General features: G+C 36.5%; 1 protein-coding gene across 1 annotated transcript; it reads left to right on the top strand.

Moving 5' to 3' along the window:
• Positions 1 to 11,729: 11,729 nt before the first annotated feature.
• LOC120772219 (protein Optix) lies at positions 11,730 to 50,424 on the top strand. Its single transcript, XM_040100698.1, has 4 exons — positions 11,730 to 13,030; positions 19,628 to 19,746; positions 29,551 to 29,800; positions 47,690 to 50,424. Exons 1-4 carry the CDS (start codon positions 12,747 to 12,749, stop codon positions 48,411 to 48,413), a joined length of 1,377 nt encoding a protein of 458 aa, XP_039956632.1. The 5' UTR covers positions 11,730 to 12,746; the 3' UTR covers positions 48,414 to 50,424.
• The last annotated feature ends 21,501 nt before the right edge of the window (positions 50,425 to 71,925 follow it).

Below are 71,925 nucleotides of genomic sequence, written 5' to 3'. Positions count from 1 at the left end.
ATATTGAACATAAGGTTTGGTGGGTTGTTGGTGTAGTATCGACCCTATTTTAGCTATTAACTATTATCATGCCACATACTAAAAAAATATTCCCTGTGTTTCATAAAGGTACCTCATATACAATAACCAATTATATGTAGTAAACTCAGCCGCATGTTTGAAAATCCCCTAGCTATATGGGGGCTAGGTCAAGTTTTCGCCCAATTGTATCCATTTTATGCACAAAGATATAGTGCTATGAGTTAAACATGTTCTGTAATTTTCATTAAAATAGGTCAATTATTGGCCGATATATCCAGCGTAAAGTCACCTGGAAGTTCGAAAATCTTTATAAGCCCTGTTCATTGAAATATTGACCCGATTCAACCCATTTTTGAAACACAGAGTAACTATTGTAAAGAGAGGATTTTCTTTGAATTTCGTATATCGCATACATTTACCGATATTTTCGGAAAGAAGTCAGTTATAGATACTGGGGTCCACATATTCGGTACCTAGGAGGGGATTGAACAGTTTTATTTGGATTTTGAGAATTTTTGGTCATAAGGTGGCATTCTGTAAAGAAATTATTAGTACTAAAATGTATCCCATTATATTTATAATTTCTTGATTTGTGTACTGGATTTAAAATTGTTTTTATGGGGAGTAGGCCTGGTTGTGGTCCGATTTCGCCCATTTTCGCACTGTGGCATAGGAATATAAGAAGAGTGCCACTTTCTAAATTTTGCCGAAATCGGTTTGGTCTGGTTCCGAGATATGTGATTTCACCAAAAAGTGGGCGGTGCCACGCCCAACGCCTAATTTTTTCACCGGCTTCGATAAGGCCCTTTCATACTTTTTACCACCGCGGAGGTAAAACTTAACGTCTCTGGCGTATTTAGTAATTGATTTATTGCACTTTTAGTAGTTTTGAACAGTGCCGTTATGTGGGGAGTGAGTGAATATTTGTGTCTAGCAAATTTGGTTTTCGTAGCGAAAATAGTTTTGAAAATATGTAAACTAAACCTATTAGAAGCCGGGGCCAGGCCCACTTTTTCAAATTTTTTTGTCAGCATGTGTCCCTTCTACAATCCTTTGTGCTAAATTACAGTTTTATATCTTATGTAGTTTGGAGCATAGTTATTGCACTTTATGGGTTTACGGTTAAAAGGGTGGAGCCTGCTTTAGAGGCTTCAAAAAATCAATAATTTTTTGGAAAGGAAAGAAATGTCTGATTGAAATGAAACTTTTAGGATTTATTCTTACATATATATTTGAAGAGTCTTCTCAATTTTTTTTATTATAATACATTAGATATTCTTCATGTTTGAAGAACTTTACGGAAGCGCCTCGAGTGTGCAATTTCTGTGTGGCGGGCAAGATGCAGGTCGCAATTTTCATCTGAAACAAAAAAATAAAAGAAATTTTTAATTTTCAATAGCGAATTTCCTAGGTGAACCAAGAAAATTCAACAATTTTTCGCAGATTAAAAAAAATGCATTTAAAAAACAAAAAAATTACTTCAAATCGATTAAAAACCGGATTAATGTTAACTTTCTTAAGGTATTTTAGGTTCACCTAGAAGAGAATTTAATTCGAAATACAACGCATGTTGATTCGTTTCGATTCGACGTTTACTTTTTTTCTATCCTACCCGCCAATTAAGAAAAATCGTAAAAATGAAAAACCGAGAAATCGCGCGTCAAAGTTTTCGCTTTCTGCCCAATCACTCATATATGTATGTATATATCTGCTAGACGGTCGGTCACTATTTCCCTTCTAGCTCCGAAAATATTTCGAATTCCCATATAAAACTTTGGGAACATATTCTTAGATTATTTTTAAAGAGATTTAAGCAAAAAAAAAAATCGATTTTTTGAAGCTTCTAAAGCAGGCTCCCCCCTTAATGGCGGTTTGTGGGCGTGGAAGTGCTCCCATTACGCCCATCTACAAATTCATATTCATTTTGTACTCATCAAGATATCTCAATTTTTACTCCTCCGTGTGAATACAGGGATTTCAATTTTTCCCGTCATACTGATCATTTATTTATTTGCAATACTCACCTTCTCTGGCTGCCAACGATCGTGAGCACTGAAGTTATCGCTTCATAATCATTTATAAGTACATAAACATGTATAAATTGATTCATTTTGATGATACAAGCAACTGCTAGGTGAACAAACCTATTATACTCAGTAGCAACATGTTGAGAGAGTATAAAAATTAGTATCTCAGTTATATGGGTTTTAGTCGTCATAATTAATGCAATGACTTTTGCCTTTCAAGAACATCCCCGTTTTGTTTATCCACGGTGTTTTGTGAATAATTGGGCAATGCCTTTGCACTATCTGAAATCCAAGTCAATATTAATTGTGTACAGACTACATACCCACATACTCGTACATATGTACTTGTGCATTTTCAGTTGTCACGTTCAAAACAATTTCATGAAACTTCGTTTTCGCTGAACAACATAGTAGTTATTACATTTTAATTGGTATTTAATTGTTTTTTGCTGCAAAATGCACAAAACGCCTGTGGCCAATTTCAGAGTTGATTATCTGCGCTCAGGAGAGAATACAGGTATTGTTGCTGCACTCCACACTACTGACAGCAGGTGCTCACACATACTTGCACACATACACCTACCACAAAAGTGGTCTAACCATTGACGCAATTCCATTTGCGACACAATTTCTTATTTACTAAGTCACTGAGCACATGATTTGATTTGCTGTGGAATTTGATTTATTCGCGTAAGTGACACAGTTGCCGACTTCATTATCTTTTCATGGAGCATAATGAAATATTAACTTACTTATATCAAGAACATAGGTAATATTTTCGTCTTTATTGTATTACGGTACATACGAGCGAGGAGAGGGCCAATTACAGAGTTTTGGGCCGATTGAGTTCTCATTTCTTTGGGGCAGTTTAAATTAAATATCTCCCCTGAATAGATATGGCAATATTCAGAGTGGATAAAAGTGGAAATGTTGCTGGTAGCTATCGAAAGTTCGGCTGTAAACGTTGAAGGGTTGTATTTGCTCCGGTTTCCAACGAGCGGTCGTTTGAGTTTGCTGAATGGCCAGAATGGTTGCGTCACAATATTGGTGGAAAATTTGGGGAAAACTACATTACCAACATAACTGCATTACCTGCTTTGACGTGTTGTTTTCGGCTTCGTCCGATTGATCATTCGTTTCTGGACCTTAAGCACTCATCGCCAGTAATAATACGTTTCATAACATCCTGGTAGTCGAAAAAAATTGTTTCACAGACGTTAACGCGTCGCTTTTTTTCGAAAAATTCAGTAATTTTGGAACCAATTCTGCTTTCACTTTTCTCCAAATGATCGAAATGATTCCAAGTGATCTTTCAAAATGATTTCACTGATCCTTCCGATATTCCAACGATGGCAGTAAAATCTATAACTGGTAATCGCCGCACAAATTCTTTTATTTTATTGACATGTTGATCTTCAGTTGATGTTGATGGCCGTTCTGGACGTGGTTCGTCGTCAAGGCGTTCTCGTCCTATTTGAATAATCTCTATCAATCAAAAACACTTGCTCGCCGCAAACAATTATCACTGAAGACCTTTTCCAATAATTTGAACGTTTCGGCACCAGAAATTTGATTCCGTACACAAAATTTCATGAAATAATTTCATGCATTGTAAAAATCGCCAAATGCACTTTATGTAATTCAGAAAGACAAGCGTACACTATACACCAATGTAATGTAACGTCACGTTTATCCAAATGAGATCCAGAATGGTTGAGGCAATATTAAACCAGCCAGTTCCCGACTTAGAGGCTCTACTCTGCACTAGCTATACAAGCTTGGCACTCAATCGCATATTCTAGGAATGAAGGTACTAACATAGTCGAAACTGTAGCAATGTTGCGACCTTAGTCGACACAGAAATTTATGTGAAACTGCTACATACCATTTTTGTACATTATTTGTGAGAATCCCCGGATTTTATTTCATTTACAACAATGTGTAGGTTGTCCGTCATAGCACCCAAAATAAGCAAAGCAAAGACCCCCCGCCTCCTTAGTGCTAAAACTGTTGCTGTTTAGAGCTGTTCTTCATACTGCAGACCTCTTCAAGTCTTTATTTAACGGAATTGTAGTTTTAAGCATTTAATAGCATCATCCAACTCAAATTGACGGCGTATTTAAAACGATTCTTCAGTACCTTTATTCGGTGAATTGATTGGATTCTTTGCCCACAAACTTACACTACGACTGACTGGTTGCTTTAAAGGAGTGGTCAAAAACTTTTAGAGCCGCTCAAGAACTCTTTAAGTTCTTTTTTGAACTAAATATTGAACTCAAACAAAGAGATTTTTACGCATTAGACTAAAAGCTCTGCATTTGCTGAGGAAATTTAGTAATTTATTACTTATATTATCGAAATCTTTAATTCTATAACTCTTGTCCATGATTGTCGCCACTAAAATTTCCTTTTTATACTCTCGCAACAAAGTTGCTAAAGAGAGTATTATAGTTTTGTTCACATAACGGTTGTTTGTAAGTGCTAAGACTAAAAGAGTCAGATATAAGGTTATATATACCAAAGTGATCAGGGTGACGAGAAGAGTTGAAATCCGGATGTCTGTCTGTCCGTCCGTCTGTCCGTCCGTCCGTCTGTCCGTCCGTGCAAGTTGTAACTTGAGTAAAAATTGAGATATCATGATGAAACTTGGTACACATATTTCTTGGCTCCATAAGAAGGTTAAGTTCGAAGATGGGCAAAATCGGCCCACTGCCACGCCCCCAAAATGGCGGAAACCGAAAACCTATAAAGTGTCATAAGTAAGCCATAAATAAAGATATTAAAGTGAAATTTGGCACAAGGGATCGCATTAGGGAGGGGCATATTTGGAAGTAATTTTTTTGGAAAAGTGGGCGTGGCCCCGCCCCCTACTAAGTTTTTTGTACATATCTCGGAAACTACTACAGCTATGTCAACCAAACTCTACAGAGTCGTTTTCTTCAGGCATTTCCATATACAGTTCAAAAATGGAAGAAATCGGATAATAACCACGCCCACCTCCCATACAAAGGTTATGTTGAAAATCCCTAACCGACTAACAAAAAACGTCAGAAACACTAAATTTTACGGAAGAAATGGCAGAAGAATGCTGCACCCAGGCTTTTTTTAAAAATTGAAAATGGGCGTGGCGTCGCCCACTTACGGACCAAAAATCAGGAACTACTCCACCTATTTCAATGAAATTCGGTATATAATATTTTCTTAACACCCTGATGACATGTACATGTATGGGTGAAATCGGTTCACAACCACGCCTTCTTCCAATATAATGCTATTTTGAATTCCATCTGATGCCTTCTCTGTATATTATGTATGTACATATGTATGTCTATACATTAGGAACCAATGATGATAGAATAAAACTTTACACAATTACGGTATTTGAAAAATATGTAAATGACGGATAATGAAATCTCGATTATCACTTTATCATGCGAGAGAAAAAAGGTTCGGTGACACCCGAACTTAGCCCTTCCTTACTTGTTTTACATAAATTTTGTCATAACATCGTCAATAAATTATAAAAAATTATGAATCTAGTTTGGGACGATAGACAGGTGTTTTGTGAACATTTAAAAAAAAAAAGATTAAGCAAATCGGTTAAGTAGTTCGACCGGAATCATGTCCGCCAGCTTAAAAAAGTGTGTTTTGAGAAAAACTCGTTTAAAGTTTGAGGTGTGCACTCCGAGCGCTACGAACGTCGAACGGTATTATTATTTTTGGGCCTTTTTCGAAAACTTTCAATGGTAAAGTGGGTTTCTACATTAATTCTAAGGGTATAAGGGAACAGAAAATGCAAAACAAAAGAAAATTGAAAAAAGATTACCCTACTGACCCCATAAGTGTACTGCAGTGGGAGGGGACACTTTGAAGAAGATGAAATGGACAAAATGCATTTTTCATTTTGATTACAGGAGTATATACATTTACTGACAATAAAATAGAATCATCCATAGTACTAATTTTTCGTTCTAAAAAAATATGAATTTGTTTTAAATTCAGCTAAGTTATATTTTTATTATTTACTTCATATCAATTGCTATTGGTAACAGTAAAAATATTGAAAAAAAAAATTACAAAAACAAAGGTAAAAATATATTTAAAAAAAAAATTCAATTCGAAGGACAAAAAAATAGAATCAAAATTTTTTACATTAAAAAAAATATTGTTTTAAGGTAATTGATAGAAAAAATTATTAGTACGTTGTAGTGTATTCTTTATCGTCTAATACAGATGCACATATTCTAGGCATAGACCTAATTAGGCTACCGAAAGTGTCCTGTGGAACAGAAAACCAGACCTTTGTACCTTCTCTCAGAATTTTGTCTTATTTTTCGGCTTAACGGTTGCAATATTTTCCTTAACAATTCTAAGTAAGTTTTTGATTGGATTCAGATCTGTTGAATGCACTGGCCAAGCCATAACGCTAACAACATGATCGAAAACCATTTTTTGCAAGACCCGAAGTATGTTTCGTTTTTCATACCATAATATGTCGAACCATATTTTTTTTTAATTTCAGTCCGCCCTAATTAATGTGTCGTTTTACCAAGTGAATATGATTGCATCTATGCCGTTTTCTCAACATTGGCGCCTTTCGGAAATTGCAAAAGCAATTTTTCTCCACAAGTTATCTTCTTATTGTTTTATTTGTATTCTTATTGAATGGATACAGAGGCCTTAAACGGATCGCGCATCGACAATCTTGCAATATTTCGATCGACTTTCGCAGTAATTTTTTTGTGGTCGGCATATTTTTTAAACTTTTTTCGGCAATTTTAAGGCATCAAACACCAATTTTAGAGACATATTCCATATGTTTGCAATTTGGCTTTACCCATTCCTTGCAAATTTTGGACGCACAATCTTTCCTCTTCTGAACAATGTGTTGCTCGACCTACTTTTTTAAATAAATTCATAATTAATACAATTATTCATTTGAAAAATCTAATTAAGTTAATATAACTACTTATTATTTTTCAATTATTCGATATTTTTCATTTATGAAATCATTTCGCTATTGATTCTATTATTTTGTCACTAAACACAAGGCAATATTTACACTTTTTAAATTACAGCTAACTGTAAAACTTGAGAATGCTATCTTTTCCTCTTTTTTAAAAGTACATATTGTAGCCTTTGTTACTACATAAAAGAAAATTAAAAAAAAATATACCATTGCTTCAAAGCAAAACCTTTGATTCTATTTTAATCTCCGTAACTGAATGTACACGAATTAAATCAGCAGTTTTTGAATCACATACTTTAAAAAAATTTGCAAACGTCTCTTTCTCACCACATGGCTGCTTATATTTCAGAAACGCCGACATCGGACCCCTACAGATCCGTTTTTCTCTTTAACTAAGTTTTTGGTAATGTTTCCCATCTTCCGCAGCCGAAGCCCGGCGCAATTATCCGACTGAATATATAATAAATGTGCAGAAACAATTTAAAAATATTAAATTATTAACTAATCAATAATTTATTTAATCCGCTTGTGTCAGCTCAAGCTCCTAACGTCTTTCAGACTATTTCTACCAAATCAGTGGCGCAGCTAGGGGGGCGAAGGGGGCCGTCGCCTCGGGCGCAACGTCTTGGGGACGGCAAACGATCTTCGCTGTTTTTAATATTCAGAAAAATACTTCAACAAATTTTTTTTCAAAATTTATTATAAAAGATAAATTTTTTTTTTCAAAAATGGTATTTAAAAACTCCAATTCGGGCAAAAACTCCTGCAAATTGTGTCAAAAGTGTACAAGATATAGGGCGAAAATGGGTTTTTTCTATGGCTTTTAATAAGATGTCTAAGTTTACTATCAATTTCCTCAAAAAGCGTGTTGTGAGAATTTTGGAACTTCATAATTTGCGTGGCTTCTAGTTCCTAATTTTTATATACTTAATATCGAAGATATTTTGTAAGAAATCACTTTTGTTCGAGCCACCTCACGAAACTTGTAGGTATTTAGATAAAGGGGGCGGCAAAACATCCTTGGTCCCGGGCGCCCGAAGTTGTAGCTACGCCACTGTACCAAATGACCCAGAAGCTGTTAAACTGTTTTAAATTTACACTTTGCATCCTTACGAATAATTTAGTTTTCAAAGCTACATACATACATACGTCGGAATATTTTCTCCTCTTTCGGTCGCTTTATTTCTATGATCGAATACTTAACCTTTGAATTATGCGTTATAAACACTTTACCAAAAATCTCAATCAATATTTAAAGCCTGCGAAATCAAGAAATATTAAAATATGACTTCCAGAATTTATTAAAAATTAACATAATTGAATGGTAAACTAAGCGATTTATGGAAACCTTAAATTGTAGTTATAATGTTGTATGTGTATGTATGTATACATAGCCATATTTATGTATGTATGTGTGCACATACATACCTACTTATGTGCCAATATGGGTACGTAAAAATTTATCAACTCACACACACAAATGTATTTACCGCGATATTCTTAGCTATAGACATGCACACACCCTGTATTTTGGTAGATAACGTAAGCAAAGCAGTCCAAAAGCATCACGTAATACGATTATCCAAATGCTTAGCCAAGTGCTCAAAAAGTCATCGTTCAGATTTAACAAGAATCATGTAGCATGTGGCATGTTGCCCGTATTTGCTCACACATAAACACACGCTCTATGTATGTGAGTGTGTAGCTCCTCGCACGCTTGCACAATAGCCGACTGCTCTGACAAAAGAACAGTTATAATATAGACGTTGATTACGGAGGCCGCCAACTTGTTAACGCTGACGCGCATTTAGAATATTGCACACACACACACACGTAACAGCACGATGTGTACAACATCCATTTATGTAATTCGTTCTATCGGCTGACCAAGAATCATCCCCTTTCATACTTCATGCCGATGGAACAATCAATTAATTTTTGTTTTTTTGTGAGTCGGTGCGCATCATGAAAGTCTTATTTTTGTGTGGCAACTTAGAGAACTCATTTACTTGTGGCATGTAAACAACTAATCTGTTAACACTCTGACAACATGATATGGGCCGCTTTTCAGATTGTACATATGTAAATGTAAATATGTACATACGTATGTATATACAGTTATGAACAGAGCAATAGCACACATTTAAAATATATTATTCAAATCATTTTTTAGTTTTATCAAATATCCTACGATAGTGTATGTGCTGACTTGAGCTATTTCTCTATCCATGACTGTATATACATACATACATATACATACATATACAATATGTATATTAGGAATGCTATCGTTGTATGGCAACGCCCAACCGCTATCGCGGAAAACACGTATCCCCCAAACGCATGCGGGGATCCAACAAAAAATTATGGCATAGACGTGCCAAGCAATCCCGCCACAGCACTACTTCGCCTGTCCGTCGAAAAGAAGCCACCCGACCGATTCATTGTGCTTCAGCCACGCTGCCAGTCAGAAGGTGCCCATCTATGCAACAGTAATCATAATGCTCGCTACTTAAATGGCACCACAATAAGGCATGCATATTTATACAATGTGTAGATCCCTACGAACATATGTACATACATATATATGCATACATCCCAACATATGCGTGATACTTAAAGTTTGCGACTGCTATTGTTGCTGCCTCTGCTGCTGAGAATGGTGCGAATAGGAATGGAACAGCGGATAGCCTTAAGGAGTGGGCGAAAGAGTGAGATAGCAATAAAGAAGCGATTACTTGTTTCGGCGAATGTATTTGAGAAAGCAGGAGCAAAAAAATTGTAATAATGAACTCAATGCTACAATATGCACCGTCACAGACGGACAAATTGATAAATATAAGATTATGTACATACATATGTATGTATGTATGTACAAAATTGCTAAATTATTATTCTTAACAAACCCTGGACTTCCTCAAATTATCTTATTAAAACATATATTTAATTTATATTTGTTGTTACAGACTGTATTTTTGAAGACTGCAGAGCTCCGAAAAGGCATCGATTTCAGCAGATTTGCGTAAGTCAATTGCATACCACTAGGATTTTATTTTCACCAAAACTCGTTCTAACTTTGTGGTTTCAAACTGTCAATTCTGTTTTTAATATCCCCACATATGCTCTGTCGGATTTCAGTCAGCTCACTCCATTACATTAATATTTTAGTCCTGAAATCAATTCTTGACAAGTTTACCATTTTAAGGCAATTACTTCCTCTGCTTCTCCTCCAGTATATTATCGTGTCGAACCAAGTACTGAGACCATCTCTAATAAATATTTTTACCTCCTCAATGTTTAAGTGTTCTAACGATATGTTTATGATCGAAAGCAGTATATTTTGGCCATCTTACACACATTTTTTCATCAGAATTTTCTTTCATTAGAGCACAATACGTTTTTCCAAATTGTAAGACAATCTTTTTAAAAGTTTTTTTTTCTTAAAAGTGAAACTTCCCAAGATGAGCAAACCTTTTTTAAGAAAGTGGTGCATTAACTCAGAAATTTCGCTTGTTTGTATTCCTTCGTTCGTGGCTTGTTTTTATTTTTTTCCAGCTTAGACAAGTGGTCACTCATCTGAGCGGCAAATACGGTAAATATAAAAAGCGAAATCTACTGCAAAAAGGAAAATAAAGTGCCGTTATGAGTGGTACACGTAATATTTACTTTGTGCATTTTCATACATAATTAAGAATTTAGTAGGAACAGGAGTGGAAAACGATAGTCCTTTAAGGTTCTGGAAAAAGGAAATTTAATAATAAAATAAAACAGCCTACCTATTAGTATTGTCAAATCAACTTACTATAATCTAAAATAGTTATTTTGTCGAATATATGAGATACATTAGAATTTTTAATTGAACGCATTTGAATGCAAAAAGCATTTTATTTCCACAATTTCCTTATTTGATCTGTAAAATAATTTTTGGTGCACTGTAGCTTATACATATGTATGTACCTCCATTTTCGTTGATACTTACATTAATGAATTTTACAATGCTAAGTAAATAGATCCCATCCAATCGAGGATAAATGGAAACGAAACTTTCACGTACCTACCAATATTAGATTTTTTCAAAAAGCTTCGCATTGTTGTTCCATAAAGAAGTTAAGTTGAAAGGGCGCACCAACAATGTGTTTCCCATCCGCACTCTCAGCAATGCAGGCATATAAAAATGTGCATTAAGATGTATGGATGAGTACGGTGCACTCATTTTGTGCCTTCATGTAGTGAGAGCGAAATAGCTAGTCAAGGCACATAAGTAAGCGAGTCGCTTGCAATTGGAAAAAATGGCGTCGGTTAGAGCGAGACCACCGTAGGTCCATAAATTATGGAAACGCCTCCTAAGTGTGCTGGCTCAACATGTTTGCCTAGACTAAGCGCATTGTTGCACTGAATTTGAGGAGAATCATCAAGGCAACTTTACCTAATACCTGTTTGCTTGCCTGCTTGCCTGCATGCTGGTTCACTGGATGGCTGCTGCCTCGATTGCAGTGCCCGGGTTGTCGATGTGTTGGTGTGGCGTACGAATGAGCATACGCTACCAGTTGGTTATCTCCATTCCGTAGTATTGCTTACAATAATACTGGCATCTTGCTATTGTTGTAGTTGTTATTAGCATTGTACGCAGCCGTTGCTTCCGCCACTCTGCGCCTCCACCACCAATAGCACAACAAATACAAACAGCTTCGTCATCGGGGTAGTCGCTGTCGGCTTGGTAGTGAGCTCAGTTACAGGCCATTATTTGATTTTGTTTGTTGACGGTTGCGACAACGACAACGACAACGACAACGATTCGAGTGTGCTGCTCGATGCCAGCACCGTCGATACGAAACGCAAAACGAGTTTGGTGAAACGAGTCCGATAATTTACACGCAAGCGTCGCCGCAGCAGCTACGGCAGCAACGGGAGCAGCTGCCGTATTGGCAGCATCGGTAGCAACACAACGGTAGCAGCGGCACCACCAGTAACAGTGGCTATCACAAACGCAGAAGCGGTGGCAGTTAATTGGCATTCGCCTACTTGCAAAGCATACCTACGCGTGGACGCGCAATAACCCCGTCGCCAAAGTAGCACCGATCGGTTCGGAGTGCAGTGAATAAACCGCGGTCGCATCAATGTCCTATCCGGTTCCGATTGCCTGCGAGATCTTACACTTAGCCGTGGATTAATTCGCAAGCCACACGCCACGTCGAAACGGTTCAAATAATAGCTTCAGCCTACAAGCCGAACTGGCGGAGCAGTACTGTGAAATTGGGTGTGAATTCGTACGATCGAACTGCAAAAGTTTTGAAAATTATTTCAAATTATTGAAAATGTAAAAACGAATTTTTATGCGAGTTCCAAGTGTGTTGTGAATTGAGTTAAACAAAGGGAGATTGTCTAAGTATTTGAAATCGTATTTAAATTCACAGCTAAAAGTGTCCATGAGAAATGAAGTGTGGTGTCCTTTCATCAGCTGGAAATCGACACAATCGATCCAATTGATTTTTTATTGTGTTTAATAAACTAAATGGAAATTTGTAAAGTTTTTGTGCTATAATTGACACATGTATGTATGTATGTGTGTATTTTACATTTAACTTCAAATCGGCGTGAGAAGTTCGAGAGCATAGCGGATTTGTAGTTATTGTTATTGCTTTTGTTACACTTACCGCCGCTAAAAATTGCAAAACATTCGTGGCCTGGAATAGTATGCGAATTTGTTCACAGTGGATTCAACGAATAAAATGGCCGTTGGACCGACGGAGGGCAAGCAACCTCCCTCAGAGACATTCTCGCCCACACACCAGATTATAGCACCGAGTCCGATCTTGGCAGTGCCAACGCTCGCCTTCTCCGCCGCACAAGTGGAAATTGTCTGCAAAACGCTGGAGGACTCGGGGGACATAGAGCGTTTGGCGCGCTTCCTCTGGAGTCTACCGGTGGCCTTGCCGAATATGCATGAAATATTGAATTGTGAAGCCGTACTCAGGGCGCGAGCGGTTGTTGCGTATCACGTCGGAAATTTCAGGTGAGACAAATTTTCATAAATACAGACATAAATACCAGCAATTTAAATTAAAAACAAGAAAAAACGTTAACTTCGGCTGCACCGAAGCTAATATACCCTTCACAGATGCATTTCTTTCAGTAACTATGTGTTCAGTTTGTATGGAAGCTACATATATGCTATAGTAATCCGATCTGAACATTTTTTTCGGAGATTATGTTGTTACCTTAAGCAGTAATCCATGTCAAATTTCGTGAAGATACCACGTCAAATGCAAAAGTGTTCCATACAAGCCCTTGATTACGATCGTTCGGTTTGTATGGCAGCTATATGCTATAGTGGTCCGATATCAGCAGTTCCGACAAATGAGCAGCTTATTGAAGAGAAAATGACGTTTGCAAAATTTCAAAACGATATCTTAAAAACTAAAGGACTAGTTCGTGTATATACAGTCGGACAGACGGACAGACGGACATGGCTAAATCGACTCAGCTCAACATACTGATCATTTATATACTTTATAGGGTGTTCGACGCTTCCTTCTGGGTGTTACAAACTTTGTGACAAACATAATATACCCTGTTCAGGGTATAATTAAGTACACCTTCTAATGAGGGCAAAAAAATTTAATATTTTGAATGTCTGAATATTAGATATATTATAGTTGCCATACATTTTTGTGCTTTGCAGTACGGCATCTCCCTATCAAGTAATTTTTGCAATGATATAAAAAATGCATATTAAATCTCTAGTTGTTGTTATTAATCTCCATTATATTTCTATACTTTTAATGAATGTGAAACATTATTATAACCATATGTGACCTGGTCTACGCAAAGGGGGCTTAGGTGTCAAAAAATCAATTTTCACTTTTTAGTTGATTCGGATGGAAGATGAGATGATGAGATGCTTTTTTACGTGATAGAATCCAAAAAGTTTTCGCACGTTAGCTCCCTTTTCGTAGACCAGGTCACATATAGTGATCAAAATGAGAAGAGAAATTAAGCCGAGTTGATTTTAAATATTCGCCTCACGAGAGATTGGTCTGCTTAAACGTAATCTTAACTGAATGTAGTAGTTATGTGCGCACTAACACTCCGCAGGATCTGTGAAGATCTAAAAAAACCGAATAACAGTCGCTCTTTGAATGACACTGTTAAAGGAGCTGTGAAAGTTTGTGACAAAAAAGTACTCGGAAATTGTAAATGAAATGGAAAATATTTAGTTATTTTATTGTTTATTTTGTCGCCTTCAAAGTAATCCCCACCACACGTAATATGCCTATGCCAACGCCTTTTCCAGTCCTCGAAACACTTTTCATAAGCACTTTTTGAAATGGCCTTCAGCTCCTTTAGCAAATTTTGTTTTATGTATCAATCGACTGAAAACTGGTTCCACGGAGCGGCAATTTCAGTTTGAGGAACAAACAACAAAAAAATATACGAATCCAAATCTGGTGAATACAGTGGTTGATCGATAGTATACTTTCCGTTTTAGGCTTTAAATTCGTACACAATCGTACTCTTATTGAAAAAATTCAGCTTAATGGAGATGAGTCGAGAAAAATAGGAATCTGAATCATCGGCTACATGGGAGATTTATGTTATAGTTGTGCGATATGGCCGATTCCAACAAGTGATCGATAGAATAATAAAAAGCACTTACATATTGAATTTCATTCAGATATCTCAAAAACTAATGAAAAATTTTAAATAAACCTTGAAAGCAAAACTGCTCCTCGCTCGCTCGTAACAGGTTTCGTACCAATAGTTTCTTAACAAAGTTGTTCAGAATGATCCGTAGAACAATTTCCGCATTTGCAATTTTACCACTCTTTTGGCAAATTTAAATCGACTCGGACATCTCCCATAACTGGACAGATGTTTTCATTATTATTTTCATATATAATCAGTTCCTATAACCGGACATGAGTAGGTTCGAATGACCGCACACGGTGACCATTTAGGTAATTTTTCGTTCAAATTATCTGTGATCACAGTGGCGTAGCTACAACTTCGGGCGCCCGGGGCCAAGAATGTTCTGCCGCCCCCCTTTATCTACTTACCTACAAGTTTCATGAGGTGGTTCGAACAAAAGTGAATTTTTACAATATATCTTCGATATTAAGTATATAAAATTTAGGAACTAGAAGCCACGCTAATTCTGAAGTTCCAAAATTCTCCTCTTCTTTTTGAGGAAATTGATAGTAAATTTACAAGACATCTTATTAAAAGCCATAGCAAAAACCCATTTTCGCCCTAAATCTTGTACACTTTTGACACAATTTTTGCCCGAATTGGAGTTTTTAAATACCATTTTTGAAAATTTGTACAACTCTTTATCTTTTATAATAAATTTTGTAAAAAATTTGGTGAAGTATTTTTCTGAATATTAAAAAACAGCGAAGATCGTTTAGCCTTCGACCCCCCCCACCCAAGACGTTGCGCCCGGGGCGACGACCCCCTTCGCCCCCCTAGCTACGCCACTGTATGGTCAACAGGCAAGATTTCATATAATTTGTCAAGAAAACTGTGTAGGCGATTTTTGAAATTCTTATTAATGTTTGGTGTTTTTCGAGTTGTTTAACAAAAATAAAATGGTCACAGCAAAGTTTGCGGTGGCTCAACGGAAACTAATGGTAAAATGGGCATTCATTCACTCTGGCTGACATTGGCTCATATGAAAATAGAAATATAGTCCTGAGCTCCAGCTTCTGGTACTAGATTTTGCCACGCTCCCATATATGGACAGCCCGCTTAGCCGGGCAAAAACACTGCGATGGTGAGTGTCCGGTTCTGAGGAATTTCAATGTATGTATATGGATTATATATGAGCAAAATTATTCTAACTAGAAAACTAAGAACCGTTTGATAATTTTTTTAAGTTAAAAAACTTTCAGCGTTGCTGTTGCGGAGATATTTTACTTATGCATATGTACATATATTTGTACGTTTATGCTGCAAGCAAATATCCGCATAAATTTCCAAGCTGGTAGCAGTCGCGAACAAACAATATGTCTAAATATCCAAATATCCGTCTTTTTGAATTTTACAAACCCTGCTCAAGTGCCACAATGAAAGGAATTCGACTGTAAGTTAAACATTTCGTGGACGGATGAGGTGACACCTGATACTCGCACCAGAAGCGGAGCCAGAGGCAAAAGGCGGAATATGAACCAGCAGCGCAGCAGCACTTCGCTGTCTACAAAATAAGCCCGACATATGCAGATTAGAACGAAATGATCGCGTGTTTTGCTGAACTTGCCAGTAATCAGAATATAATGGATTTAAATTAATAAACAATGCTATTAATTTACTAATTAAGATTCTTTAGAGAATTGCCTTGGAGCAGAGAAATCTCGAAAATCGTTGCCACAACATTGCACAGCTTTCCTCGTTGACAATAAAGACAACCTTTTCGGCGCATGACGAACAATGGGACGACCGTCGCCACCGCATTTGCGGGATAGGTCGGATCTAATGGCTGATCATTTGCGAGCATTAAACGCTTTTTGCTCCAGCTTTGGAAGCACACAATTCGCAAACCACAGATGCTTGGCTTTTGAGGAGAGTCACTCACGAGGCGGAAGTAGTTGGGACTCATTGTTCAACAATTAAAATAATTGAATATTGCCCCATTATAATACGACAACAATACGTTGGAAATTAACTTCAGGACTACTCTAATTACTTAAGCATTCCTATGAATTGCGCGTGCATAATCATGTATGTGTGTGTGTGCGAACATGAATATGCAATGAGGGGCATTCAAGCTGTTTGTGTTCCTTATTTGTTTTAAGCGCAAATCAATTTGCTTGTAAATACTATATAGCACAGTGGTGGCTAGATTTATGATCGCCCTTGATGCTAAGTGATGTGTAGGTTTTTATGCCGAGATTGGCAATAGTTGCCAATTTGACATGGATTTCGATCAAAGCCACTGTACTAAGTTACAGTAAGAGTGTTTATCAAAATAACGGCGTCATTATATCTGTCTTGCTATAAATGAGCTTCCGAAAAACACTGTTCTGCTTACCGCTGCACGCTCTTTAGCTATTAAAATGCAAATAAGAACATTGGCGATGAAGTCTCGAAAGTATCCAAGTATCGGTCTGTCTTTTGAAAATGAAACTATGTTTTCTGCAGATATGGGAATAAAATATTTTTGAGAATTTCGGTATGCATAAGAAATGGCGATATCTCTCAGCTAACCTAATAATTATGCTGGAAACTATTGCCGTCAATATGCCGTCATTTAGAAAGTTTAACGACCATATTAACTTCGGTTGCACTGAAGCTAGAATAGCCTTTAAAACTAAAAAAAAAGTTTCCATAAAAGAATTTGATCCTGATCGTTTAGTTTGTATAGCAGCTACATTAGAGTGATTCAAACAATTTTTTTTTTTTTCGTTTGGTACTCGGAAAAATAGGTTCCTAGACACCTCTAAGAAAGCCTCTCTAAACATGAGTTTTTAATTGTAACGGGAAGGTCCTTCTACATACAGTTTTCAATTTTTCTTATTATCAGATAGAAAAATTTATATCTCGCTTCCAACTACTTAAAAAAATATCTTGTTCCTTAGATTTTGTAGGAAATTGAATGCTCTACAAAAACGGTCACCACGATTTTTTCGTAAACCCAAACATTTAAAAGATATTAACAGTTAAAGTTTGATTATTTTTGGGAAAATTTTTTATTTCTTATGAATTTTATAACTCAATGAAAAAAAATGATTATGAATGATCTACAACAACTATTAAACATGTTTTCCCTCTCATTTGAAGATGTATGACAAGGACTGGATATTTATTAATATACTTCTAGAACCAATGTGATAATAAAATAAAAATATGGAACTGACAATTTACTACAAAACTTGACTTATGCATCTTTTGTAGTAAATTGTGTATCGAATTGCGAAGGCATATCGAGATAATAACAGCGTTGAATGAAATTCGATATTCAACAAAACCAAAATGAACTCGAAGAAACTGCTCCTAAATGTACCTAAAATTACCTGACTATAGCCACAACTTGGTAGACTTACGGCACCAGATAGTAACAAATTTATTAATATACATACATACAATTAATTTTTAAATATGATTCGAAAGCAATTTAAAATTATAGGTGATAAAAGAAGGTGTCAACAACAGACTTATGGCAAACTTCCTTGAAAGCTCATCAAAAATACTTGAGCTAAATGCGACAATCTCCCGCAGAGTGACGTCCTAGCAGGGGGTGAGTCTGCCACATTCGCCAGAATTGTTTCGGCGACAATAAAATATTGAGTTTGAATGTGCACTTTTATACTAACGTATGTAGATATGTATGTATGTATGAGTTTAAGGGTGGATCATTCCATTTTTTTTTGTATATATGAATAAAGGATTAATGCCAAATAACCAACTTATGATATTATATTAGCCTTGATATTATATGTAGCAACTCGCTCCAAATATAAATCAAATCATTTGGGATATGTCTTATTCCGTTGAACATAACTCTAACAATATTTTACCAGTCGACTTTGGTACATAATTGATGGAAGCTTGCCAATGTTAGCCGACGGTAATCAATTCAAGGAACTTGAACTCTTACAGCAAGGGATCTTAAAGTGTTGTCTTAAGATCAACTAAAGTGTTAATATGTTCACATCCATATTTAGAATGCGTCGATCAATGAGAGATATCTCATCAGAGTCTGCATGCTTCAAAAAGCTTCCAAAATAAGTGCTGAGCTTTATTTCCAATGTTAGCACAATCTTAGTTCTACTTATGTTATGTAATTATTGGACCGATAAAGTCTACCAATTTCAGTTCGTCGGCAAAAGGTTTTTGTTATTTAGTTAAACTATCCGACTTCTCATCGTGCCATTACAAATTTTAAAATTTGCATATTTGTTGCAATATATTTACCGTTCTGTTTCCTGTTATGTGACAGGTAGCAGAAGTTAAAAGAATTCAGTTTTCTGAACAGTGCTGCAAATTGTTTAGTTGAAGAATTTAAAAAAAAATACACTTTTTAATTTCACAAGCGAAAACATGTAAGTTCGAAAACATTTTTTTTTTCATTATTAGCTTTAATCTATGGTTCTGACAGTTACTTTTCTTGAAACTGAGTCAAATGGACTGACGAAACATATAATATTGTTATACATAGATACATATATCAGTAGTTATTGTATACCTCAATACTGTACTACCCAACTATACTGTCCATTTGGATTGGATTACAAAAGTAGAAGTATAAAATGTAAATGTAATGATTGAATATTTAAAACCTCTTAATCTCTTCCCACAATTAGACGTTTAACTCGGAAGGAATATCGCTAATTCTATTCTGGTTAAGGTCAAATGCAATCTCGAACATTGCCTTAAGGTCGAATAGGTACAGAGTGATAACTCTTGCTCGATAAAATTTTTAAATTCTGCCATAGCAGATCTCAATTCCTAATGCCTTCGTTATAGTGTTGCGAGAGATATGCGAAATGGTTAACACACGTAATAATTATAAATAAATTTTTTTGTGTTTAAGAATATTTTTACATTTGACTAATAAGCTACGAATTTTCTTTATAATTTATTGCATATCAATAATATTTTCTTTTCTTTGCAGGGAGCTTTATGCAATAATAGAAAATCATAAATTTACAAAAGCCTCTTATGGCAAATTACAAGCAATGTGGCTCGAAGCCCACTACATTGAAGCGGAAAAATTGCGCGGCCGATCACTAGGTATGTAGCTACCGTAGTTATAATTATAAATTAATGGATGATGTGTCATTTTATCATTAATGCTTTTCTAATATCCACTGTGAAACAATTTGTTTTTAATATTTAGATAATCAGCAAAAGTAAAGTTTTGAAAACTCGAACCTCATAGCGTTGAAGTTGTTCGGTAGTACACTGAAAAGTACAGAAATTCTAATTTACTTAAAATGGTCAACAACTTTTCATGCGTTAGGGTCCGTCTTGCAGTCTTTGAATTACTTAACTGGACGTACATATGTATATGGCTAGTTCTCCACTTTTCTACCAGTTTCCGATTGCTTTTTTTGTTTTACTGATTTCATCTGTTTGATATTTACCTCTTTGTTGGTAATTTTTTATTGTGACAAATTCAAAACAGCTAAAAAGAACAAAATCTTTGAAATTTTGAAAAACTACTTAAAAGATAGTTTTAGACATTTAACATTCATAATCGATTGTACTATATTAACAAAACAAACAATCACTAGCCCGAATCCACCCCAATCAACATAGCATTTACTCCATGGAAGATCGACGAACACACCTCGAGGACGAATCAACACGAACACAAATACGTAAAATGCGTAGAAACAATTTATTCAGTAAATAAATACCTGCTTCTTTCAATTAAAATACATACGAATATCACCAAAAATTTAACAGAGTTATATACTACTAGCTGACCCCGCAGCCGTTGTCCTGCGTGAAATTATGTGTTTTGAAATGAAACAAAGTTGAAATTATATTGTGTCGAAAATGATTTATTTTCGATTTTTCTAGATTTTTTTTAATGTAGCGCAGCTTAATAAACATAATTTTTTGATTTCTGTTCTGGTGCGTAAATATACAAAGAAGATGGGTTTCCAACTCGTCAACACGCCACATACACAAATCTTGCCGTGTGAAAAACATAGCATTTCCCGATTTCCTTGTGTCCTGTTGATTGCCAACGCAAAGGCAATTTTCCCTGGAAATTGAATACGTTTGAACTGAAATGGCTGTCCCTTGTATTCGATAACTGCATCATAATTAGTCGGGTTCCATTACACAGTTTCGGCGCATGAAGATTGTGAAACATAATAATGACAGATCCAACTTTAAGACGCAAATGATGCTGGGGCATACCAAGCCTCTCTAAAGAATTTGGAAATTCCACTGGATAATTTATGGTTTCGTCTTCCTTGTCAAGACGATCGATCGATTTATTTGAGCGCAAACCTCCCGGAATTTGACTTTGAATCTTTCAGTTTAAGTCATTAACATCGGTATTTTTGGCAGCTAAGATTGCGTGTGCACTCAAACAATTGAAGTTATAATTTGGCCAATGTTCGGATAAATATTCGTGATGAGTTCATTTTCCGTTGAAGTGAATTGACAAAAGGGAGGTGGAATTGATAGCAAACCACTGGAATCGAAATTTGCCAATTTCCAATTCTTAGCGAATACAAAGTAAAATGTCTTCGGCAATGTAATTTTTTCGTATCCCATAATTAACGCGAATTTGAAGGCTGTTATGTCGAAACGATCTTCGCGAAAATATGCGAACTACAGTGGCATGCGAAGTAACTATCGCACTGTCCTTCGTCTGTTTCCAGTGATTATCATGTTCCAGCAAATGCAACTGCTGGCATGCTTCTTAAAAAGTTGCACACACTGTACACGATTCACAATACGCGATGACTTAAATGAAGATGAACCGCGAGACGCACAATAGTCGGAAAACTTTCATGAATTGCAAAAGTAAATATCCTACAAAGCGCTTTATTGCAGTTCACGTATCGACCCATTTGATACTGCTGATCTCATATCGTTCAAGGCCAATAACCGCCATGTTGCTTTCTTTGGTGACGTACTTGCAAACGTATTTGATCGATTTCACCAATCTGCAATATTCAACATTGACATGAGTTTTGAATGTGAATTAGACAAAAGTGGAGAATATGGTACGATACATGTGTTGTCAACTTCGATGTGTTGTTAACGTCAATATTCACGCCTCTAAAAGCTAAATGTTCTGCCATTGTCGCCTGGTGAGCGACGCCGATACAGTGAATATCCAACATTTCCCATTTCCGTTTCCCAAAGAAAAGCACTTGGATAGTGTTTTGTGCATTTATTGTCAGACATACAAACCAAAGTAGGATTGTAAGGTTCGCAAGGTCCATCAACCATATTGGTTTTCACCACTTCGTATAATTCAGGATCTATCTCTGAATAAGGAATTGCCGCTGAAATGATTTCATCAATTTGATCCGCATCCAAAGAAGAATGTGTGCGTGCGGCCAATCTCTTTTTTGCTACTCAACAGAATACATTCAGCATCTAACAGCACCATATATACCATAGGTTGCTTCAAGATAAAGACCATCAAACATCGCAGCTGTTGTTTAAAAAGTCGTGCTGTGATATCGATACGATCGCTAGCTGATTGACCGCGATCCATAATTCCGCACATATGTATGTCATCGCATTTTGGGAGTAATTCTTGCATTTCCTTGGGCCCCCTTACGTTGATGGCAAAAAGAATGCCGACCGATATAACGGCGACCTCTTCGTGGCTTCGTAACAAATTTCAATATGCAATTGATCACATTGTGTGAAACACACATAAAGTTTTCACTGAATAATTTTCAATAATTTTTCCTTTGGATAGCCGGAATAAAAAGCAAGCGACCGCAATTGAACGATTCAAATAATTTACAAATCAAAATATTGAAAAACAAAACAAACAAAAATTGAAAAAAATGTGTATTGTAAATGTTACTCTTTGGAATTGTCCAATTTTCCGACTTCTCCTCATGAAAAGTATAAGGTATTTTGTTTCTAAGCCTTTCCCAATCCACAAAAAACAATCTTTACAAACTTCATCATGATTGGTTCAACCGTTCTCTTTGTGTTACTAACAAACAAACATTCATTATACTCTCGCAACAAAGTTGCTAAGGAGAGTATTATAGTTTTGTTCACATAACGGTTGTTTGTAAGTCCTAAAACTAAAAGAGTCAGATATAGGGTTATATATACCAAAGTGATCAGGGTGACGAGTAGAGTTGAAATCCGGATGTCTGTCTGTCCGTCCGTCTGTCCGTCCGTCTGTCCGTCCGTCCGTCCGTCTGTCCGTCCGTCCGTGCAAGCTGTAACTTGAGTAAAAATTGAGATATCATGATGAAACTTGGTACACGTATTTCTTGGCTCCATAAGAAGGTTAAGTTCGAAGATGGGCAAAATCGGCCCACTGCCACGCCCACAAAATGGCGGAAACCGAAAACCTATAAAGTGTCATAACTAAGCCATAAATAAACATATTAAAGTGAAATTTGGCACAAAGGATCGCATTAGGGAGGGCATATTTGGACGTAGTTTTGGAAAAGTGGGCGTGGCCCCGCCCCTACTAAGTTTTTTTGTACATATCTCAGAAACTACTATAGCTATGTCAACCATACTCTACAGAGTCGTTTTCTTCAGGCATCTCTATATACAGTTCAAAAATGGAAGAAATCGGATAATAACCACGCCCACCTCCCATACAAAGGTTATGTTCAAAATCACTAAAAGTGCGTTAACCGACTAACAAAAAACGTCAGAAACACTAAATTTTACGGAAGAAGTGGCAGAAGGAAGCTGCACCCAGGCTTTTTTTAAAAATTGAAAATGGGCGTGGCGCCGCCCACTTATGGACCAAAAACCATATCTCAGGAACTACTAGACCGATTTCAATGAAATTCGGTATATAATATTTTCTTAACACCCTGATGACATGTACGAAATATGGGTGAAATCGGTTCACAACCACGCCTGATTCCAATATAACGCTATTTCGAATTCCATCTGATGCCTTCTCTGTATAATATATGTGTACATTAGGAACCAATGATGATAGCGGAATAAAACTTTACAAAAATACGGTATTTGAAAAATATATAAATGACGTATAATTAAATCTCGATTATCACTTTATCATGCGAGAGTATAAAATGTTCGGTGACACCCGAACTTAGCCCTTCCTTACTTGTTTTTATATAACATTGGTATGGGGAATAGAAAAGGACTGTTTTTAGGGGTTGTCCGGAAATTATTCGAATTTTTCTCGCCGTAGAAACCATCTTTGAACTTCAACGAACATTTAAGAAAAAGAATTGGCCAAATTGGTCCAGGCGTTATTGAGTTATGAGCGTACATATGTATGTACATTTTGACGATTCATTTTTATTTATGCATATAGATTTCCCAAATATACTTACATTTGTTACCAAAACAGGCGAGAAAATTTCTTGCCGCCCCGTAACATATGTACAAGTATTGGGAAAGGATATGAAGCATCATCTCATAAAGAAACATTTTGACGGTTTGCATCTGTTTTGAAGATTTAAACTCAACAACGATCCGAAGCAAGCATCGCCAGTCTTTAAGTATTCACTTAATGATCAAAGCCAAAAAGCTTAATGATCCAATGATCCAGCCCAAAGTCACGATTAAAATCCAAAAAAATCAATGAGAGATCAGAAAAAAAAGCAGTAGCCTCAAAAAAGACAAGAAATAGTTAGAGCTATATTCAAAAAGGTGTCTGGCGACGAAGAAGATTTTTATACTCTTGCAACATGTTGCTACGGAGTATAACAATTTTGTACACATAACGGTTGTATGTATCACCTACAACTAATAGAGATAGTTATAGGTTATATATATATATATGTATATAAATGTATATATACATATATGTATATACTTATATATACATACATATATAAATGATCAGATGATGAAGAGATAAGTTGAAACCCGGTTGTCTCTTTGTCTGTTTGTCCGTCCGTCCGTTTGTGCAAGCTGCATATCGTAAAGAAACTTGTTACACATGTTGCTTAGTAAAAATGGAGGATGAGTTCACCATTAAACGAAAACCGTTAAAGTTTCATAACTAACATTTATATTATTCAAGATTGTCGCTATTAAAAATTCAAAAATTTGTATTAAAACACATGGTATTTCTCAATGTTCAACTAAATATTTTTCACTTTGTCTATTGAAAGGTGAATTTTGTCCATTTCATCTCCTTTAAAATAATCCCCTCCCGCTGCAATACACTTATGCCAACATCATTCATCAATCATCATATCACTTGGAAAAATCCTTCGTAGTGATGGCCATCACAGCCTTCTTTGATTCAGCTTTTATACCCTCAATTGAGTCAAAGCGGTGTCCTCGGAGTGGTCATGTGAATTTGCTGAATAGCCAGTAGTTATACGAGGGTAAATCAGGCGAATGCGGTGGTTACGATATTAGTTGAAAATGTGGCGAAATGATCACGAATAACCAATGCAGTATGAGATGGTGCATTATCGCATTTCTTTGTTCAATAAATTCAGACATAGTAAAAATCGAAGAATTCACTTTTAGAGCCTCACAAAACGACGCGTATCACAAATTCTAATGAATATTCTGAGATGAAATTTAGCATAGATATCACTAACAGTACAGCCAACTTACAGAAAAAAAAATTTACCGATTCGAAAAACACGCGAAGTATAAATTAAAAATTCACCTTTCAATTTGATCACAGTAGTACACATTAAACCTTGAAATAAGTTCACATTTCCCTTTTATTTTGTTATTTTTTAGCTAAATTTACTCATTTAAAAATCACTTAGCACTCTCATGCCTGAAAAGGTTAGAGTGTTTACAATTATGAGGAAAACCAGCTTTGCCACATCTTAAAAACCAAATAGGAAGGATTTTTCTACGACAGCGTTTTCTTTGTTTGTACTTTCATGTGATTTTTTTTTTAACTATAAAAAAATTCTTTGCAACATTTTTCAAGTTATAACTGAAGTACTTCCGCTTGGTACTCCTTTCTGCGTTGGCGGCAATCTAAAAAAATAATCCTGATTCAGACAAGACGCGGTGTAACCTAAATAGTTTATTATTTTATTACGTAATATTATTATTTTATATATAATATTACTTATTTGTTTATTATATTTAAATGAGAAACTATCAATTTACATAAAAAGAAGAATTTTAGCGAAAATGAGAATATATACATACATACATATATAATATAATTAAATGAATTTAAATTGAAAAATGTGCATAAAGTGTGTTAAAAATTGTGAAATAGCTTGTTGAAATGTTCAAATTTTGGGAATTTTCGAACTTTAAAGTCGAATATCTCGTAAACTAAGCGTTTGCGGTCACTGTCAGTGACATCTGTGTCGAATGTCACATCAAATTAATCATTAGTGTTTAGTAAACGCTTGTCTTTCTGAAGTTCAAAAAGTGCATTCGGCGATTTTTACGATGAGTGAAATTATTCAACAAAGAAGTTCCTTTAAATTTTGTGTGCGGAATCAAATTTCTGGTGAAAACGTTCAGAATGTTTAAAAGGCCTTCGGTGATAATTGTTTGTCGCGAGTAAGTGTTTTTGATTATTCAAAGAGGGCCGAGAACGCGTTGACGATGAACCTCGCCCAGGACGGCCATCAGCATCAACTGATGATCAACATGTCAATAGAATAAAAGAATCGGTTCCTGAGTATGCACGATTAATTTCAGAGATCTTACTGTCATTGTTGGATTATCGGAAGGATCAGTGAAAACCATTTTGAACGATCATTTGGACCTAGTAAAAGTGAAAGCACGATTGGTTCAAATTAAATAAATTCTACCAAAAACACCGTCGCGTTAACGTCTGTGAAGCAGTGTTTTCCGACTACCACAATGTCATGAAACGTATTATTGCGGCCAATTAGTCTTGGATATATACATACATATATGTTTACGACCCAGGGATCGTCTGTTTCAGCTGAATATCGTGGTAACAGTGAGCCGAAGCCGAAAAACCACGTCAAAGCAGGTTAAAAATAAATGTTATATGACAATTGGGCCACCTTGCCAAGAAAAGTACTCACAAACCATGATACTTACACCTTCATATTTTACTGTTTTAAATATGTATTTCGGCTGGTATTCGGTATTTTAATTTTTCAAAAACGTCTTTCATCACTTTTATAATTTTGAATGACTGAAAAAGCTTTCCGAATAAAAAGTTCCGAATCTGTAACTAAAACGGTAAGCTAAGCGAAAAAGTCATTTCATGTTTTCATGTTGACTTCCGACTCGAATGGACTTAAAGTGAATCAAAAAAAAAAAAAAACGTTAGAAAAAAATTATATCACATCAGCAAAAGGGGTCCCAGAAGAATATGACCGCAACTGTAAACCTAGGCTAAAAAATTTGAGAATGTGGGTTCTAAACTATTTAAGCTTTTATAAACAAATTCGCTCAGAGCAAATTCCTTAAACACCCCTATCGATATTGTTAAAATGGATATAACGGTTGTGTTAGCAACTTCCAAAAGCACCATAAATCAATAAATAAATGCATCAGAAACATAAAATTTTACATCCAAGAAGTAAGGGGCGGCTCTATAGGAGCTGATGTCAAATTTGGACGATGTGCATTTGAAGTGTGTCAGCTTATGACCGAAAATTATCTAAGTATATCGTGCCAAAACTGTTCAAACCGTCAGGGATCGAATATACATACGAACCCCTGACACTTTATAGAACATTTTATAGAAAATATCAATAAGGCTCTGAGAAATAATATAGAATTTCTGAGAGAATCCTTATCTGATAATAATATGCCGTGTGTCAAAAATAGTTTGAATCGGATTAATAACTCCCTAAGTCCCCATAAACCTAATAGAAAAATTTGCGAACTTCCATGCGAGACTTTATATCGCAAATATCGGCCAATACTTCTAACTAACTAATTGCTTATGAGATACCTTATGAAACTAACTGAATCTCTATCTAAGTAACTTAATAAGGTACGAATTTAGTTTTAAACTATTCAGTTTCGTCGAACAGTGAGTGTTCAATTATTCCGTAAATTATTATAACTATAAATGACTGCAAATAATAATCGAAGACTTCTCCATCCTGCTGAATGGCAGTGAACGCACAACGACAGGAGAAGGCGAACCCGATTCCCCAATCGATGACGATGGAGCAGACGTTCCATAGCCCGACCGTGGAGAAGTTCGAATAGCAATTACCCGCCTGAAGAACAACAAAGCGGCGAATATGGTCGGACGAAAGCATGCCCAACGATTGGAATTTAAGTGCCCAATCCATAAAAAAGGAGACCCCACAATCTGCGCCAACTACCGTGGGATAAGTCTCCTCAACATCGCATATAAGGTTCTATCGAGCGTATTGTGTGAAAGATTAAAGCCCACCGTCAACAAACTGATTGGACCTTATCAGTGTGGCTTTAGACTTGGCAAATCAACAACCGACCAGATATTCACCATGCGCCAAATCTTGGGAAAGACCCGTGAAAGGAGAATCGACACATACCACCTCTTCGTCGATTTCAAAGCTGCTTTCGACAGCACGAAAAGGAGATGTCTGAATTTGGTATCCCCGCAAAACTAATACGGCTGTGTAAACTGACGTTGAGCAAACGAGGTTTCAAATAAGGCGACTCCCTATCGTGCGACTTCTTCAATCTGCTGCTGGAGAAAATTATTTGAGCTGCAGAACTTAATCGAGCAAGCACAATCTTTTATAAGAGTGTACAGCTGCTGGCGTAAGCCGATGATATTGATATCATCGGCCTCAACACCCGCGCCGTTAGTTCTGCTTTCTCCAGGCTGGATAAGGAAGCACAGAAAATGGGTCTGGCAGTGAACGAGGGCAAGACGAAATATCTCCTGTCATCAAACAAACAGTCGTCGCACTCGCGACTTGGCTCTCACGTCACTGTTGACAGTCATAACTTTGAAGTTGTAGATAATTTCGTCTATTTAGGAACCAGTATTAATAACACGAACAATCTCAGCCTGGAAATCCAACGCAGGATTGCTCTTGCCAACAGGTGCTACTTCGGACTGAGAAGGCAATTGAAAAGTAAAGTCCTCTCTCGACAAACAAAAGCCAAACTCTATAAGTCGGTCATAATTCCCGTCCTGCTATATGGTGCAGAGGCCTGGACGATGACAGCAACCGATGAGTCGACGTTGAGAGTTTTCGAGAGAAAGGTTCTGCGAAAGATTTGTGGTCCTTTGCGCATTGGCCACGGCGAATATCGCATTCGATGGAACGATGAGCTGTACGAGATATACGACGACATTGACATAGTTCAGCGAATTAAAAGACAGCGGCTACGCTGGCTAGGTTATGTTGTCCAGATGGACGAAAACTCTCCAGCTCTGAAAGTATTCGACGCAGTACCCGCCGGGAGAAGCAGAGGAAGAGGAAGACCTCCACTCCGTTGGAAGGACCAGGTGAAGAGGGACCTGGCTACGCATGGAATATCCAATTGGCGCCACATAGCGAAAAGAAGAAACGACTGGCGCGCTGTTGTTAACTCGGCTATAATCGCGTAAGCGGTGTCTACGCCAATTAAAAAGAAGAAGAATTATAGAAGCACCAATAAATAATTTTTGACAAAATGTTGGCTTCTCAAAACAAGTCGGTTTATGTGAAAAAAGTATAATTCAGAGTGTCTGGAAAAATCGAGATTATTACCAAAAATTTTTTCTTCATCGATGATTACATGCCAAATATCTATAAATGTCAAATATATTTGCTCTGTAGCACCAAGGCTTTTTTTGTGAGCACGTTCATACAATGTTTGAACAGTATCAGATGTTGAAACAGTTTTAGATTATTCGAACTAAAATAAATAGGAAAATTTAATTCTTGCTTCCTAATGGAAGTTAGTCAAAATTTACAAAAATGTATTATCCGCATAAATAATTTGTTTTTGTGATTGCTATTCTAGGTCCTGTGGATAAATACCGAGTGCGAAAGAAGTTCCCTCTACCACCCACGATCTGGGATGGTGAACAAAAGACACATTGCTTTAAGGAGCGAACGAGAAGTTTGCTGCGTGAGTGGTACCTTCAGGATCCGTATCCGAATCCGACAAAAAAGCGTGAACTAGCGAAAGCAACCGGCCTCAATCCAACTCAAGTGGGGAACTGGTTCAAAAACCGGAGGCAGAGGGATCGAGCTGCTGCTGCCAAAAATAGGTGAGTGCAATATTCATTTAAATACTATAAGCTATTAATGCGTTTTCTTCATGCGCACATAAGTAAATACACATGCGTTGTTGTTGTAGATCGGAGAATATTCAAACTCATTAGCGGAAAGTGTAGCATTTCACTGAAAACCACTAAGCAGATGACAGCTGGTTACAAATAAATCAGTGTGTCCTGTGTCAATTTGCACGTGTGCGAAACGATCCACACAGGCGGTTGCCTGATCGATTGTGGAGTAATGGCTCACAAGCACGCTTTGCCGAAGCAAGTCAAGCGCAAGCTGTGTACAGTGAAAGGAAATCGGATACTATCTGATGGAGTATCCATAAACATATACTCGCACCGCATAGTAATATGTAAACTTAATGGGTTCCTATGGGCATAGGCGAGTAATCACTTTTCGTACTTACTGTACATTGTTAACCCTTTCCTTAATAAGCTTACCACCGCTGGGAACTTACATGTAATGATATTCGTACGATCTTCGATTGATCTCTACCGAACACACGGCTGACCCCGGCCGCACGCATGCTTCTCAATTTCTTATTTGCGGTCATGAGTTTTTCATACTTCTTGCCACATCAAATTGACCGCCGATAGAGCGGCACTTTGTAAATAGTCGTACTTGTGTTCATTATACCAACACATGTCCAAAGATACACAGGAATGCGCATAGTAATGCATTGGTATTTACATACACACACACGCACTTGCATACAAATGTGCATATATACACTAAACGATGAAAGTATTGAAATTTCTGAGTTTAATACACGCCTTTCCATTAAGCGTCGTGCTCCGCCAAAACTAAGTGCAAGACATTTTTGCCGAAAAGCAAATTGTAGCAATTAATCTATATATATATAAAAAGTAATGCCACTTTTCGTTGTAATTTTGTAACTTAAGAACGGACTCACCTATCCAAAGCAAATCTTTAGTTTTTGTTTGGACTATTTAGTAGATGCCTTATGTGAAGTTTGCACAAAATCAGTCGAATGACACGAAATAAAGCTGTTGACCCGGTACTTGTACTGAATCTTGCACGACGATCACGAATATGTCGTCCTATTTTAGCTGAAATGATGCGAGCTCCTTTTAACTACAACAGTCATAATGATTATTGTACAAGGTCTGTCGCAAAAGAAACAGAACTTTTTAAATATAACTGTTTCTGGTGGCGCCACCTATTGGTGGGTATATGAAATAAAAAGTTTGATCTCTTGTTGACATTTCGTAAAAATTTTAAGACAATTGGATAACTACAATCGATGTTATCGATCAAAAAGTGACAGCAGCTTTTGGTCATCGGTCGTAAAATGCATTTTGAACATAGAGCAAATATTGAATTTTGTTTTACAATTGGGGAAACGTTTACTGAAACATTTCAAATGATGAAAAAAGTTTATGGTGATCAGTGCCTATCCCGTAGTAATGTGCATGAGTGGTTTAAGCGATTCCAAGAAGGTCGTGAGGACCTCTGTGACGATCAGAATTCGGGCCGGCCAAAATCAGTGATTACCCAAAACAATATTGAAAAAGTGCAGGAATTTATTAAGAATGAGCCGAAATCTTCTTTGCGTTACATGGAAATGGAGTTAGATATCACCAAAGACTCCATTCATCGCATGTTGATAGATAAATTGGGTCTACGGAAGGTGTTCTCCAAGTTTGTTCCGCACAAATTGACTGATGACCAAAAATTGCTCTCATCGATCGACGCTTGTGATCGATTATTTGACCAAAAACCACCTTTTAACCATTAACCACTCCCCGTATTCACCTGATATGGCACCGTGCGACTTCTTCCTTTTCGGAAAACTTCATTTGCCCATGAAAGGACACTGGTTTCAGAACATTTCAGCTATCCGAAAGGCGACGACCGATATTCTCAAGAGCATTCCGAAAAATGACCTTAAACACTCATTTGAAATGCTAATTGAAACGCCCGGGATGTGTTGTGGTAATGGCAAAGTGAGATTGCCAGCATTAAAAACTCCATCTGAACCACTGTATTCATTAAATTTTTTGAGTCATGTTCAACAATACAATTCGACATTGCAAATGGCATCTTTTGGTGCTGCACAAATTATTATACTCTGGCAACCTGTTGCTGTTGGCGGCAAAAAAGTTGTTGGCAAATTTGATTGAAGCTACGATCTTAACTGCTAAATGAAAACGAGAAATATTTTGATACCGCGTATCGCTAAGATTCCAACTGATAGGCCATTTTTATTCAAACGATTACAATTAAGCTTTAAAGTAGCTAGCAATTAACAAAATATTTGTATACCCTGAACAGGGTATATTAAATTTGTCACGAAGTTTGCAACACCCAGAAGGAAGCGTCGGAGACCCTATAAAGTATATATGTATATAAATGATGAGTATGTTAAGCTGAGTCGATTTAGCCATGTCCGTCTGTCCGTCTGTCTGTCTGTCTGTCTGTATATATACGAACTAGTTCCTCAGTTTTTAAGATATCGTTTTGGAATTTTGCAAACGTAATTTTCTCTTCAAGAAGCTCCTCATTTATCGGAACTGCCGCTATCACTCCACTATAACATATAGCTGCCATATAAATTGAACGATCGGAATCAAGTTCTTGTATGAAAAATGTTCACATTTGACAATGTATCTTCACCAAATTTGGCAAAGATTATTTTCTAAGGCAACAATGTAATCTCCGAAGAAATTGGTCAGATCGGACCATTATAACATATAGCTGCCATACAAACTGAACGATCGGAATCAAATGCTTGCATGGGAAACTTTCACATTTGACGATATATCTTCACGAAATTTGGTATGAGTTATTTATATAGGACGAAATTGTTCAGATCGGCTCACTATAGCATAAAGCTGGCGTACAAACTGAGCGATCGGTCTAAAGTTCTTGTATGGAAAACTTTCACATTTGACGTGGTATCTTCTCAAAATTTGACATGGATTACTGCTTAAGGTAACAATATAAGCTCCGAAAAAATTTTTCAGATCGAATTACTATAGCATATACAAACTAGTACAAACTGTAGCTTCCATACAAACTAAACACATAGTTAACAAAAGAATTGCACCTGTGAATGGTAGTTTAGCTTCGATGCAGCCGAAGTTAACGTTTTTCTTGTTTTTTGTTTGAATAAATGAATTTGATGTAAAAAAAATTCTTTTATTACTTCATTTTGTACGTAGGGAAGCACGCACCGGGCCGCTAATGCTATATATGTATGTAACTATAATACTTTAAAAATATTTTTTTCAATCAAAGAAAATATTGAGCACCTATTGGTAAATGAAGCATCAACAAATATCGGAATGAGACTTTGCGATAATAATGATGCTATCACAGTGCGCCACGTCTCAGCCTAAAAACAACGAAATCGGACAATAATTTGTCAAGTCACGTGATATCGAATACGAGCACCTTAGCGCTTAGAATCGATCTTATATCTAGGGCAATAAAACCACTGTAGATCAGAGAAATGTACTACCTCGTACTACAAATTTCTAAAATCGGTTCCATGTTCTCTCATTATCCAAATATAATTTCATGCGTGAGTTATCCCAATAAAATCAAATATGGATATAATGGAAATATTTTTAGATCATACTTGAGTATCAAAGTCAAAAGGTGTTCAAAATAGATGAAATCGATTTAGAGCATACCATAGTGCCCTAATATTATGATTTTAGACTATTATAGGTCGTTATGTTAACGAAAGAACAAGTTGTTTTATATATGTATATTAGCGGATTATAGTAAAAAAAAATAAAATAAAAACAAAAAATATTTCATATTCAGCACCTTCTTTATTTTCGTTACGACCTGTTTTATCAATCAATGATATTTTGTAGCCTTGGAGTGGAGCCTTTGTTAAACATTACAACATTGATGAGTCATGCTGCTGCTTCTCACAAAAACAAAGTACCTTTTGCCACTTTTCATATCTCTTTTTTGTGTGTTTCTATGCTCTTTCTGTTACTATACATATTGTGTAGGCTAGTCTGTTCCTCTTGAGAAAGGCTAACACGCCAATAACACGGTACTTAACCACTCCGCTTGTATCGCATAATATTCTGAACTTACGGACTACCATATTACGTTAACATCAACATCGGTCATATAAAGCTAAAAGAATCTCTTCAAGAAAATCATACAAACATACTCGTATTTATGCAAAGTTTTAAAACAGACCGATACTTGAACAAAAAAGTGTTGTTATGTATAAAATAAAAAAAAAGAAACAGAAAAATAAGGAATATATTGATTTTCTTTTCATACCCTGAAGAGAGTTTATTAAGTTTGTCTCGGAGATTGCAGCATCCAGAAGGAAATATCGGAGACACTATAATATACATACATACAAATGTATATCAATGATCGTCTCGACGGGCTGAGTAGATTTAGCCAAGTACGTACATATGTATGTATGTACATATGTATATCTGTTCGCGCATTCGTCTGTATATAAGCGATCTAGTCCCCAGCTTTTAACATAACGTTCTGAAATTTGCTCTGAATTTGCTCAATGCTCAATTGTCGGAACTGGACCACTATAGCATAAAGCTGTCATACAAACTACCTCTATTTCTACTTAATATTTCACGTAACATACATATGCCACTAAAAATTATGTGAATTTATAATTATAAGAACACTTTGAGTTCCAATTGTAGTTGCGCCGCTGTTTTTCTATGATTACTGCTTTAGTTGTTGCACAGTTTGTGGTGTGTGCTGGTTTTCATTGCCTCTTCTTTAAAAGCGCATAACTATAAAAATATATATTTTGCAATTTCATGCGATTATTGCAAAGCCAAGCAGCTGAACGCTCTTCTATTGGCCTTTACATGGCCATTGGCAAGCTAGCAAGCCGCCATAGCATAAGCATATTTACATGCGTACACACACGTACTTTGGAGCTATTTGCTTGCTCACTTACACACTTATACAGGTACTCGTAACACTTGTTTTATGCCTCGTCAGCACACTTAACTTGTTCACGTTTTGTTTGCACCTTCTAGGCTTGCTGTCTCCTTAGCTTCTTCAACGGCGCAGTGAAGGCGCCTATGTATTTAGTGAGTGAAGTCGGTTCTTCCTTCTTCAGTACTTCCATGGAAGCGCAATGCCCTTCTGTTTTCTGTTGCATTACCGTTGACCTCAAAAACATTTTAAGAAAATGCGTTGTTGTTGTTGTTGTATTGCAAAATTTATTGCATGTCAGCAAATTGGATATTTAAACGGACCTTTATGTACACGTAATTTCGTTCTTCGCTTAATAACTGCAGAGTAAGAGTAAGAATAGGTTTGCATATGGATGTACATACATACTTATATAAGCAATATTCAAAGTAGTACTCGCTTATCTATGTACATATACCTACCTACCGTAGAAATGTGCTATAGAGATATATCAGGGGTCCGCCATCCCTGATTACTAAGAGTTTGTAAGTTCGATTTTGTGAAAACTTAAACGAACTACTTGACCACTACTTTTATCAACTTTTGTTTTGTTCTTGCTCTTTAGAATCCATATCTCAAATCTCATAACTCAAAACTCTTCCAAACTACGTCACACGAACAGAAAATTTGGTTTGACAGCTGAGCGGGACCTTGTTTTCTTTATACCTTGAGTCCAAAGTAATAACAATTCTCCAATAATTTGAAAGCGCTTGAAAGAAATTCTAAAATTTGGGCGATGACAGTATGTTTAATAACCCAACAAAAGCGATATTTAAACAGGATGTTTTGATAAAGAGTCTTGACCCTACAACAAAATGTGAAGTATTAACAACAAATTAGAAATGGAAACAATTAATTAAAAGAAGGAAATAGGTCTTTTTTATAACTCTTCAATACAATAAATTACGCCGAGATAAGGACGTATTTATATTTGATTATCACTTATTGTTCTACGTCATATCCAGTGTGTGGAATCTTTCTATAGCAAATGCGGGACCTCTTTCTTTCTCCTCTGTCTTGGAAGTTCATTTCATCTCGAACAGAAATATTTTAGTGGCATAAAACGTTCAGTGAAGATCGTGAGGTCATCGAAAACTTGCCTCATTAGAGTCGTCCATCTACCTGCGTTAATGACGACAACATCGAAAAACGGAAGAAACGAAGCTTGAAAACCATCATGTTTACATCAGAGAAATAGTAGAGTCTCTAAGGAAATGCTTAAAAACGTTACTGAGGATCCTCTACTCCTTTGAGTAAGACAGCAAAATTGTTCAACAATCTAACGAATGGCGCTCCAAAAACAAGCCGAAATAGAAAAAACCAAAATTTGTTGAAAGCACTGAAGATCCCATCCGATGCTTATTACGACTGTATGGAAATTTGGATGAAGCGTTGGCATGCTTGTATTGGCTCAGGGAGCTATTTTGAAGACGATAATAAAGATTTGGAATATAATATCTAAAAATATAGTTTTTTGTCCGTCCGAATCAAATTTGATGGTAAGGTATAATACACATCACTTGTTTTTCGGTTAATAAATATTTTTTCCTGGTTGGTTTAATGTTCTTTCAAAGTTTGTTATCTTGAAAATGTTCAGTTTATACAACTTGCAGCTGAAACTCTTAGAATAGTGCATCAAATCTTCCAGTAGAGGCATTATTGCAAGATTTGTTCTATACTAGCCAAGGAATCCGTCCACATACTTTTGAAAACAAATATTTCCTTGAATTGGGTGACGGGGCGTGTTTATGTAATAATGCTTTAATTATTTTTGAAGTTGATAAGATTGTCTGATAGAGTTTTCTCAAAAATTTATTTATTTATTAATTGTTATTGAGAGCATTCACAAAGGACTGCATATAGTAGTCCAAGTGCAATCCTTTGATTAGATATCTAACCGGACCTCCTCTATGGAGACAGGAAATAAAAAGTCTTGGAGTAGGAGCTAAAAACTACTGAATCTTTGGGCAAACAAGATATGCTATGCTCATAAAAGTTGTATAGTACGTACAGGGTCCGGCACTCGTGTAACCAACTTCAGACCGTTCGCACAGCTGTCGCATTGGAATCAGCTGTTTATAAATTTGCTGAATGACAGTTCGGAGGAGAAAAAAGTGATCAGCAATAGAAGTCAAACGTAATAGTGTGATTGCTTTATATTTAGCTGGAAAATCACAGCCAGCAATTGTTCGTGAGCTCAAACACCTTAATGTGAATAAAGATTTTGTTTATCGCACCATCACTCGTTAAAATGATACTGGTAGCATCGCAAAACGCCATGGAGGTGGTCATCAAAAGACTGCAACGGCACGTGAGATGGTTCGGAAAGTGAAGAAGCGACTTGAGCGAAATCCACGACGAAGTGCCAATCAAATGGCTAAAGAACTGAAAATATCCGACCTTAGCATCCGACGAATATTGAAAAATGAGCTCAAGGTCAAGCCTTACAAGTTCCAAAAGGTCCATGATCTCACACCGAAGCAGCAACAAGTAAGACTTGAGAGAGCGAAGCAGTTGCTTCGCTTGGCCGAAAGCGCTCAAATTCCGAACATTGTGTTTTCTGACGAAAAAATTTTTCTAATTGAGCAATTCGTCAACTCTCAAAACGATAGGGTTTACTTGACCGACCATTCATAAGAGAATCTAAGTCATCGGTTCGCCACCAGGAGGCAGCACCCACCACAAATAATGGTTTGGGCCGCTGTCACCGCAGATGTGCGCTCTCCAACTGTTTTCATCGAGCCTGGCGTCAAAGTAAAAGCGACATATTATCGGGAAAGTGTTCTGGAGGCTGCTTTGAAGCCGTGGGCAAACAAACATTTTGGTCGCAAAGCATGAACATTTCAACAAGACTCAGCACCGTCTCACAAAGCGCAAGTGAACCAAGAATGGCTGAAAAACAACGTTCCGAACTTCATTACGACCACACAATGACTCTCGAATTCACCAGATGCGAATCCAATGGATTATTCTCTCTGGACCATTTTGGAGAGCAAGTTCCGAGATAAAAAAATACACCAGTCTCGAGATGCTGAAGAAAGCCATTGTCCGTGAGTGGGCCAAAATACCGGCAAGCCACATTCGAGCAGCTTGCGATTCGTTTTTTGACCATATCAAGGCCATATTTAAGGCAAAAGGTGGTCATATCGAGCAAAAGTGAATTGGTCCTGAATTTATGATTATTTTCACACATTTTGTACTTTAAAATAAATAAAAATAATTTTCCAAACCGAATTTATGGTTTTTTTTTAATTGGTTACACTTCGGACCTTGTATACATATACATATACATATTATTTTCCTGACTCCGATTGGAGTAGCGTTACGCTCCATAAGCCTAATAACTTGTAGTAATACGATAGAAAAATTAATTTCTATTGTAGAGTAACAGCATTTCCTCAAAAGGGTTCCAAGATAGAAGAAGTTCTTCGAAAACCACCTAACTCTATAAATATTTGCGTCAAACAGGAACATTTTAGTGATAACTGATGGGCAAATAATAAAATTTATTCTTACCAATTTACATAACAGCTGCCGTTTGCTAAATGAATTGAAACGGCTTACGATTTATCGCTTCATGTCGTTAGAAGACCCTTCAAGTGACGTACTCTCATTCTCGGCATTTTGTCTATTTAAGTTTATTTACCCTGAATTCGAAACGCTGCTTTCTAAAATATTACACATTAAATCAGTGATAATTGTTCAATCAAAAGTTATAAATTATGCATGTAAATGATGAGGCTGCAGTAAGTTCTTTGCAACACAATAAGCTTTAGCATCATTCCCAGCGCCATAAATTCGACACTTGTACTTGTAATAGAGTAATTGGGACCTTTTGCCGGCGGAAGAGTGTCACCCATAGTCGATCTGTTGACATAAAGGCTTTCTGATACACTTGTGTATGTATATATGTATGTACATCTGTCTATATGAATTCGCACACTACCAAATGAAATGGAAATCTGAATTTAAATTTCGGCAGGGGCACGTGTTAATTGAATGCACCAATCACCACCCACCCTCATCTGCATATCAAAGCGAACGCTCAACTAAGTACCAGCTCTGGTTATCTACATTTGTGTCAAATTCAGCACGGACCTGGCGTTGACAAACTGTTTACATAACTTCTCTTTACAATTGAGCTCAAACATTTTGAATATTTATAATATTTTATACAAATTTCCCATGGCGCGAATTGCAACACCTTTATTCTAGATTGCTTTCGCAGTCCAAAGCGGAAAGCTCAAGTACATATGTATGTACGTACGAATATACTATATACATACAAGCGTGTGTATGTACATACATTGTTTAAAAATGCTCCCTTTCATTTTCATGCTCAATCAATTTCTATTTGATTTCTCCTTTTCACATTTTGTAGCTACACGCTTGCTTTCCGAATTTTCAAAGACAAGCTACTTCCGTTTTCCCACTGTTACACGAATTACGATTCTTATTGATTCGTAATATGAGTGTGTTTGCTTTTGTTAGTTCCCAGCCTCCGTTACAGTAGTTGGAAAGCGTCATTGGATATCGAGTCTTTTCTGGTAACAATCTTTGCTGTCAGTGTTGATCGAGTGTTAGTCCGTAGCTTTTACACTATCGCTCATGCATACGTACGCACATTTGTCTGTATGTATGTATGTATATATGTACACACGTATTTGCTTTCTTAGTGCGCTTTCTTCGCACTGCTGCCAACGCCGTAGCTGAATCGATTGAGTTGACGTCAAGTGTTTCAAGACTATTGGTGTCCATGTTTATTCGTTTCGTGTTCTACAAGACGCACTTGAGTCTCAACTAGTTTTCTTACGATGTACATAAGTACATTAGGGTATATCACGAATTCAAAGAAAATTGCTTCCGAAAATTAAGTTTTTGTGTATAGAAAATAGCCATTTGAGAAAAAGCTAATCCTGTGATTATCAGATCGCAGTTAAAGCTTAATTAAAAAGTTAGTAAAATAGTATTTTAGAGTATTGTCAAGGAATAATTTAATTATTTGTAATTTATTACCATTTAACATATAAAGCGCTGGAGAGTGGAGAGTAGCGGATCGAAGACATTAACAATCGGACGGCAATTATGGTGCAACGATTCCTTCTTTGTGTAGAAGTCTTCTATAAACTTTTTAATTGGTTTTAAGTCTAAAGTTTTCAAAATGACAAAAACAACACAAGAAAAAACATTAGATTAGAGCACAATACCCTTCACAATTAGAAATTCAATAACTTGATTTTGAGCATTCGGTTTTTATGCCAGCTGTACGCTATAAAAGTCCGATATCGGCGGTTCTAACAAATAAGCAGCCGCTTTAAGGGAAAAGACATGCGCGAAATTTCAGATCGATATCTCAAAAACTGTTCACGTTTATACAGACGGACATGGCTAACTTTACTCAGCTTTTCATGCTGATGAAATATACGACATATTTTATAGTATATCCGACATTTCCTTGTGGACTTCGATTCAGTGCAAATGCGTTGCGGAAACTTAGATTCTTGGTTTAATTGTGATGTTCTATTTTATATAAGAACCGTGTTACCGTGTTTGCTCCAAATAGAAACGATTTTTATTTTTGCAGAAATTTTAAAAACGCAAATGGACGCAAGTCGCCCTGAGAGCACCGAGCTGACACATCAGATCGTAGGCTAAAATTTTACCTTCTATTTGTTGGAAAAATAACTGTGGTTTATATACTACATTAAAATCAAATGAATTAATGCTATTTTATTGATGATAGTGTTAACACCGTTATACATACTTAGATAACTCAATTTATTACTTGTTTATAGGGAGTGCTCTGAAACATTTACCCAGTTTCATACCCAGCCTTTAGGAACCACAAGCGATTCAGTAATATTATTCCCATGAGCTCTTGTGTACAAATTGAATTATTGCCTTATAAATAACAAATTAAGCATTTTCCAGCATATTTACTTGCAGTGCCAACACTTACCTATATAATTTCTCTTAATAGCGCTGTGATTGCTTTTCTCATGTCTGAGTGTTTTGATTGATCACCCACATCGACACCCACACATCCAAACCCAAACAAGTCGTTATTGTTATTGTTGCTGTTATTATGCCGCATTTGTTGGTTATTATTTATTTCAAACATCATCGCTTTGCGTCGTCCAACGCCACTCGTGTGCAGTGTAGGCTATTAACGTTGTTTTTGTAAGTGTGTGCGTGTTAGTGCTGTGTAATTTCATTTCAATTTACTTGATAAATACAAAATGTTTTGAATTGCAATTCATTTGTTCAAACACGCACATTCATCAAGGAAAATTGTATAAATATGCTTCTGTGTGCATGTGTATGTGTAACCATAACGACGTAGTGGCAGAATGAACAACCAACACCCACGTCCACTTCCAATTGGCGAGATGGGGAGCGATTCGACCTGTCATGTGGTCGGTCGTGGCGGGCGCTCTGCTCGCCACAAATGCTAATAATGCCTTACACTTACCAGCTTGGCGCGTGTGAGTAATTCCTCTTCGGGCGCCGAATTACACATGCTTACATGCTACACAGTCACACACTCTTAATAATTTATTTACTGGTAAATACACGAAATAAAGTAATCACTTCTTCAGTTTTTCACGCTGCTTGACATCGCTCATTGAAGTGTCAAAAGCAGGTATTGGACTAGATTCATTTGGGAATATGTAAACTGGCACTTAAAACTTATTACTTTTCATTATTAGTCGACATTACTCAGATTAATCATTAGTTGAGGTTCCATAATGCTCTTCAATTGATTTGTTCAGTTTGTATGACAGCTACATATGTGCTATAGTTATCTGATATCGGTGGTTCCGACAGCAGTTTCTCAAGGAGAAAAGGATGAGTGCAAAATTTCAGATGAATATCAAAGGATGAGGCATTATTTGTAGTTCACGTATACCTATGTGCAGACAGACTGGCGGACGTTCATAAATCGACTAAGATCGTCACGCTGATCATACGTATGTAGACATTTTTTTGGGTTTCCGACGTTTCGTTCTTGGTACTACACACTTCGCGGCAAATCTAATATGCCCTGTTCATTGTGCAAATATTTCGCAAAACATAAATGGAGCAAAGACCGAAGTTTTGAGTTAAGCTTGAAAATAAAAAGAACGCTGACACATACGAATTGATGCGATACAATATATGGTGATAATTGTATTTACATAATTTATACCATTTAAGAATGGTCATGAGAGTTTCAATGACTAATAAGGGCCATATCATCCCTATGTACTTATAGTGTACGCGCTGAAGTAGTGGGAAAAAATCGCGAAATTATTGGTATCAGTAAAAATTTTACTACGAGAATGTTGGCTGAGGGATTATTAAGGAAAAACACTATTTGGAGAATTTCAGCTGAATATTTGGTTAAGATAATGGCTTCTTTGCGTTTTTTTCCACATGAAAGGGCACAATAGACCCAAGGTCGCAGTGCATACCTCAATTAAATTCTGTTCCACATGAATTAAATGAAGACCAAAACTCATCAACTACCCACCGTATTCGCCTAATCTATTATCATGCGACTATTTTCTATTTCCTAAACAGAAAACCAACCTTTCATGGAGTACTTTGCGACACTTTATAATGATATCCAAAGGAGCTTCCGCTTTTCGAGCAGTTCATTTTGATCCTTGGGTCGACCTTTTTTAACACATTTGTCTTCGCAGATTCACGATTTGAATCCATCTGAAATGGATATTGCAGGGCACAGTAGCATCAGGAAATAGCAAATAAGTTTCACACACTGCATCAAACGGCATCTAATATATTATTTTTTACTGAACCGGTGCTCGAACTATCCTGCCTTGTTCTTTAACTTTACGACTAAAAGTAGATACAAGTATATAATATTTACATTATTTATTATTTACAAAACAATCTGTGAAAAATTGTAGAATAATGTCTTACGCAATACGTATTTATACGCTTAAACCGCACCTTTGCATACTCATCATTGCTCTTGTTGTAAACTGTTGTAATCAGCGGCTCCCGTAGGCTAACGCAATTATGACAGTGATCAGTTAAGTCTTAGCAAGGGATGAGTTAACCGTTTAACGTCTTTCACCCATCGTTAGTCGGTATTCTTTAAAGACATAATAAAATAATAGCCATGGTGGCACTTACACAGTCACATACAGTGTTTGAGCAAATCAGACCTCCTGACTATCCTCCCCACTGGGGAGCACGGCACGACACTTAATAATCAATACACGCCGCCACCACAGACAACTCACTTACTTACCCATCAATTGGCGACTAGTACTCGGCACAAAGCACCAATCGTCCAGCAGCCTGCAGCGCATTGGCTACAGATTACTCTATTAACGAAGCTACGCCAATGCGGCAACCAAACGATGAACAATACGTTTGAGACTCACTCAGAAAACGAATCCAATCAGTCATCAGCCGACACATCGCCACTCCTAAAGCAAAACAACGACGAATGTGTGTGTTGTCACTTGCATTGTTCTAATGGGGTGAGAAGACCGGTTGGTAAGCTGGAAGGTTGGTAGGTGAACAATTGGCGAACGATTTGGTGAAGGTCCAACAGGTCCTAATGTTGGATATACATCATCGAAATCATGCTGACTCTTGCTCTGTCATAATTATCGGTTTAGCTTCCTACACTGCAAAGCATTCTCCACTTCGCATTCCATTGACCCAACATAACATTAATAATCGGTGCAGTCGCATTTTCTTGCTGCACCGCTACCTCATCTTCACACCGCAACATTAGCGAGCCATGGGCGGTGAGTTGTGAGTTATAAGAGGTGGTCAGCGAGCAGTGAGCAGTGAGTGAATGAGTTTTAGCGGCGGTAACTGCTCGTGTTGAGTGATTAATGACAATAACATTACTCACACTGTTGGACGAAATCTACTTGGTCCAGGGGATAAGTGGGGATCCGTCGACTATACACACACAAGTGGAGTTTCATAAATTGTAGTTGTGCAATTTCACCTTCTCAACTCGCTTAGAAGCATTCATTCAGTCGTCGCGGTACGTAAATAAGTCATTCGGCATCATATCTAAACGACGTTCGATTGCCATCGTTATGTGGCAGCTACTGACACGTCGCGCCTTCAACTCGCCGATGTCTCACACGTCTGATTTACGTCTGACGCAAATGAAGTTTTAAATTGTTTAATTCTCAACACGACCTCTTCTCCTCCGCTCTTCTGCCGTGCCGTGTGCGGCGCTTCTGGGCTAATTGTTGTGTTGTCAGTTGATAGGGTACATTTTTCATCACACTTCTAAGGAGTAGGATCTGCTATGCGGAACACAACCTCACACATTATACATATGTACATATGTATATGGCAAATGGTCAAAACATAATCGTATAATTGAGTCGTACTGTTCGTGAAAAATACCCATATATGCTTACCACCTGGGTTAATTATTAAAATTACTTATAAATAGCCAAATAATATGAAATGTAATGCTCAGTGAGATATTGTTGTTAAAACCATTTGTTCTACCCTAATAAGTGGCATTTGAACAATAGATACTAAAATTCATATACATATGTTTTTAGCTAAAGCCATAAAGACGGCATATCAGTAGAAACATGATATATTGCTTGTTTAGTAATCGTTTGATTTAACCGGGACACAGTCTATTTGTAGCAGAGATAGTAGTGGGGATAGTTCAAGTAAACAAAAAACATAGACATTATAAACCTGATTAATTATACTTTGATGGGGAGCAATTGTTATTAGTATATAAAAAAATAAGAAAAAACATTAACATTGATTACACCGAAAGTAGAATACCCTTCACAAATACAAAATATTCTTTACAAGAACTTGTTTTGGAAAAAATTTCTTGACGACATCGCTTGAAATGAAGAAACTTTACATAGAGGCACTTCATTTCGATCGTTGAAGAGATATCTCAAAAACTAAGGAAGTCGTTCGCGTAAATGTAGACGGACGGAAAACAGACACGGCGAAATCGAATCAGTTCGTCATGCTATATATGTATACTTTTTATAGGGTTTCCGACGTTTCCTTCCAGGTGATACAAACTTCTTGCAAAATTAATATACCCAGTTCAGGGTATACTTAAGGATGTGTCCATACATTTTTCACATTACCAAGGGTCATCCTATATCTTAAGATATTTAAAAAAAAAAGCCCATTTTTTATGATATCACTCTTTTGAGTTTACATTTTGCTTGCGAGTACTTTGCAATGAACTCTTTCTGCTTGATGTCTTGTGTCTTGACTACCTGTCCTCTCAGCTTAACTTAAGTAACTGCCGCACTTTGGGCACGAGATCGGCGTAATCTTGGCATTGTACGTGACAAAGAAGCTGCTTTCAAGGTTACTTGGCCGTAATTAATACTAACTTCTGATTAAAATTAAGACATTGTGCACCCTCAGTATTTATCAGAGCGACTGCAAACTTCAGCGCATAAAAACAATATTTTCCACACAATTGACTAAACATACAAGTTGTCCCATATACGAGTATCATCAGCGTAAGGATTTTGTGAAATGTGATACACTGGCACCTACCTAAGCGACACATCATTATTACGATGCCATTGGTTGGCCAGCTCCATTGGCACTCGGGCGGAAGTCAAGTTGACTTTTTTGTGCGCTGCTTAACCGTGTAGCTGCCTCAGCACAAACCAGGTCTGGCTAGCTAACTGGCTAAATGGTTCGAAACGAAATACTGAAATTCAAAACTTGGAAAATCTTAATCGGCTCATGTCAAGCATTCTTATAGTATTCATTGAAGTGAAGAGGCCGAATTGGTAATATGATCACCTCAAAAAGTCTCGCAAACGACAAAGCAACAATCAGTGTCTTGAGCGCTTCCCTCCACTCTACTTCTTACATATACGGATACACTTTTGTAAGCCACGGTACGTTTACTCTGAGTTCAGTTGTACCCCTACCCTCTGGTTCTGTTACCTATTTGCTTTGACCTTCAATAAATGACAACGAAACGGAATCAAATTAAAGCCGAACAAACGAATGTGCCGAGGAACAATATTAAGCTGTTGGAATTCCTTCAGCACAACATGGCGCAGACTGTGTTAATCACTTAATAACCGTAGTTTTTTCTTGAGACCAAATTTTGATAAGTACTCAAACAAATATTCTCAAGCTCGCCGAAATCAACGTGTGAGATAAGGAATGTGCACTAAATACTCATACTTCGTGAGATTAGTTGGGTGCGAACCTGAAACGCTACAAATGTGTGATTGCATGGTGAGAATAAAATTCTGACATCATAGAAAGCTTTTCATCGAAATTACGTGTTATTAAAGGCGTGAAATCGCCCAAATTACCCATTTTTCTTCCCACTTTAGATTGGAAATTAGAATTGAATAAAAACGATACCCACAAACGTACTCATATACACCATATACCTATGTCTATATACCATATGTAAGTGTTAATAGTGTGAGTGCATTTGCTATTAGGAGACCTTCCAACTTTAGCTTAATTTGGCTCCCGTGGCGAAGGTCTTTCTTTCGTTTATGAGAATTTTCTAAACGGAAATGAAACAGAACTTTATTTAACGATTTGATAATCTGAGTATTCAGGTGTTTGTTGCTTTGTTAAATGATTGTATGTTTAACGGAATTACTTTGGCCACCCTCGTAGTAGTTACCGCTGATTCACAACAGCAGAACAGCACAACTAAAGAATTAGTTGATATTTGGATCTAAATCCACGAAAACTTTGGTTATGAAGAGCAGGCAGAGAATTTAAAAAATATTTTTTTTATTTGTTAATCTTTTTTTATATATAAAAATAATAAATAATTAGAAGTATCAGAAACAATTTTCATCATTTTTTTCTATTCTTTAGTTATAAGTGAGCAGTACTGCTCCAGAAACTGAGTGACTGACGTTGTTATACCCTTGCATAATGTTTCATAGAGTTTAATTGGTTTCTTCACCTAACGATTGTTGGTACATCTAAAACTAGTCGATATAGATATGGGTGTGGTTATATGTATATACATTCATATGTACATTAGGGTGATTCAAAAAACATTTTTTTTTTCAATTGGAACTCGCAAAAATAGGTTCCTAAACACCTCTAAGAAAGCCTCTCCAAATATGAGTTTTTAGTTGTAACGGGAAGGTCCTCCGCCTAACGGTTTTCTATTTTTTTCTTATTATCAGATAGAAAAATTTATATCTCACTTCAAACTACTTGAAAAAATATCTTGTTCCTTGGATTTTGTAGGAAATTGAATGCTCTAAAATATGGTCTCTTATGATTTTTTCGTAAACCCAACCGTTTAAAAGATATTAACGGTTGAAATTTGACTATTTTAGGAAAAATTCTTTATTTCTTATTAATTTAATAACTCAATGAAAAAAAATTATTATTTGAATTTTTGAATCACCCTAATGTAGTACATATATAAATGATCAGCGTAGCGAGACGAGTTGATACCGGTGTGACTGTCTGTCCTTCCGTCTGTCCGTACATGCGATAACATGAGCAAAATTTTAGATATCGTGATGAAACCTGGTACATAGGTATTAGGAATCACTACCGCGTTCACAAAACGTCATTAAACGAAACCTAAAAGTGTTACAACTAAATTAATCAATTAAGATAGCATACAAAATTGTATTATACTTTGTTACAGGGTATCACAGTAGAGAGAGGCTCTTGTGGTTTTTTTTTTAAGTGAGCATTGCCCCGCCTTCTAATTAGTCAAATGTACATATCTTCCAAACCACTAAAGTAAAATCAATCAAACTCGCTGAAAATATAATACACTGTGAAAATAAGTAAAATAGATAATAACCATGCCTACTTCCCACATAAGAAACTTTAAAATTCCATCATTGTCTGTGGGTAAATTATGTACTTACGTACACTTGCGAGCAAGATATTAACAACCAATATGTCTTATTTCATTTCAGAATACAACATAATCAAAATAATTCTGGACTCATTTGCCGCAGTCGGCGACCGGAGGGAGCACCATCCCCGATAGCATCAGATACATCGGACTCAGATATTTCACTGGGCACCCATTCACCTGTTCCTAGTAGTATTCAGCTACAGCATAGTCCTGGCTCCACATCGAACGGTGCCAACGATCGCGAAGAGAGTCTCAGTGTCGATGATGACAAGCCGCGCGACTTGGCCACCTCCATTGCGGCTAGTAATTTGGTAGCAGCATCCACATACGCCACAGCCACACCATTATCCACCTGCTTGCCACCATTCAAATTGGACACAGCGACCAGTCTCTTCAATGCCGGTTGTTATTTACAAAGTTTTAGTAACCTCAAAGAAATGTCTCAGCAATTTCCCATTCAACCGATCGTCATTAGACCACAACCACAATTGCCGGCGCAGGCGCATGGCTTGAATGGCAGTCACCTGCATGCCGCCATAAACTATCCGCCACCAGGTTATGCGGTGGATTGCACACCACCGAAAATACGTGTCAATTCTCCAGAAAAACTGAACTCGACAGCCAACAGCATAGCGGCTACCTTAAGTACCGTGGCGGCGTTGCAGGACACCTCGGCATATCAGCATCATCATCACAGCGCCCAGCTCTTGCATCGACCATTCTCCACGTCACCGGATTTGCCGCTCAACAACCACAATGCCGCACCGCCGGAGATCACATGATATACCAGCCGTAGGCACCCATACAAGCACTAATACTAGGCACCACTTCAATTAGTAGATCTTCGCTCTCGCTCTCTCTCTCTCTCAACAGAGGCACACAAGTTTGCAAAATCCAAATAAGGGTTGTTATATTGAATGAATCTGGCATTTTAGAGAGCCAGTCAAAAATTTCACAATGAATTATAGTTTTCGGCAAGCGAATAGTTTACGCCTCTTTCAGACATCATAGTTTATACATAAGACTTTTATTTTTCATTTCAAAAACTCTTGTTCGATTCCTCCAGATTTTGGATGGTTTACACATTGTAGCACATCGCACTAAAGCTGACTGTAATAATCTGGTTTATACATATATGTATGTACATGGGTGCTCTCTGACTTTCCCTCCTCGTTAAGGTTTTGTCACTTTCATGTTTCACTTGGCTAACGGTTTTATATACAGAGGAGTGGTACTTAGATGGTTCAGTTTTCATAAATTATTTTTATCTATCAATTTGATTTATGGAAATTAGCGATATTTTGGATATTCCGGCCAGCTTAGTGACTTGAAACCAGATGGAGTAGTAATTGAAAAAAAAATATAGCTTCTTGAAATAAAAAATTTCTTCGGATAATACATGAATCATGAATATGAAAACCATTTGTTAGAAATGCAAGTATTCGTAAGATGTATAACTTCAGTTCTTGAACTAACTGAGTTGTAGCGAATTATAATAATTATCTTTGTACTCCACCAGGTTCGAAAAGTTCCATTTATTTACAACTTTTTGTAAAACATTTTCACAAAAGTTTTGTGAAAGGCAAAATTAATATGTAGAATCTTCCAAAGATATACTTCAGGAGTCTCTGAGTATATCATCTTCTCTGTCACGTTTCACAAAATCTTTCTTCGGACCTTCTTGTCCGTAATTAGGATTGCATTGTTGTTATCACATTCACATAATTATTTCAAGAATGTTCCTCGCATGTTATTTTTTATATGACAAATTGAATTTTAATGCTGATTATTTCGTCTGAAACAATAAAATTCCCGTGAAAATGTTTTCTGGCCTTAAAGTTTAGAAACATAAGTATGTCTGAGTGTTGTTGGAAGTTCCACAGACATTATCCGTGTTTTGAGACTTCAAAAATATATATAAATTATTTCTGCATATCACATTTGGTTTCATACGCACATTGACTTTTATATGTAGTCTATTTCGGGATTTAAAAACCAAAACAAATTCAATCATCGAAAATCGCTTTATTGTTTTTCAAAATATTCTCCACTTTGCCACTCTGATCGAGGTATCTTAAAAACATGCGTTTTGAACGCATCAATCGCTTCTTCCGGTGTCGAACCTATTAGTTTATCTTTTAAATACATGAATGAAAGGAAATCATTCGGCCCTAAGTCAGGAATATACGCTGAATGACTTATCAAATCGACATTTTGAGTGCTCCAAAATGCAGTCGTTTCAGTCAAATGTTCATGCAGTATTGAATGTATGCTGGTCCCACTAATGCCTATAGTTGTCTCTAACTCACGAAATATAAAGACAACCTACGTACCCGCCGAAATATTTTTCTTATAGGCTTTAAGTCTAAGGATACACTCCTAGCTAGATCTCTATTTAGCCAACCCCTAACAGCGCCATTTTGGATTTCACTGGCTTTACCGATGATATTGGTTATGTTTCTTGTCTTTCCTCAAATAATTCCGTTAATTCGGTTGCGGTGAAAGAGTCAGAGTAAGTCGGCAGTGGGTGTAGTGCAAAGAATTCCGGAAATAACTGCAAACAACCGAACAATTATTTTAATTTTAAAAGATGAACAAACTGAAGTTGTTAATAACTCAGCTGCGGGTAGTGACCTAAGATAAATCTGTGAATATACCCATAGGAGAATAGAGCAATTTAAGCAAATTTTTGTACATTTTCCGGTGCAAATAAGTACATTAAACACAGACAACAATCCAAATGAATAAAAAATTACGCGTTTTCCACTCCGCGTTTATTGCTCTAATATACATGCATACATACATACATTAGAGGTTAGTTCACCATATGCATATGCAATGTTAGCAATCACTGTACAGCATTATTTCGTTATTTCATCAAAATATTGGTTACTATGTCTGTATGTATGTGCAAAGTTGCGTTTTCGATGTAAATAAATATGTAAATGACGGAGCTGGCATTTCGTGATCTAATGATTCTAAACTATATAATCAAATTAACTAATTCATATCCCCAGTCACATGCATGCATCCACACACACTCACCCATACATGAACATACAGATAAGATTGAAGTTTATGCCGAAGCGATTTGAGTGAATTGTTAACAGTTTTGCATAGCTCTTATCAAAACTAAATTAAATTACCATTATTTAATCTACTTATATATATATTCGCATAATATAGCATTAACATTTCGATTATTTCTAGTTATTCATAGTTTGAAGGTATCATATGTTTTCTTTTGAAATTACTTTTTGCTTTGCTCACTGCAGCTCTTTTGTAGGAAAAGTAAGCAAAATTTCGAAAGTTGAAATCAAAAATATATTCGAAAATATGTACGTAAATCGCATGTTAATTTTGAGTGAGTCAATGTAAATAGATTATAAGATCCAAAAATATACTATATATATAGCTTATCATTAGAATGCAATAAAGATAAATGAGTTAAGATAATATGGAATACAAAATGAAAACCAAATGAAATCTTTTCTTGGGGGACCTAACTTCAAAAATGTTGCAGTGGCCTTGGAAATAACAACAAAGCAGAAACAATGCTTGCTAAGTATTACAGAGTATATACAGAGGTGGTTAGCTATTTTTAAACCATACTTAGGAGTTCTGGGTATCACAACGGTCAGCCGTCTCTAGCTGTTCAACCCAAGTTAACGTCTCACCAAAATCTGACAAGGATTTCACCCTTAAAGGAGGTAATGGTTTATTTGATTTGTACAAATTGATTTAGTCTGAAAATAATTTCGATTTTTTATCACATATCTTTGTTTTGACTTTTCAAAATCGTGTTTCACCAACAAGCTGCTTATTTATCGGAACCGCCGATATCGGACCACTATAGCATATACAGCAAACAGAACGATCGGAATAAAGTGCATGTATGAAAAAATCTCCGAGGAAATTGTTCAGATCAAGTCACTATAGCAAATAGCTGCCATACAACCTGACCGATTAAAATCAAGTTCTTGTATAGAATATTTTGTAGTTATGAAGGATGTTATAACTTCGATGTAACCGAATATAAAATACGCCAGACAAATTCCTATTCTCTGTGTCATGAACTTATTGCAGTGTGTTGTGGCGGCTAGCTGTAACTCAGAAAATATGAATGGATGCAAAACGAAGACTGCATAAAATTTACATGACATTTATAATATTACATAACAGCGGCCGCTATACTGGTAGGGTATAGGAATTTGCTAATCTTAATGCAGAGCTAAGATTTTTGATTGTTCCAAAATGTCTTGTTTCTGTTTTTAACTTAGTTAAGTTTCTTGTAAAAGCAGACACTTCAGTAAACAAAGATATTCTTTTGATTTGATCAGTGGCGTAACTAAGGGGGGGAGGCGAAGGGGTCCGTCGCCCCGGGCGCAACGTCTTGGGGGCGGAAAAACGATCTTCGCTGTTTTTTAATATTCAGAAAAATTCTTTAACAAATCTTTTTTCATTTTCAAGAAACATTCGTAACAAGCCTCGTGTACAGACAAAAAATTCCATAGTTTCTTTAACCGAACATATTTTGAGAAACCAACGGATATGTCACAATTGCAGCATAGGGCAAACTGTGAGAGCGACACATTGCGACGTAGGAGTGACAAAAAAACAATACCTTTAATTTTACTCTGTCGTCGCGACGTGTCACTCTCTCTATGCTTTGAATGTAACAAATACTTTTATTTCTCCATATTTTCAAAAATTGTATTTAAAAACTCCAATTCGGGCAAAAATTCCTGCAAATTGTGTCAAAAGTGTACAAAATATTGGGCGAAAATGGGTTTTTTCTATTGCTTTTAATTAGATGTCTTCTAAATTTGCTAACAATTTCCTCAAAAACCGTATTGTGAGAATTTTGGAACTTCAGAATTTGCGTGGCTTCTAGTTCCTGAATTTTATATACTTAATATCAAAGATATTTTGTAAAAATTCACTTTTGTTCGAACCACCTCATGAAATTTGTAGGTAGGTAGATAAAGGGGGCGGCAGAACATCCTTGGCCCCGGGCACCCGAAGTTGTAGCTACGCCACTGGATTTGATGCAGATTAAAAACTTTAAGCTTTGGTGATTATATTGTTGTCTATATCGGTTCCTTTAATTACATTACAGTCAATATTTTTAAGGCACCAGTTAAATCAAGGTTCTTTGGCAAAGTTATGGATATAGTGACATTGAAAACATAGTTTTAAGTTCCGTGATGCTAAGGTTTCGAAAGAATTAACACATGATTTGGAAAGGTAGGATAGTAAGCCAAAATGGGAAAGCTATTTGGTTATCCATGGAACAGAATACCAATATTTGTTAGAAGATAAATTAATTGCTTATTGTTTACCCTAGCGTCAATGGTCTCTTATGCATGATTCGGTCCGGTTGTCCACTTTGCCTCAAGGTTGGTGTTTCATTCGCGTATTTTATTTTTATTGTGGAAGCAGAGGAAGATATAGAATAACATGTCTTCATTCTTGCTTTGACGTCTGAATTTTTCAGTAGAGCTTCAACTAATCACATTTATTAAATCAAAATTTAATATTTATATATATTTAATGATTTTGCCGCTTTAATTTCGCACTATCTGCCGACCTCCTAAAAACGCGACCGTGGATCGACGTACTCAAAACGTACTTATTACTATGTATACATAGATATCTGCTACTTTATACTCATGATGGCACGGAAGGAGCCGGTATCAAAATTGGACAATGGGTGTTGCACAGTTCACCTTTAAATGAAATCTTACACCTCAGGAACTATTTGCCCAGTATCAACCAAACTAAATGTATAACTTCCTATACTACAAAGCGAAAATGAGCAGGACCGGACAACAACAACACACAAAGAGCATTTAGAGTATGTCATTTTCAAATCGTCCAAAAATGTTCAAAGAGGGACCGTAACTTTTGAAGTTTCCAGATACCGAATATGTTAAGTTAAAACTGATATTTACCCAAAATATCGTTCAATACCTCATATGGTATCAAATAAAAGTCAGAAAGCTAATTTTTCTGGAAATAATATATTGTGAAGCCAAAAGTAAACAAATAGGATTTTTTTTGACCTTCCGGTTGGTAATGTACATATATATCTTATCTTAAAGAAACCTTGTGTCTAGACTGGATAAAAGCAGGCCAATAATAAATCTAGCATCTATCCATCTAAAATACGAATTTCAAACTTCCAGTTGACTTTATAGCCTGTATATCGGTCAATAAGAAACTTGTCTTAGCTAAATTAAGTCAACATATGTATAATATTGGATGTTATATAATTTTATTAATAAAATCTGCTTGTGATATTTGAACGCAATTATATAGACTTCTTGAAAGTAATATGGCATAGTGTTGAATATGAAACGAATTGACTTTTTCCGCATAGCAAAAGGTAGTAATGAAACTAAAGTTAGTAATTACTTCGAATAATGCATGTTAAATCCGTAAGAAATAATTTTTAATATAAAGTTTTGATAATACCTGAAAGCATTTGCCCGCTTAGATCCTTGCAAACTACGAGAGCATAAAATGTTCAGTTACACTCGAACTTAACGCTTCTTTACTTTCTTGTGTAAGACGCCTATTAATTAACTTTCATTAGTACTATCAGAACAGTCCTGGCACTCTAGTTCATAGTAACTAACTCCAAAATGCCCCAGTGATACATCACACATGCAAAAATAGTATAACAAGAAAAAACGTTAACTTTGGCTGCACCGATGCTAATATACCCTTCACAGGTGCATTTCTTTTGGTAAAAATGTGTTCAGTTTGTATGGAAGCTATAACATAAAAAATAAAACAATGCGTTTTTATAAGCAGCACTATGTGCTTCTGTTGAGCTTTATTACAAAAACTGTCTACACTTAACTTTAAGGTTTATAATCTAACCTATGCTTGAGCCGGCCTACGTGACCAAAGATGCTTGGTCAGCTAAAAGGGTTTGCGCGTGTAGCGCTCACCTGCAGCTATTTGGTTTTGGGGGAGAAGACATGGTTGCGCGTGTTTCGCTCACTTAAGAATTTAGCGGATGCGCGTTTAGCGCAGTTGCACTTTTGGTTGTAATAGGACTCCAAAGTATGCAAACGGTTTGTATGTTTCTAGCATATAATGTGGGAATGGAATTTATGTAGAAGTTCATAAAATATTGTGTTAACTTATATGCTATAGTTAACCGATCTGACCAATTTCTTCGGAGATTACATTGTTACCTTAGAAAATAATCTATACCAAATTTGGTGAAGATACATTGTCAAATGTGAAAGTTTTCCATACAAGAACTTGATTCCGATTGTTCAGTTTATATGGCAGCTATATGTTATAGTGGTCCGATATCTGCCGTTCCGGCAAATGAGCAGCTTCTCGAAGAGAAAATGACGTTTGCAAAATTTCAAAAGGATATCTTAAAAACTGAGGGACTAGTTCGTATATATAAAGACGGTCGGACGGACGGACGAACGGACAGACAGACAGCGGACATGGTTAAATCGACTCAGCTCAACATACTGATCATTTATATATGTATGTATATACTTTATAGAGTCTCCGACGCTTCTTTCTGGGTGTTACAAACATCGTGACAAACTTAATATACCCTGTTCAGGGTATAAAAAGGAATTAGTAAGTTCCGGGCTCTGCTACAAAGCTTCGCCCAACATCGAAGAGGATTTCAATTTTCATTTAAGATTTCGGTAGCGTACGGTTAGCATTTGTTTTCTTTAATAAGTCACATACGCATGCATAACTGTTTACATAAAATCGGTTTCAGCTTACGAGCATGTGTCGAAAAAATCATATAGATCTACTCGGGAAGACATTAACAAAGTAATTTGCCATTTTGTATTGTTTTGTTTTGAAATAAAATATCCATTTCTGTGTAAACAATAACAAAAGAAGAGGCTCTACCCCACACTCGAAATTATTATAACTACATATACACAAACATATTTACAAGCACACACTGCACACATTAATGCGAGCGTCCACATGATGTCGACCAGAAGCACATGTTCCTTTCACGAAATCTTACCGAACTCTGGCCCAAAAGAAGAATAGACGGTTCACACTGCACCGATGCGATTCTCATCGCCGATTGTGGCTATTGACTATTGTGGTACTGCCAACATGTAGGTGCTGGCTCCCAGTCCGCCGGCTGGTTTGGTGACTGGCGCCAACGATGACACGTCCGACGCAGCGGCTGTCATTAAAAAAACACAAAAACGCCAACAAAACTTAAATAAAACGAAATGAATTCAATACACCGTGGCAACTAAGCGCTGATGATGACGCTGATGTCCTACTTGAGTGGTTTACTTAGCTGTCTTATGAAAATAGAGCCGTACGGCCTCTTTCGTGACGGCGGGGAAGTGCAGATGCGCTCTAAGCAAATATGTGCACAAATTCAAATATGCACACATATTTACACGCGTACACGCATATGGGTGAATGTCTGTACTTGGGCAACGGGGCATCGCAACGCTCCGAATCAGATCGGTTGGCAATTTTCGCGCTCGATGTTGCTGCTGCCTGTTGGTTCAGTTTGTTGTTGTCAGCAGACAAATGCAAGAAAATTGACGAGTCACTGTCAATAATATGCAGCCTTCGTACTCACAAAGTGCATACATGTACATATGTATATATGCATATCCGTAGATGAGGTGTCGAGATCGATTTGGGGAGATGTGGCTCTGGGATCGTTGCCTGTCAGTTGACTGCAGCTCGGAAGCGGCTGCTTGCGGTTAAGAACTTCGAATTCATTCAGCCATCCGATATCTGACTGGTACGATCTATGACGATTAGAAGCGTTCAGGGTGCAGTGTGTACGTATGTACTATTTACACTTACATTTATTGAATACATATATGTATAAGTGTGTATGTGTATAGCAAATATGCTTATGCATTTCATTTGATCGTGGCAGATAGACGCTTATTTTCGAATATCGGTGTAAAACTTCTACAACTACAAATTATTCGAGTATACGCGTATATGTATATGCTACCTGCGGTGGTACTAGGGTGATCAGAAATTAATCAAAAACGCCATAATTTATAATGGAAGACGAATGCTAAAGTGAGTACGACCTTAGAGTACAAAAATATACCAGAAACATGCAGAATATACATACATACATGCACCTATTGATAAAACAATTCTAGGGAAAATACCTGTAACGCATTCTCAGCATAGGAAAAGACCATTGGAATGACTTTAGCTGCTTCGATGGTTGACTTTGTTCGGTCAGTTCGAATGCAACTATGTATATGGTAAACTTGTAGTAGTCGGAAATGAACAATATATTCGGAGCTTGTAGCGTTGCCTTGAAGAACAAACCAAGCCAAATTCTGGGAAGATACATATTTTGTGAAATATAAAAGTTCTCCACACAGGGACACGATTTTGATGGCTCAGTTTGAATGGCAGCTATATGCTAAGTAGTCCCATATCGGCAGTTTCATCAAAAAGACTAGCTTCTTGGTAAGAAAAGGACATGTGCAAAATTTCAGTTTGCTAAATCGACTTAGTTCGTCCCGCTTATCTTGAGAACGCTTAATTAAACCGCTATTTCTTTTATAGTAATTCTGTGTTTTTAAAGAAATTATGTACTACAATCCATAACTCCTGATATCATTAGACCCAAGGTATTGATTACCCTAATACAATTCGTAAGTATATACATATGTACGAGCGCTTACATAGCATATACTGAAGGAGCGTTTGTTTGTGAGTGCATGATCTCGTAAGTGCTTCCTTCTTCATAATTTTCAGAAAATTATTCGAATCAAATTACAAGGTGAGTCGCACTTTTGAGTGTTGTGCGCGGTGATGAGCAAACCACTTCAGCGGACAAGCAATTATCTGCCCAAATCTACATCCAAAGCAGCCGAGACAGAGGAGGAAATCGGGTCAAATAAGAAGCTGGTGCACTCGCATGATGAGTTGACTTATTGACGCGGATGATGTTGAGACGCGGAAACGAATGCTACTGCCGCGTCTGCTCTTGTGTGAAAGTACTTGCATACTTACCTTACATACACATGTACTATAAGTGCGCAACCAGCCTGAGAGCTTCAGAGACGATTTATGACATTTCGATGAAAGTTTAAAATGGGGATGGCGTTTCGTTTGAAATTGGTTGTTTTGAAGTAAGGCTGCGGTATTATAGTTGCGCCCACGCAAAAGCAAGCGCTGATTACCTTAAACTAAGTCAATGGCGCCAATAACGTGGCGCCAGTCATGTCATGTCAAGGAGACGCACTGCTCCACCATATGGCGCTAATACCTAAAATATTTGAATAGACTAATATAACAATTTTTGTAGGACATGAGACAAAATACTAAAGCCTTATCGTTCTAGACGTCAATTGGTTCATGACATTTACTTTTTGAAGATAATTTCATTTAAATGTTGACCGCGGCTGCGTCTTAGGTGGTCCATTCGCAAGAACTGAAGCCGAACGATCTGCCACAACGTCGAATTTTCAGTGAATGGGCCCTAGAAAAGTTGGCAGAAAATCCGCTTTTTTATCGACAAATTTTGTTCAGCGATGAGGCTCATTTCTGGTTGAATGGCTACGTAAATAAGCAAAATTGCCGCATTTGGGGTGAAGAGCAACCAGAAGCCGTTCAAGAACTGCCCATGCATCCCAAAAAATGCACTGTTTGGTGTGGTTTGTACGCTGGTGGAATCATTGGACCGTATTTTTTCAAAGATGCTGTTGGACGCAACGTTACGGTGAATGGCGATCGCTATCGTTCGATGCTAACAAACTTTTTGTTGCCAAAAATGGAAGAACTGAACTTGGTTGACATGTGGTTTCAACAAGATGGAGCTACATGCCACACAGCTCGCGATTCTATGGCCATTTTGAGGGAAAACTTCGGAGAACAATTCATCTCAAGAAATGGACCCGTAAGTTGGCCACCAAGATCATGCGATTTAACGCCTTTAGACTATTTTTTGTGGGGCTACGTCAAGTCTAAAGTCTACAGAAATAAGCCAGCAACTATTCCAGCTTTGGAAGACAACATTTCCGAAGAAATTCGGGCTATTCCGGCCGAAATGCTCGAAAAAGTTGCCCAAAATTGGACTTTCCGAATGGACCACCTAAGACGCAGCCGCGGTCAACATTTAAATGAAATTATCTTCAAAAAGTAAATGTCATGAACCAATCTAACGTTTCAAATAAAGAACCGATGAGATTTTCCAAATTTTATGCGTTTTTTTTTTTTAAAAAAGTTATCAAGCTCTTAAAAAATCACCCGATATAACAATTTTTGTAGGACATGAGACAAAATACTAAAGCCTTATCGTTCTAGACGTCAAACTCATGTCTTGCAGTCGTGAAATTCGTATCGACGTTCTCCTAACTGAATGAGATCTATTTAAGGTACATACATATGTACAATATATTGCTGTAAAATGTAATGTTTCCTTAGATGGAGGCTAAAGAGAGAGAGACATAGTAAATTACGGTACAATCAAGCACTTAATACTCTTTTAATATGTTAAGATCGAAGGCGGTATGCATTATAGTAATATTATGGATAATATTAACTTAACTATAGCTTACTAGTCTAGTTAGGTTAAGTCTATAACTTAACCAAGACACTTTCTTTCGGTAAATAACCGAGTTTTAACCAGAACTTAACTGACAGATATTTGCTAATCAGAAATCAAAGAAAACGGCCCTTTTTAACTCTGATGACTACATTTTCCGATATATATACATTTATATTTTATAAGTGTGTTGTGAGGAGGTGTCGACTAATAGCTCTAATTTCATAACCGATTTTTACTTTTTTGTTTTTTGTTGACAAGTTGAAATCCGAGTGACTGTGTGTCCGTCTGTCTGTCAAGCGATAACTTGAGTAAAAATTTAGGACGAGTTTGCAGATGTACATAGTTGGGCCACTGCCACAACCATTAAACTAAAACCTACACAATGTCTGAACTAAACACCAAGCTAAGATATTGAACGGCACATGGAATCGCTATACAAGTAAAAAAGGCACCTAGGGGCTCTCTAATAGGTTTAATGTATGTACATATCTATCAAACAATTCAAGCCAAAATAACAAAGTTCGCTCACGATGAATTCTATAAGATCCTTACCAACAGGTTGAAGTGAAATCAGGCCAAAAACCCGCTCATTCCCTGTATAACGGTACTGTTAAAAACTACTAAAAGCGCGATCAATCAATAATTAAATACGCCAAAGACATTTTACCTCCGAGATGGTTTGAGACAGCTTTAAAGGAGCCGGTTGGACAATGAACGTCCACTTGTACGTAAAGACATATACCTCGGGGCCTGCTCGACTGCTTTCAACCTTTTCAGTGTTCAAATCGAGAAGCAATTACCATAACGAGATTAAACTTTGGACGAACAGTGCCTATACAGTACGCCACCTTATGATCTAACGCCCAAATCCAACAAACTGTACCGAATATATGGACCACAGTATCTGTACTCCCTCTACTACTCACTTTCAGGATGTTTAATGAGAAGTTTGTTTATGATGATAAGCTCGAAACATCACTCTCTCATATAAACGTACCGTTCTAAAGATGAAATCCCTGGTGGACCTTTTCAACTCTTTAACTTAATATTTTTGCATATTAGAGAAATTTACAAACTTGTATGCAGATTCTTATTTTTATGCTAATATGTAGATGCCAAAAGTGTATTTACTGGTGCATATTTTTATTCAAATCGCGTTTGTCTATTTACACTACATTTGCTCATTTAATGACGACCATTTGAACACTTTCACCGGGGTGGGCCTGATACATGTAACTGTCTGTTTTTGCATTTAAATCCATGTTGACGTTGAGTGAGAATAAGACAGTGGGCCACAGACCGTTTCCCACTAGCCAATGCATTTCCACTTTGTAATCCAGCCCAAAACTATTGCTTTAAAGTGATTTACGACTCTGCGCATTCACATATTTTTCGCCTCGTACGAAGTCGACGAAGAAAACGATTACAGTTTCGATATTTTTTTTATTTTATGAGAAATTCTTTATATTTGGCACACCATTAGAAAGTAGATATGCCAAAAAAGATAAAACTGAAAATTTTTGATTAGAAATTAGAATTTTTTCGATTTTAAATCGAAATATTTACTCCTTAACATTTTAAATAAATAAAAATGCGGAGTTATTCAACAACTTGGATATTTATTTAAATTTTCTCATTAAGGTTATGTGAGAAATGTATTATAATAAATTTGTAGATTTTTTCATTACCTACAACTCTGCTTTGTAACTGTATTCCATTGGACTCGTAGCTTGGCTGAAAATCGAAAAACTTCCATCAACCCCTGTCCCTTTCTTCTTCCCGACATCAGTTAGACCGTAAACATTTTTTCCTGAAAAATTTGACGCACTAGCAACCTTCTGATGCATCAACGACAGTTTCCATTAACTTTTTTTAGAACCTCTTATTATCTTAACATTAGATTTCCTCCATCATTAAGATCTCAGCATTCTCTTAAATATCATATATGAACTTCTATCTAATCTAAATCTAAGAGATCTCCTTTGTCTTAAGCTAATGAAAAGAATATGGAAAAATCTTTGTTAATAATGGGAAATCATTTCACAACATCGAAATCGGTCGGAACTCGAAAATAAACATCCGATTAATCACATATTCAAATCCCAAGCCCTTTATTCTGGACGAGTTTTAGCACGTTGATTCCACTGTTTGAAAATATGTCTCTTTAAGTCAACAAGCAATAAAAAGTTTCTTCCTACCGAAGGGTGCATAAATTCAATTTTAAATAAACCTTTTTACGCTCTTATTTTGTGGTTAAACTAATTGAGTCATCTCCCAGCTTCTAGGCAATGCAATGTGTGCGTTACATAATGAGTGGGTACGTTCGGACGGGTAAGAGCGGTAGTGGCGAACTGTCTGTTTGTTTGCACTTTGCGTGTCACCCTTAAAAATTGTACAAGCCAACACACGCGCTCAAACCCACAAATACTTTTACATATTTACCTATACTTACCTACATACCTAGCTACTATATGAATGTTTGTGAGCATTTCGCCGTTTGTACAATGTGAATTAATTCGATGAAACAACAGCAGTAATTTTTTCAGCCATCCATTTAACTGCCCGTGCAGCTACGAGCTGATTTGCCTATTGTTCGTGGGTGCTGATGGGCTGAACCGCGGTGTATTTGAAATACATATGTATGTATGTATATACATATATATATGTATGTATGGATGTGCTTACATAGATAGGCAATGTTGTGAGCATGTAGCGGTTGGAGTTTGCGGTTTCCTTCCGTGTGGTTGGAACTTCCCAAACTGTCATCTGTGTGACACATTAAATGCTTGAGTGTAAAATCAATTATTTAGCATTACATTACGAGACGTTTTGACAATTGTAAGCGCTCATTTCTACACTTATCGCATTTGCATATACATACATACATATGTACATAGATACATCAGTGCGCCGGTTTGTTTTGTCACTGCCAGTTGGCCATTTTTTGGTGTCAAAAGGCAGACGTAATTCCGGATGTGAAGACAGGCCGACGAACATCGATCGTCAACGAGTTGTGCGCTGTAGACGCACGCACAGTCGCACATAAGTATTGCATATATTTGTATGTATGAACAGGTACATACATACATATATACATATGTATGTATTCATATACATAAACATGAATATAAAGATATATTTTATTATCACTGAAATGAGTTAGAATCAACTGACTCAATAATTACCGATGAAGAGATAAGTAAGGCCCCGCCATTGGCGCAGAAACCGTTTGAAAAATTAGAAAAGTACCGTAACTAGAATAATAACATTGACAGACGGCAGCGTTAATCCGGATGAACTGCATTAATCTGAATTAATTCAAGAGTTAGTGAAGATAACTCCGTTGCTAACTCCCTTTTAATCCTCAAAATTTTAGAGAGTTAGCTGAATTTTCGTTGGCAACATTGTTAAAAATTGCCAATTTTAATCTATTGTGAATGAAAAACAAGCAACATTCACAGCTTTTTTTCAAAATTTTCAATAATAAAACAAGAATTTATGTTATGATGCAGTTTTAAAAATAACGCGTTTTTGTAATATAAAATGGTTTCCTAAAACTTGGTCGGCTAACAACCGCAATGTTTATCTTTCTATTCATCTTCATTGAAGATATTATAAAAATGACAATCAGCTGTTCACGAGAGTTTAAAACTCTCATAGCTGCCATCTGTCACCTACAAATTTGGATCTGATTAATTATACCATTAATCCGGATTAACGCTGCCGTCTGTCAAGGCTACAACATTCACTAATAAAGTTGAAAATCGCAAAAACACAACTTGACCTTTAACATTTTACTTCCACATATCGGAACGATGAGGATTTGTAGTATGTTATTTTTAATCATGTTTTGAACATATACACTGGCATTCAATTTCTGGTAAATTTAGGTAACCTCGAATATTTATTTTGACAGGATTAAAAAATAGAGAATTAAACTTTATTTACAAATTTTGTGGTGGCAAATTTTTAATGAGTAAGTGTATTTAATCAAAAGGAGGGTCTCTCATCCGAGGCTGTTTTGCCTTTTTCATTGGTACTGATTTTTACGTGGCGGGTCCCAAACCCAGCGCACAACCCTATACCAATTAAGAAGAAGAAGAAGAAGTGCATTTAATGTGTGGATATGTTTGTTATAATACTTTCTATTGCATATCTACAATTGGACTTTGTGGCTTGCGTGGCACTCTTCCCTTTTTTATACAAAAACTTCAAAATATAGCGAATTTCTCCATTATTTTCACTCATTTTTGAACTTTTCTTCAACTTCGCCGAATTTATTTATTTTTTTTGATTAAATGAAGCTTAAAATTTCACCTTTCCAACACTATATGATATGACCAGTAGCACTGGAGATATACGGCTGCAACAACATCTATTGACAAAATACGAAAAGACTTTTTCGACTCCTCAATATTTCTTAACTACTAAAAACACTTGGTGAAAAAATTATTTACTTAAAAAAATTTAATCAAACAAAAATACTTAGACGATATATTAATTTTAGCCATCATTTCAGGGTTCTTTAAATATTTTGTATGCGGCAAATTAACTTTTTCAATGCAATTTAACCCACACATTGTATTCGTTTTGCTTACAAGTTTACATATGTAGTCATGTTATTTACCTACTTATTTTATTGTTGTAGGAAATTTATTTGTCACTTTTCGCCAAATATTTACTTAATAAGCAACCAACAACAAACAAAGAAAATGAGATTCTAGCCTCTACAACCCTTTGACATTTCACGCCTTATTTAATCGCTACTGCCAATAGACCGACGTCCTGTCCACATCTTGGTAGCATGACAAATGTGCCTCTGCGCCTTTTGTGTACTTAGAGCACATGCCAGTCTTTTAGCAGCTTCCACTTTTTCACTCTATGCAAATAGATGGTCAGACTTGAGCAAATGCCCGAATTTTGCCAGCCAACGCAGTTCCTGCACCACCCGCTTGCCATGTTTCTGTTGCTGCACGACTTCATAAATGAACAATCTCAAAATTGACATAGCTGCCACTAGTTAGGAGTGAGCGTTATTGCTGTTGTTGTTTGCTCGTCGAGAGCAATTTAAAGTCGGATGTGCGCAGCGGCAAACAATGCTTTGAAGTGCCTCAAGATCCAATTGTCGAACTAAGGAAATTCAAACAAAATAAAATGTGAATATGCAAATGCCTCGAGCTTCAACTCGTTGCCAGCTAAGACCAGCTAAGACTTTCGCTCCCTTTCCAGCGGTGACATCTATTTGATTCAAGTGTAAACAACCGTTAATAAGTGAGTAAGTTGGTAAGCTCTTCCTGTCATTCAAAGGTAAAGTTGGCATAGAAGTACGAACGCTTCCATAAACTCATACATACATATATACATATTTACATACATATGTACATACATATATGAGTGGTGTACATATGCCTTTAAATTGGGCATTCATTTTTTTAGTGCAATTTAAACACGATTTTTTTTTATTGTGTAAAACATTTTATGAAATTATATATTCTCCATTTTTTACTTATACCTTACCAATACCTTTTCCAATCTTTCGCGCAAGGGATTGATTCCACGCTCTTATAATTTCTGATCCTTAATCCAGGATCAAATGGTTTTTGGAACAAGTAATAATGCGAATTCGCCAAGTCTGGAGAATATGGGGGGTGTGGTAGTACATCTCATTCAAGAGAGCAACACTACAAATTTTCTATTGATCAATTCTGGCCCCTTCTGTTTGAGTGTATCTATCACTCAATTTGTCCAGCTTATCACTTTAAATTTCAGAATTAGTCATGGCATTAAACGATCTCTTTGAAATCCCACCAAATTGTCATTTTGTCTAAGCTTTTTTGGTGACTATCGGCTTTCGAGGTAGTTTGAGCTGGTTCATCCTTTTTAGACCATGCGCACCCTCTTTTAGTCGTCAGTAACAATATGCTTCAAAAATAAGTCACTTGCTTTATAAGAAAATCACAGTCGTTAATGCGAGGAAGCAATTTTCGTTCTGTAAGAACATGGGAACTCATTTCAAGCCAGGAAATTAATATTAAACGTCTCATTTGCTTGTGATTGGTCGCGTTCATTGTATAAACCTACAAGTAACAAATCTTATAATTTTCACCCATACATATGCAGGCGAAAGCTTATAGAATGACAGAAATTACATACATTAAGAATGCAATAGAATGAGGGAAGACTCAGGCCAAAAGCCCAGGCAGTTCGTTAGGGTTTCCTAAATATTCTACTACTACTAGAACAGCCAAATGCCTTAAAAAAGGCACGAGTATGTTGCCGTGTTATGCTATCCAATTTATTATTTTAAGTACGTCTTTGTTAAAATTTCAAATGTATTTCGATTATTAAAATTCATAAAGATTACGTTTACCTAGTTTTTTTTTTTTTTGTTAGAAAATAGTTATGGTCACAGGTGCAGAGATAATCAAGAGAAAGCTGAAGCTTTTGCTTACCATTTACATTCAGTTTTTAGACCAAACGTAATTCCAGATAACGAAAACACTACTGAAGTACTAAACTTCCTAGAATCGCCTTGCCAGATGAGCCTGCCTATTCGAAGAATTTCTGTCAAGGCATTAACGACTGGAATAAAGAAAATTAAACTTAAAAAATCGCCTGGTTTTGATAAAATTGATGGTCTTACTATTAGACACCTGCTCCAAAAATGTATCAGACTCCTTACTTACATCTACAATGCTATGCTCAGACTCGACCACTATCCAAGTCAATGGAAATGCGCTGAAATAATAATGATTCCAAAACCTAATTAACCGGAGTACTGCCCTTCTTCATACCGTCCAATTAGTTTACTGGCGACCTTCTCTAAGATATTTGAAAAGATATTTTTAAAGAGAATGTTACCTGTTTTAGAGGAGCAAAACATATTACCTGAACACCAGTTTGGGCTTAGAAGGGGGCATGGAACTCCTGAGAAATGTCATCGTATTGTTAAAATTATCACGAGTGCTTTCGAATGTAAGCAATACTGCGCAGGGGTCTTTTTAGATGTTAAACAAGCATTTGATAAAGTATGGCACCCAGGGTTACTTTATAAAATAAAGAAATGGTTTCCAGCGAATTACTACCTACTTATGTATAAAATTATTTTTAAGCAATCGTACGTTCTATGTCAAGGAAAAAGATGCATTTTCTGAGCTTTATTCGATTGACGCTGGAGTACCCCAAGGGAGCGTCTTGGGCCCCGTATTATATACAATATTTACAGTTGATCGCTAATGGCTTAGAGGTAGCCACTTATGCTGATGATACGGCATTTATCGCCACCAGTTTTAATCCTAGTGATGCCTCACTTCACTTACAAGAACAACTTAATATTGTCGAAAAATGGCTAAAGAATTGGAAGATAGAAGTAAATACACAGAAATCCGTTCAAATAACGTTTAAGTTAAGGGCTGAGAAATGTCCACCCGTAACATTAAATGGCTCCATAATACCTGAAAGTGAAACTGTGAAATAACTTGGTCTTTATTTGGACAGACGTCTCACTTGGAAGATACACATAAAAGAAAAAACGAAGCAACTCAAATTTAAAACTTAAAAAATGTACTGGCTTTTAGGTCAGCGATCACAACTTAGCCTTGAAAATAAAGTACGACTTTACAAGTCAATCCTTAAACCAGTATGGACGTATGCAATGCAGTTATGGGGTAGGGCGAGTATATCCTCCAAAGGTATCAATCGAAAACTTTAAGAAGCATTGTAAGAGCTCCTTGGTATGTAAGCAACTTCGAAATCCACAAAGACTTAAATATGCCTTTTGTTAAAGACGAAATCAGCAAATCTTGTCGAAAACCTACTGGCAATAAATTTACTAGACAACAGTATGGATGTTAGACGCTTAAAACGAACTCACATTTTGGATCTTCCATATGGATTTTAAGTAGTTTTAAGAAGTTTAAGCAAATAAAATAATTTAATAATATGTATATTGATTAGTCTCAATGGAGAACAATCAATCCTGTCACTATTAATGTATTTAAAAAATTTGCTGGTTGTCAATGTTGATCGAGAACTCAATTAGCATGATGTGCCATTTTGACACTATTCGTAGAACCTCCTGTATCTGCTATTACGTTTCACCTTCTCTCTCAAACCATTTTGAGGTTTCGATGAAACTACTTATGTCCGATATGCTTTTGGTGGAAATCCATTCAAGATTTGGTGCTTGGTGGATTTCGAGTGTTTTGTGTCGGATCTGTGGTAGAGCTTTGCTGATTGTCAATTGATAGATTGCAAATAAATATATATTAAAAAAAAAAAAATTATTGTATCAAAATATTGGTAAATCTTTTCTATTTTATTAAAAATATTTGAAGAATATATCTATTTTTGTTTAAATTATTGCAAATAGTTTTGTTTAGTATTGTATATATTATATGGGTGAAAATAGGCCTCCGGGGGAGCCTAATACCCAAAACATATCAGTAACGCGCCTGTACTGCAACCTCTTTATTATTTTTAAAATCTCTGTGCCCAAAAATCAACTATTTCGATCGGGTGATCTCAGCTGTTGACGATCATATGATTCTTTTGTTACTTGTATATTTCTACAATGGTCGCGTTAGACAAATTTAACCGCTAGACTTGTCATTCGACGATTTCGACCACCAATTGTTTACAAACAAGCTTTACTGTATCAGCTGTTCAAAGATATAACGGTAAAGCGGTTAAGTGCAAAGTTGACTGCAAAAAGCTGTTAACATCAAACGAAATTACTTAGTGAACGATCCAATGGTAAAAATATATGCGTGAATATAAAGTCGTTTTAATCAGAGGAACGTGAGCCTCTTCAGATATTATTTTACATCAGCTGTTACGAAAACAGTTGTTGAATCAATGAGTGATGATGATATGAATGATATAGTGAAAAATATTTTTAAAACAATGTTTTAAAATCAACATCTAATTTTAAACTTTAATAAAATCGGTCCGACAGCTGATTATCTTTCGCTTCCCAGTATAAATACACATACATACATATGTATATAAGTACGACATATCAGCCAATATAAAAAAGGTCGTGAACGAATTTGAAAAATGTGCTAAAAATGAAATTTCTTCCCCCATTACATTTACCTTTCGTACTTTCCAATTTACGTCTTTCATTAATTTCTCCATTAATTAAAGGAAATGCCTTGCATTAAGTATTGGCATGGGTGAAGGGAATTATACCAAGTGGTCATACTGGCTCATTGACTGTGCGCTCAAAACTACCCAAGGAGTGCATGACATCGTTATCAATAGGTTCAAGATTTTTCCATTAGACTTGTATGGAGATCGGTCACAGCGGAATCGGCGGAAACTGCAAGGCCAATGAGCTTGCTAGGACGCTCTTCCACCAAATTCATTTGACGCCCTATTGCTCTGGACCGTAAGGCTTCTAGACTGTCCAATAACAAGAGCTTGTGCGATAGTAAGATCCTTCAGATAGTGAACCGAAAGAGGTCCTCCGAACAATTAGCAAAGTCAATCTCGCTATAAGTTTCACTAGCCTCTGGTGCTTTTAGACCTATTATTCCTTTGGTACTAGTTTTGGCTACAGATCTCGCTCGATACATAACATAGAGGTTAATGTTCTAAATCAAAAGGACTTTACTTAAATAATCCGTGCTAAGGCAAATGCATTATTCGAATATGTACATAATGGAGTCAAATAATAAAAGTATATACATACACTCATTTGAATATGTAGACAATAACATACAAGTATATCTTGTGAAATTTTCCTTTTAATTTCCAAAGAGCATTGCACAGTCCTTGAAACTGAATCCAAGTGTGGGCGCGCCCTCGGTTACAAATAATTTGACACTTATGCTTATTGTCTCATTAGCGAAGAGTACTGTTACCAAAAGGCAAGCAACCACAATTACTGCAATGGAATTTGGAGACTTCTTTCAGCTTAATAGGATTTTCAAGTTAAAGATTCGGTTGAATTCTTAGGAATAAGTAATAAAATGGTATTTTATAAAGAGAATAGAGTTGTACAAAGGTAGTAATAAGTAATTTGAATGAGAACAGCGATGCTAAAGTGTGGTGACAGTGGTATGCAACAACAACGGCGGACTGCCAACTCGCCAGATGAATGTTGGCGAAAGACGATACGCCTCTACCGGTGCATTGTTCGACGAAGGCGTTAAAGCGTCATAAAACCTTTTTAAAAGCCATTTATGATGCGGAGCAGACACATTCACAACCACAACTACCAAAATAATACGATATGTCAATGTGTGATTGAATGCCAACTGAATTTCAGCCAGTCTCAGCCGGGCCAGGCAAGGTGAGGCGAGAGCAGGCAGCCAAGGATCAAGATTGCCAACTTGATTGTGTTGTCACGGATATTCGGATTGGAGTTACATTGTAGCGTGACACCGTTGGTGACAAGTTGCCCATGTCGGCCGTGGTAATGATGATGGTGCGGCTGATAAGCGCCGAAATCGACAAATGACAAAACTGCAGAGATCGAACAATGGGCGACAAGCGTTGAATAAATGCTGCTGCGACCCAAAGTGTTTGTTGTATCGTCAGCAATTAGAGAAATGCAGATTAAGAGAATATCGCATGCGTTTCCTTCGCTGGTTCGCTTTGTTGTGACTCGGGGGGTTAGCTCTGTGGTTGTGGTTGCAATAGAGTTTAGAGATTTTAAAGCGGATTAGTAGTACATTAAATAAAAAGGTTTTCGATCGCAATACAAAAACAATTCAACACTGCCACAACATCAAAATTCATGAGCAACCATATTGGGTTTAATTTACGCCAAGGTTTGTTTGTATGTGTATGTATGTATTCCTTTTTAGTGGCTTTTGAATTTAGAAACAGATTTTATGATTAAAAAGTGCTCAATGGCGCGAATAAACACGCCAAATGTAGTAGATAGGGGTTTGCCTGACATCGGTAAGCGCAAAATGAAAGCAGGAAATTTGTTGCGCGAATGTATGTACATACATACATATAAGTATACGTATGTATGTATGTAAGAGTCGAGATATAAATACATCAGTATGTTGCTCCATTTCTAAACATCCTTTACTACAATGTTACAATAAAAGCATAAAGCCTACTAAAATCAGCAAACCCTGCTGGAATGTTGGGTCCAGTTCAAGTGGAAGCATGTACAACAACGACAATGTTCTCTATGTTGAATAAAAATAAAAACAACGTAAACTAAATATAAATATAGTAGTAAATATCAAAGGTTCCATACAAGAACTTAGATCGGTCAGTTTGTATGGGTGCTATATGCTATAGTGGTCTGATTTGAACAGTGCCTTCGGAGATTGTATTGTTTCTTTGGACAATAATCCATGCTTTCCATACAAAAGTCTGATTTTGATCAATCAAAAACTGAGGGACTAGTTCTGGTATATACAGACAGATAGGCTGACAGACGGATATGGCTAAATCGACTAATGTCTTTTATAGGGTCTCCGACGATTTTCATTTTGTGATTCCGCAGTCGACGCTAAACACCACTGGAAAACCTGGTTTCATCGCTTTACCTATTTTCGAGATAGGAGAGAATGTGCCAATTGTCGTAAAAGTATTTATGATGCTACTATAAAACTAATTTCTTTAAAGGTATACTTAAAAGTTTACCAACAGTTAACTCAATCGTAAAACGAGAGTAGAAGCATTTACTATATACTCGTATATTCCCTTGAATTTCCTACAAGGCAGTTACGGACGACGATTGTTTTGTTATTTTTCGTTCCGTTAAGCGAGAGAACTCCATTTTCTAATCTGGATGCTGACTTTGTTTATCCAGCTGCATTCATTAATGCTCAAAGAGTATGCAGATTACACATACAGATGCATAAGCAGATACTGCTTAAGGAATGCGGAACTGAGAATGATAAAGAAGAGCGCATGGATAATAGCATCAAACCTATTCTGCATATCATTGTATCACCTTCTTCAACTAAGCAGATTGGAATGCCGATGGAATGACACCTTCTGTGAAACTAAGAGAGAAGATTTTGTCCGATGTTATGTGTTATCGTATGTTATACTTACATACATATGAGAGCCATCAAAATGTATGTATGGTTGTATTTTAGCTTAATAACGGCGCCGGACTCATTTGGACTCAGAAATATATATAATTTTATGAAATATTTCATAGTTAAATCATTAAACCTAAAAGCATTTAACACTTCTAATTCATTGTTTAGGTTCTATAGCTCACTCCCGATTGACTGCAAAGTCGGACTCAACTCAAGCTCAAAAAATGTTTAATACTTTTTCAAAATAAACAACTAAAGCTACAATAACCAAATTTGCTTTGAGCAATTCTTATGACAACTAGTACCGACAGTCTGAAAATGGATAAAATCGGATTACAACCCTGCCCTCTCCCGATATAACGGGTTTGTTATAAATCAATAACTAAATGCGCCAGAGACATTTATTTCTACAAGCAGGATGATACAAAAGGGCTTTATAGCAGCCATTTAATTAAAATAAATAAAATCTAAAAATTGTCGGACCATAACTGTTCAAGACCCCAAACATTTCAAATATGTGGGCCCAGTACGTCTGGCTCACTTTTTGTCGAAAATATTGGTGTATACATATGTGAGATAAGTTATCGAAATTCGAAAAAAAATTTTTTTGATAATAAAATAACACCGTGTCAAAAATGGGTTCAATGGGTTCAGTACTTCCCTTAGTACACACATATTTAGGGTTACCATATCAGCCTCAGTCAACTCAGTCCC

Source organism: Bactrocera tryoni, chromosome 3, assembly GCF_016617805.1.
Source record: "Bactrocera tryoni isolate S06 chromosome 3, CSIRO_BtryS06_freeze2, whole genome shotgun sequence".
Lineage (NCBI taxonomy): Eukaryota > Metazoa > Arthropoda > Insecta > Diptera > Tephritidae > Bactrocera > Bactrocera tryoni.
The sequence above is the reverse complement of the archived record's forward strand: the minus strand, read 5'-3'. Positions and strand labels throughout refer to the sequence as shown.

Bases quoted from the DNA above. Each gene is read 5' to 3' on its own strand.
- LOC120772219 (XM_040100698.1), top strand. From the start codon at position 12,747: ATGGCCGTTGGACCGACGGAGGGCAAGCAACCTCCCTCAGAGACATTC. The intron at 13,031-19,627 runs GTGAGACAAATT...TTTTCTTTGCAG, and splicing joins TATCACGTCGGAAATTTCAG to GGAGCTTTATGCAATAATAG. The intron at 19,747-29,550 runs GTATGTAGCTAC...TTGCTATTCTAG, and splicing joins ATTGCGCGGCCGATCACTAG to GTCCTGTGGATAAATACCGA.